This window comes from Dryobates pubescens, chromosome 8, assembly GCF_014839835.1.
Source record: "Dryobates pubescens isolate bDryPub1 chromosome 8, bDryPub1.pri, whole genome shotgun sequence".
Taxonomy (NCBI): domain Eukaryota; kingdom Metazoa; phylum Chordata; class Aves; order Piciformes; family Picidae; genus Dryobates; species Dryobates pubescens.
In genome coordinates, this window is record NC_071619.1 from 3,494,647 (window position 1) to 3,566,453 (window position 71,807).

At 43.3% G+C, this 71,807-nt stretch overlaps 1 protein-coding gene across 1 annotated transcript; it reads left to right on the forward strand.

The window, feature by feature from the left end:
* Positions 1-1,211: 1,211 nt before the first annotated feature.
* On the forward strand, positions 1,212-39,571 carry RAB11FIP2 (RAB11 family interacting protein 2). The gene is made up of 5 exons (XM_009909422.2): positions 1,212-1,827; positions 14,554-14,996; positions 15,695-16,157; positions 33,718-33,763; positions 37,930-39,571. Exons 1-5 carry the CDS (start codon positions 1,475-1,477, stop codon positions 38,155-38,157), a joined length of 1,533 nt encoding a protein of 510 aa, XP_009907724.2. The 5' UTR covers positions 1,212-1,474; the 3' UTR covers positions 38,158-39,571.
* The last annotated feature ends 32,236 nt before the right edge of the window (positions 39,572-71,807 follow it).

The window sequence follows — 71,807 nt, forward strand, 5'->3', positions numbered from 1 at the left end:
AGGAGGTCTCCCAAGCTTTTTGCTGCTCACTAACCCATGAGCCGTAGGCTGAGGACTCCTGAGTGAGGGGTGGTGGATGAAGTATTATCTGACTTGGCTGCCGATTTCCCTGCTTGTTATGGTTTGCAAGGGTGTAACGCACAGCCTTGCAACCCTAATTGTGTGTGGGCTCCTCTGTGTTTTTTGGTAGAATCAAAGTTAATACCTGTGACTGCCCTTACAGGTGTGCGTGCACACACACACATGCACGTAGCCTCCAGGCGTACATCAACAAAATTATGTGTCCTCAAAACATCTGACAGCTATTTTCGCTTTCTCACTTAAATCCATCACAATTGCTAGGGTGGCTGGATAGGGTGGAATTTAAAGGGCTTCCCAAAACTTCTCCGATGGGCTGACTAGGAGCTTGCTCCAGAGCAGCGCAAGTCTGTGGCTGGCTGCGTGGCCACCCCTGAGCCCCCTAAAATATACTGTTAAATGACAATGGATGTTCATAGAAGATCCCTCCTCCCCACGGCTCCACTGCAGCTCTCTATAAATATAAACACTGATGAATTAATTAACGGAACGGGAACCTCTGGCGGAAGGGGGTCCCGAGAGTCCACCCATCCTCGGGGCAGCCCGGCCTCTCCCCGCCCTGCCCTCAAGCAGTACCACCGGGCGTGGGGAAGGCTCTGCGCGGCGGTGGCCGCTGCCCCTGACAGCGCCCGTCCCGGGTGATCAGCTGCGGCGCGGCGGGGACGGGGAGGGAAGGAGAGGTGGTCGGCGGCGGGGTGGGAGCGAACCTTGCCCTCTGCCCTCTGCCCGCCGCGGAGGCCGCCGCCGCCGCTGGCAGCATGGGGAAGGCGGAAGCGGCGGAGCCGGCCCGTCAGGCCGGGCGGCGGCGGGGGGAGAGCGCGGCGAGAGGCTGAGGCAGGCGGCGAGGAGGGAGGGCAGTGCCGTGACGGCTGTGCCGGCCGCGGCAGCCCGGCCCGGCACCCCCGCGGGGCGTGGGGCGGCGGCGAAACCCCCTCCCGCGCCGCCCGCCGCCCTCAGGCACCGAGCCGCGAGGGGCAGGGGGAGGCCGCCGGCGGCCTGCGGGGCCCGGGCCGGGCCGCGCTGAAGGGGCCGCGGCGCGCCGGCCGGGCCGGGCGGCGGAGGGGCCCTGCCCGGGGGATGCCCTGGGGGCGGCGGGGAGCCGGGCCGGCGGCAGCGGCGGGAGGGGAGCGGTGGCGGCGGGCAGGGCGAGGCCGTGGGCAGGAGGGGAATAGTGTCGGTGCTGCGGGGGAACCCTGCAGCCCCTAGCCATGGAGTCGCAGGTAGGGCGTGTGGGGTGGGGGGAACCCGAGGAGCTGTGAGTGCCACCCGCGGCGAGAAGCGTCGGAGGAAGGACCGCGCTGAGCCCCTGACAGGTGTCTCCACCGCAAGTGCCCTTAGGAAGCAGCTCGATGACCTAGAGACTTGGTGTTGGTTATTGCTGCTGTGATCTTCAGAGATGATGCTGGCAGAGCAAGCCCAGAAGTGGTTCCCAACTCACGTGCAAGTTACGGTCCTTCAAGCCAAAGGTCTGAAGCCAAAAGGTAAAAATGGCAGCAACGATGCCTACACCATCATACAGCTGGGCAAGGAGAAATACTCCACCTCAGTGGCTGAGAAGACCCTGGACCCTGTCTGGAAAGAAGAGGCCTCCTTTGAGCTCCCTGGATTACTCATGCAGGAGAATCCAGAAAAATACATCCTCTACCTGATTGTCATGCACAGGTCGCTGGTGGGGCTGGACAAGTTCTTGGGACAGGTGGCGATAAGTCTGAACGATATATTTGAAGACAAGCAAAGACGGAAAACAGAGTAAGTGATGGTTGGGGTTATTTCATTAGCATTTGTATTTTGCACCTCCACATGGGGAGGGTGGGAAGCAGTAGGCTTAACTGCCGGTGTACTTCGAAATTGAATTGGGATGTTTGTTTCTTCAGTGATGTGCTCAAAGCTCCTAACATATACAGTTATGTCACTGAGGCCTGACCTCTTTGAGAGGGTTTACTGTAATCACAGTGGTCGCCCTGAGCAGGGAAGGATTGTCAATAACATTGACATTCGTTGACAAATTCTTGTGGGCAACCTTACCTCGCTGCAGTCTGGTTTTCACCATCCTGCATGGAGCCGTGTCCCCATTCAACTCCTCCTCCAGTTTGAACCCTGTATGAGAGTAAGACTCCCTTGAAGCTTGGTACCATTCTCTTTAAAAATGTTTTCCTTCCACTGCTGCAACTAAGTGTCTTTGTACTTATGGTTTAGTGGTCAATGAACTGTAACTTAATGAAGGCTTCCCCCAGCCGCACGGTGATTTTCTGATCCTGATTAGGCTTAGGCCACAATCTGCAGGCTGCTCTCTGCAGCAGGCCTCAACAGAGAAGGCTGGAGAGAAATTGCTGCTGTTGCAGTAGCCTCCTTCATTACCTACGTAAGCCTCCATCAAATAAAATTTCAGGTTCCAGTAAATTCTGGCAATGGGAGGCCAAAAATAATTACTATTTTTTTCCTTAAAAAGCAATCACACAAATTCATTAGGCTGAACTCTAAATGTATCAAACTCTCTGAGTTTTTCAACTGAACAATTAAAATTCCTAGTTTTTCTAGTTAGGGCATGGCTACATGAAGGTATCTGGTACTGATGTAGTTTATTCTCCAAAAGGTATGGGAATAAACTGTAGGTGCAAGCATACAGTGGGAGTGACTGTGTATACATGATTTGGAGTTGGCTTAGCTGTGCTTGCCCTACAGAAGTAGTCTGAGACCAGCATGGAGATCTCCAGGCTATCTGTTCATAGGCAGTGGTGTCAGGGAGTGATGGGACTGGGGGGAATGGAGCAAAACTAGAAGTGAGTAGATTCAGATTGGGTGTTAGGAAGAAGTTGTTCCCCATGAGGGTGGTGAGACACTGGCACAGGTTGCCCACGGAGGTGGTGGAAGTGCCATCTGTGGAGGTTTTTGCGGCCAGGCTGGATGTGGCTGTGAGCAACCTGCTGTAGTGTGAGGTGTCCCTGCCCATGGCAGGGGGTGTGGAACTAAATGCTCCTTGAGGTCCCTTCCAACCCTAACAATTCGATGATTCTGTGAGCGCTGACAAACCTCTCTGCAGTGGTTCAGCAGTCCCTGCCCCAGGTGCCGCTCCTTTAGCACCTCAGCAATAGAGTAGGAAAGCTCCCATGCCCAAACCTCAGCTGTAAAAATGAAAGTGGTACTTCTTCTGTTAGTGATGGTAGGCCTGTGGTAAGATGCTAGGCTTCGCATCAAGATGATTAAGAGGCTGGCATTGTTTGTCTGTCATGCTCTGTGAGGTGTGAACCTCCAGCAGAGTGGGCAGTTGGAGACAGAAATCAGTACAGCTACACCAGCCACGTCTTGTTCATCAGACAATAGTTGCTGCAGAAACCATCTCAAAACCTAGTCCTGCTTATGTGCCATGGCTGAGGTTGAAGGAACACCAAAGACAAGTCAAAGTTTTCTTTGCCTTGGTGTTTGTGGGATTTTTGCACAGTAAATTTTGAGTGGAACAGTCTGTTCGCTAACCGTTCGATGGGAAAGAGCAGGTCCATGCCAAATCTCTTGTGGGTTCATAGTCTGTGAAAGTGTTAAGACTTTTTAATTGCTTATCTTTTAAGGACAAACCAGTTGCCTTGATGCAATACATAGTAATACCTGTAGCCTTAGGGTATTAATTTCTATTTACACTTGATTCTAGGAATTTCAGTGCTCTTTAGACATGAACCTTAACTATTTAATCATCAGTTGCAAGTCAATGGGCAGCTGCCTTAGTTTATACTAAGCTGCTCTACAGGAAAAAAACAAAAGGTGAATGAATGAAGTGAAAACAATATGTGTAGAAAGGTTTTGTAAATGTAAATAGGAATATGTATTCAGAAACTGGAGGCAAGTGTGTAAATAATGCATCTATTACTGTAACAAAACCTCTTTGAGGAACCAAACCAGGTTTAGCAAAAGTACTGTTTGGAGCCTTACGAAACTCTTGCAGAACTTTGTGAGGTAATTGCCAGAGTCCTTCTGATGGTTCCCCATTCATCTCTCTTCAGTGTTTCTATATGAAGTTGTGCTTAGCAGGGCTTCGTGGGGGGGTTCTTTATTTTCTCATTCCCTCTGAAGTGTGAGAGAAGAACTCGCACTACGACCGCTGCTGGATTTACCAAGGCTCCCCGAGAAAGTTGCGCGTTTCCGCGAGCTGTACAGCAGAAGATAGGGGCCTATGGGGAAATTGTTACGAAGCTTAACTCCTACTTGAAAGAGTTACTTGAGCATTTAAGGTTTAAAATCATATTAAAAGTCAATGGATGTTAGGCTTCTCAAGCTGACTTGTAAAAGTCTCCTAGAAGCGTAAAGGCGGCTGGTGGGATTTTTGGCAGCGCGCTCTCACTTACTCCAGATTTGAATTCGTGAGAGATGGGAGCCACTGCAAGTCCAGATTTCCTGTTGCTGCCTTAAGGTGCTTTGAAGCCTAGAGAAAGACCTTGTTGAAACTCACTTTTGAAAAGAAATAACTCAGAGTCCTTGAGCACCGAAATGTTTTTGAGAAGTTACCGTGGTTCTCTACTTGTCTGCCTGGGTGGAATGTGGCTGTGTTGCTGCCGTCTCCTTTAAGCATTGCTTGGAGATGTGAACGCAATATTTGTACGTCTGTCTTGGAGGAGGGCAGGCTTTCAAGAATACATTTGCAAATGTGATCTCAAACAAAACACTCTTTCTTTTTTTCCTTTTTGCCTTTTATTAAATCCTTTTTTTTTTGATACAAGATATTCTTAGTCCTGTGTTGGCAGTAAACTAAGGGTAATATATTTGGACCCGAAGACCTTCTAGCCGTAACTGTGGTGTGGGAACTGAGAAGCCCAGTGCCTTTCAAGACCAAGTCCAATGTCTTTATTACCAAAGCATTGTGATGCTTGAAAGCTGTATTCATTGTTTCAGAAACACTAATCTGTTTTATTAAGCAATGTTTTTACTTTCAAATATGTTCAACAGGCTTGTGGTGTTATTAAATCCAGAGTTATTTTCTTATGTTGATGTAACCTTAACATTTCTTGCTTTGTTTGGGGATGAATGAGATCCAGTTATTTGATGAAGTGTCTATTGGTAATATTTCTACTTTTTAATATATTTAATAGCTTCCTCTTTCCAACACAGCTGTACATATGGTGCTGTAAGAGACAGACTCAAGAGTCACCAGGGTATTGCAAAAAAGATATTTAATATTCTGCACAATGCTGAACCCTGTCAGCAATTCCCTAGTGCTTTTTTAGTTAAGAGGTATGAGAAGTGAAGGCTACCAGCTGATTCTGAATTCCTCAGAAGACCTTGGGGTGTGTGATGTTCAGCTTTTTGTGTATTTTTAAAGCAGTTGTTCTAATTTGGAAGAAAGAAGGGTGGGTTTTTTTCCAGTGATCTGCAGCTTCAGAAGCATTACATTACAGAAAAATAATTTTGGGTTTCTCTGTAGCTTTTTTTGTTACTTGTCACATCTTAAAAAAAAAAAAACAAACCAAAACACTACTCTCTGCAGTAAAGTTTCCAGGCAGAGGCCTCCTGATAGGATTTGTGCGCCTTGGCCTTCTAATAAACTTACTCTGGCACAGGGCTTAATGAAACAAAGCGGTGAATACTTACTGTAATTTGGTAGTGAAAATTCCGTCTGCTCCAGCATTCACTGTCCTCTCTCTTTCTTTCTGAAACTGGTGATTTATTTATTTTTTTTTTTAATTCTTCAGAGTGAGAACTCCTGGAACTGTTAGGTCCAGATGTAGCTCAGATGGTCCTTTCCAGAGCTTTCAGCCAAAGCGTCTGCAGGATCCTCGTTCAGTTTCTTTCCGTCTTGGTGCAAAAATGCCCATTGCGCTGGGCTGGCTCAAGTCGTGTCTCTGCCACCACTGCTGCACTTGGAAATGAACAAGCTCTTTTTACTACTCCTTTCTCCAGAGCTGAAAAACAAGGCTCCAGATGCCAAGAGATTTTCCTGAGTTTTTTTTTTAACAATAGTTCAGAAAGCTGGGGGGGGATGCTGCTTTACTGGGAGTGTATTTAGCTTGAGTTTTCAGATCTTGGATTTCTGACACAGCTTTTACTTCACGCAGTAAAATCTTGTGTGGTTTTAAATGCCTTCTGAGAAATACATGACAATGTTTCTTTTGTGGTCTGCTGTTGCAGAACAAACACACAACTTTTGCTCTTGCAGTTGTGAATGTAAATGATTAATGACTGTCTTGGAGTAAAGAATATTTCCATTTTGGTAAGAATCTCAGTACACTTAGGGTTGCCTTAATACTGCTGATGAGCCAAGAATGCATAGCATTATCCATTAGCATGGATTAAAACAATACTCATTGATTGGTATGACTTAATTTCCTCTAGTTTTTTACTTACTAGTATTTCTTAATGCTTGCTTGCTTTGTTCCCCCCCCCCCTCTGTGCTAAATGAACGCAGCAATTTCTAGTTACTAATTTCTAATAACTAATTTCTGTTAGCTTTTACTCTGATGTTACCTATTTAATCATCATTTGCTTCACCCTTGTTCCTAGTTCCACTCTGTTTATTGTCCATTCCTTTATAAACTTTCCTGGAGAGCTACTTTTGTAGTGATTTAAGATGCAACACCTGTCTGAAATGTCACAAATTTGAGGAGGGCAGGTGATAGAGTTGCTCATTCTTACAGAAATTTGGTTGAAGAGGACACCTTTGGTTTGTGACAATTTCTCTTCCCCTCTGTTTCCTCAACCATATATCCACACCCCCTCAGGCTGGAGCAGTGTTGTAAAAAATACATGCTGCTTTGACCATAACATAATGAAAGAATCTTGGCCTTATCTAACATGCTTCTCCCCTGCTTACATTGATCATATAAAACAGTCAAAACCAGCTTCTCAGCAACAAACAAGCAAAAAGAATTGACTGACCCTGATCAATAACCCTGTGTTGTAAGCACTTATTTAGTGCTGCTGAGACATGAAAATCATGTGGCTCCTGCCAAATAATAGTGATTTTTTAAAAAAAAATTGTGTTTTTTGGGCAGCCTTCCTCTTGGATATGTTTAGTGTCCCCTTTTTGACTGCCTCTGGCATGTCCTCTCTCTGTCACCTCTAGAACCATAAGTGAGAGGCAGGCGCTGGATTAGATGGCTTCAAATACAACTCCAATTATGAACGAGTAGATAAGTAGTAAATAGATACTGGGGTATGGACTCAATGCTTCTAAATTATTAGTGTCTTAAAATAAAAAATCTGCAGTACATAAAAATTTATAAATGTGAAGTTCCTGGGTCTGAATCTTTAGTTTAAACCAGAAAAAAAAGTGCATTTAGGTGATCAAATTCAATCGCCGTGGAAGTGACATGCTCTAACAGAAATTACCCAAGTGGCTAAAGTAAGAGAAAAACCTTTCCACTCCAGTTAGATGTGGGAAGATTAGCAGCTGAGAGATTTGCTAAAGGCACAGAGATTATGAGCATCCTGTAGGATCCATACGGATTTGTGCTGTTGCTTTTGTGGTACCACTCATTAAATTAAAAAAGGAAGTTTGTAGTGAGGAACAGAAGAGAAAGATGGTTATGGGGGGAAAGCAAAAAGTTGGGCCCAGTTGTATCTTAATGGGATTAGAGCAATACTGTCAAATTATCCAGCAGTGTTCCCAGCATTCACATTTCAGCAGCAAATGCAAGGACATCCTCTGAGTAAGTCACAATTCTGAGTCAGAGTCTGAGTGCCATATGGACTGAAGTGCTTCTCCATTTTCTGTGCACTCCCCCCACACTGAAGTAACTGGCCTTAATTCTCATACCTTTAGTTGTTTTATTTCTGAAATAAAAGTGTTCACACACAGTCTTCAGGCAAAATGCTAAGTAAGGTAAGACCACTTTAATTACTTTGATTCCAGTTGGTATTAGCTAACCTCTTAGTGAGGCTGTTGTGATATGTGTCAGTTTCCATATGTTTCGTGGTGCTGCAATGTCACTCTGAAATACTTATTTTTAAACTTTATTATTAAACTCTACTTTGTATATCTCAGTTGGCTTCCAGAAAGTAATAGCATTCATCTTTGTGGATGTCATCACTTATTTTAATAAATAATCCATTTTCTTCTTCATTTCCCTTCATACACGGGCCGAGTCTGTGCTCAGCTGCCTGCTTTATGCTTCCTACTTGCTGACTTTTGGTGTGGTATCTAAATGATTTGTCACAAAACATACTTCTGCATTTTTCCAAAGTGCATTTGCTGCTAATGAAAATGTTTGACAGTTCTGGGCTTTGGATGGTGGTTTTTATTCATTAGCTGTGGACATTTATGTTAGTGGGGTTTTGTGAAGCAAGCTTCTTCAGGGTATCTAGCTTGTAAATGGAAATCTAAGGTGAAGAATCATACAATTGTTAGGGTTGGAAGGACCTCAAGGATCATCTAGTTCTAGCCCCCCTGCCATGAGAGGGACCCCTGACATTAGATCGGAGCCACATCCAGTCTGTCCTTAAAAAGCCTCCAGGGATGAGGCTTCTACCACCTCCCTGGGCAACCTGTTCCAGTGTCTCACCACTCTCATGAGGAAGAACTTGTTCCTAACATCAATCTGAATCTACCCATTTCTAGTTTTGCTCCAGTCCCCCTAGTCCTGTCACTCCCTGACACCCTCAGAAGTCCCTCCCCAGCTTTCTTGTAGGCCCCCTTAAGATACTGGAAGTCCACAATTAGGTCTTCATGGAGCTTTCTCTTCTCCAGTCTGAATAACCCAAACTCTCTCAGTCTGTCCTCATAGGAGAGGTGCTCCAGCCCTCAGATTTTCCTTCCTGTGACAGCTAATGGATGTGTTCTCTTGATGGGATTTTGATGGTGTTTTGTAGGGGTAATGTTAGAAGTACCTGGTGGTGTAGAAAGTTTACCTCATTGCTGTGTAGTAGCTTAACGTTACTTAGCAGAGTAGGATGCTGATTTTACCTGTAAAATGAAGATTAGAAGCCTTGTGAATGCTGTGATGTGTCTTTTTGTTTGTTTGGGTTCCTTGGTTGGTTGGGTTGGGTGTTTTTTTGTGTAACTCCTTCCTTAATTTGTGAATTAAAAGCAAGATTTTGCAAAAAGAAATTAGGATGCAATCAGCAGAATGAAGACCAAGTGGTACATTTGAGAAGCAGCAAGATAAGTGGGGAAGTTCCTTTAGTCCTTTCAATCTTCAGCACTGGTTACAGATATCACAGCATCACCAAGGTTGGAAGAGACCTCAAAGATCATCAAGTCCAACCTGTCACCACAGACCTCATGACTAGACCATGGCACCAAGTGCCACATCCAATTCCCTCTTGACCACCTCCAGGGATGGTGACTCCACCACTTCCCTGGGCAGCGCATTCCAATGACAAATGACTCTCTCTGTGAAGAACTTTCTCCTCACCTCGAGCCTAAACTTCCCCTGGTGCAGCTTGAGACTGTGTCCCCTTGTTCTGGTGCTGGTTGCTAGAGAGAAGAGACCAACCCCTTCCTGGCTACAACCACCTTTCAGGTAGTTGTAGAGGGCAATGAGGTCACCCCTGAGCCTCCTTTTCTCCAGGCTAAACAATCCCAGCTCCCTCAGTGTCTCCTCACAGGGCAGCATCAGCTGTTGCCAGAAGAGAAACAAGATACTGGTTTCCAAATACTTGCTGAGTGCATGATGAAGGGTGCAAGGAAAATGGTATAGATAAGCAAAAGTGAGTTGAAAGACCAGGTTGATGGAGGGAAAAAATGAAATCAGTGAAAGGGGAGGAAGAGAACAGGTGAAGAAGTTATATTGAAAATATGTTTGTAGATCAAACTATTTGAATGGGATAGACAGAATTTTTTTTACTTGCTCATGTATCATAAGTTATTTCAGTTCTTTCACTCTTCCTGTCTGTTTACTAAGCTAAAGGATTCAGTACTGCTAATACTACACAATTCACTGTAATAGTATGCAGAAGATGGTTATTGTCTTTCTTAAAAACAAAGGAGTTTGCTTTTTTCCCCACCCCTAATTGGAGCTATGGCCAAAATTGAGTCATTTTGGCATGGTTAGAAAATAGCTGCGCCTCTGAAGATAGGGGGCTGAATTTTCAGGGCTGACTGGTCAGCAGGATTTTTCCTGTTCAGCTTTGAATGTTGATCTTCTCTTAAAAAAAAAAAAATTGTCAGCCTACAGAGTAGCAATTTACAGAATACTTACAAAACAAAAATGATCTGAAACCTGTGCAAGACAGGTGAAGCCCATTAGCACACTCAAAAACAGATGAGGAAGGGAACCAAAAACAAAAAAAGGCAAGCAAAGGTTTTTCTGATGGAAACCATAGGGGGAAAGTCAAAACTAGAGGCTGTGTGGAGGAGGTTGTCCTACAGGACATTTGAAGGCGAAAGCAAGAGGTATGAATGCAATTCAGAAGGCAGTGGGGCTTCTTTTGAAGTCGGGAAAATTTGCCAGGCTCTGTACAAGGTCTGTTTAAATAAAGACTGTCTGCAAGACTGGATGTAATATTTGGGTATTAAATAAAAGGGCATCTGCTCCCATAAAAGCCACCCTGTTTTGCTCCTCTATGTTATTGGCCATTTTCCTGCTTTGTGCAGGCTTTCTGTAGAAATAAGTTCGTGGCAGCCTGACAAATGGAGCATTTATTGTGGCAAAAAAAAAAAAGAGGAGAGTACCATAAACAAAACCAAAATAGCAAGTTTTACTGGCTTTTCTAATGCATTACTTTTGTTGGTTGTTTGGTTTTTTTTTTTTAATTGGCAGTGGTGCAAGTGGAATTTAGCATTTTAGGGCCCAAATGTTGTTATCTGAAAACAGTGGACTTCATTTTCCAGTTCTTTTTTCTATTACACACAGTGCTGGTTTTGCTATTTGTTGCTCACGCCCACGTGTTGTAGGAGCAGATTCTAATAAGAAACATTTACAGACTCAGTTGCCTCATTCATGTGCAGCTCCACACTGCCTGCATTTGTTCTCATCTGTTTAAAAAAAATAAAAATTATTATTTGCCTTTGAATTTGAAGAAAATCATGATTTGAGTCTGCTTCTCATATTGTCTTACTATGGGCTGAAGCATATGGAACCTTCGTTATAACTGAACCAAGATAAACTCTTCAAGGTAACAAAGAAACCTCCTTGAAATGCCTAATAAAATCAAATGTCTGTCTGTTATGCAAAGATGCTTCCCAGAAAGGGTAATTTGCCATTGGGATGTGCTGCCCAGGGAGGTGGTGGAGTCACCGTCCCTGGAAGCGTTCAAGAAAGGCTTGGATGTGGCACTTGAAGCCATGGTTTAGTTGTCAGGAGGAGTTGGGTAGCAGGTTGGGCTTAATGATCTCTGAGGTCTTTTCCAACCTGTCTGATTCTGTGATTTGATCCTATTTGATTTCTATTATTCAAATAGAAATTCCAACAAAGTCTAGAGGAACTTTTCTGGAGTAAAAAGTTTATGATTAAATTCTGTTGGAATCAGTGGGGCAACAAAGTTGGTGAAGGGTTTGGAACACAAGCCCTATGAGGAGAGACTGAGGGAGCTGGCCTTGCTTAGCCTGGAGAAGAGGAGACTCAGGGGTGACTTTATTGCTCTCTACAACTACCTGAAGGGGGGTTGTAGACAGGCAGAGGTTGGTCTCTTCTCCCAGGCAACCAGTACCAGAACAAGAGGACACAGTCTCAGGCTGCACCAGGGGAGGTTTAGGCTGGAGGTTAGGAGGAAGTTTTACACAGAGAGAGTGATTGCCCATTGGAATGGGCTGCCCGGGGAGGTGGTGGAGTCACCATCACTGCAGGTGTTCAGGAGGAGACTTGATAAGGTGCTTGGTGCCATGGTTTAGTTGATTAGGTGGTGTTGGATGATAGGTTGAACACGATGATCTTGAAGGTCTCTTCCAGCCTGGTCTGGTCTGGTCTGGTCTGGTCTATTCTAGTCTAGTCTAGTCTAGTCTATTCTATAGCGGTGTTTAACCTGGTCCCAGCACGTATGAGGTCCATTCCTTTATGCCATTCCATTACCTTCCTAGGGTAAGAAGAGTTCATTGGTGTTCTGAGCTGACCTTATTTTTAGTGACAGGTTCTTCAAGGTCTGCTTTGCAAACAAATGTGCAGGCTGCTAAGGCAGTGTATTGGAATTCTCCTTCAAACCTGGTGAGGGTCAGAACAGTACCCGGAGGTATGCCATCAGCAGGTGAGTACTGGTAGTGAGTGACAGAGTAGTTGTCCAAGAATGTCAACAATTTAGTTAAGTTTTAAAAGAAAAGGCGTCTTCCATGCAGCAAAAGCTTAAAAATTTGTGTCTTGATATTCTAAACCAAGTTAGTGAGCCTCACACATCAATTTAATGCTTTGGTAATTCCTAAGTAGAAGCATATGAAAATTTAGCAATCTTATCATAGAGGCAGTATTAATGTAGGAGAGGAGGGAAAGAGGGAGAAGGAGAATGTTTTCTTGCAGTATAGCCTGAGCCATTACATTTGAATGTCAAAAATGGAGATCCTCTCTGCCTATCAAGCTTCTTAAAACACTCATAAGCCTTATTTATATTTATATTTCTGTTTAGTGTCTATCTAAGGAATCCTGAGAGGACTTTCTTGCTTTCAAGGCGGGTTTTTTTTGGTTTGGGGTTTGTTGTCTGCTTTGGTTTGGGAACTTTTTTCTGCACAGGCAAGATCTGTCTGAGCAAGGGTTTCCTCATTATGGTTCTGTATTGCTTGTTTGTTTGTTTGTTTGTTTTTAAGAGAATTTCTTCCAAAGAAGCATTGTAAAGAAAGTAGGCTATCTTGTCTTCCAGTTTCTGTGATGTTCTATATCACAAAAATATTTACACTTGCTTCTGCTGTGTGTTTTCTGTACTGACTCTGTAGATGACTTGAAGTGTTTCTGGAATCAGTTACCAAGAAGTGAAATGTTATTAACTGGAAGGAAAAACGATCCATCTTCTTCAGACACATAACATAGGTTTTGCTTTTCATTTAAAGTACATAAATGAAGTTACCTCACAACAGAAGAAAACCTTTCTTCCTAATAGTTTCATTCTGGATCTGCTGATCTGGATTCATGTTGTTCAGTGCCAGGACAGAGAAGATGTGATGCTTCTTAATTATTCTGATCTGGTACGGGACATAAAACCTTTTGGACATCACAAAGCAACAACAGAAACAGCAACAGAACCCCATGCATAATTCTCTTTATCCTTTTATTATTTCTTTGTCAGGTCACTTACAGAAGTATCTTCTCAACTCAAAACATAGTATCTCTGCCTAAAAATTTGACTTCAGCTGTCACCTTCAAAAACTTTGTATGAAATCTGAAAGGGAATTGAGGGTTATTTTTCCCTTTCTGACCTTGTTTGCTATATTTGGCATTATTGAATCATTTATGTATAACTGCCTAATCAATTTTGCATCTCTGCTGAGAGGCAATTTAATCGCTTACTCTCCAGTTCAAAAGTTACTTCATCATGGTAGTGCACTGTAATGCTGGTATGTGAGGCATGCACTTCTGACGGTGGGGTTTGAGCACTTCTTTGGAGATGGAGGATCTGAAATGTGTCCTTGAGTCATTCTGAAATAGCAGAAGGCTACTGTTGTTGGTGTGGAGAAAGGACTGTTGATCATTCATTATGGTGAAGCTGTGGAGGGAAGACAGAGCCATCATTCTGCAGATGCTCCCATGGGACTGAGGATCGCATTAGGCAATCCAAGTGTCATACTGATAATGACAAAGCCTTTGCTGGCCCTAGCAAAGAAGCACACTTGGCTTTTTGGAACAGGTGCTCACACCTTTGATATCTTTTCATGGAGTGAGTGTTTATGTTATGGTTCCAAAGTTTCCAAAGTGGAAATATTTCTCAAGTTAATCCTACTAGTGACCTGCAACAGGGATGGCTGTTAGGTGCACCTACGTGCTCGCAACTCTACCACTGGTGCTTGTGCAGTCACCAGCAACATCAGCAGGGGCTGCAGTTGCAGAACTGAAATGGTGCTTGACTGCTCAGTGGTCTCAGATGTTTATTTCTTCATCAACACTAATGCAGTTGACATAAATCTTAATGCTTTGAAGGAATGGACAGAGGGAAAAGATGCTAGTGTATAAACCTGAGCAAAATCAAAGGAGAAAGGTTACTACATGAACTATTTGCCACATATTATGCATCTGAGTGATACACATCACTGCTAAATAAAGGGCACTTGAAAAATACCAAGTGCCCTTTTAAATAGCAAAAGGAAATATATTTGCATTTACAATTAACATTAGATACAGATCCTGCCTTGTAGACAAATGTGAGCCTGTTAGCTTTGATGAAGTTTAATAAGCTTCCACAGAGTTGATGTTCAGTTTCCCAAACAGATGAATGCTGCATAATTCTTACATTTTCTCTTCAAAACCAAATATAGGCACACAAAGAAAGTATTTCAGTACAGGAATGTTTTAATTGTTGGTATGGAATTTGGTTTTCAAATTTTTAATGATACCAGCCAGATTTTATTAACCATCTAACCAGACTTTAATGACTGACCTCCAGGAAACACAACTTAACTTGCTCTTTTTCTCCTTCAAGGTGGTTTCACCTAGAGTCCAAGCAAGGGAAGAGAACTAAAGACAGAGGAGAAATAAAGGTCAATATTCAGTTTATGAGGAATAATATGACAGCAAGCATGTTTGACTTGTCAATGAAGGACAAAACCAAATCTCCTTTTGCTAAGCTAAAAGACAAAATGAAGGGTCGAAAGCCTGATGGGACGTTTTTGGATACATCCTCTGCAATCATCCCAAGTACTCACATACCCGATGCAAACGTAGAGCTCTGTAGTGGTGAAGTACAAATGAAATCAAAACCAAAAAAACCTTTCCTCTTGGGACCTCAGAGGCTCTCCTCAGCTCATTCAATGTCAGACTTAACAGGAACTCATGTCTCCTCAGACAAAATGAAGTCCAGCACAGTTGGCTACTCTCATCTCTTCAGGCGTCAGCTAGAATCTTTTGGTTCGGTTGATGAAGGTGGTAAGTAAAACTCCTGACCATTATAATTGCAGCTCACTGCTATTAGAGCATTCAAACCCCGCCCCGTGTTTCTTTAGTTTATAAAGCAATTACAGGGCCAAAAAGTTAAGAAGTTACTGCTTATTTTTTTTCCCCACTTAGTTGCTGGTAGCTTATAATTGCCCCCTCTGAGCATAAGAAATAACTTACAGTGGTGTGGTAACTTAACATTTCTATTTAACATTTTTATTCTTGTGTCCTTATTTTAGAGTATGTTCTATTGAACCCATGCATTCTGAAGGGAACTCTAGGCAAAACAGCATCTTGTGAAAACTCAGAAGTTTAAAAAGTTGAAAACTGTCAGCAAAGTTCTAAACTTGATTTATACAGAGAGCTGAAAACGCTCTGCATTGTTCATCGTGCAGCAGTAGACTGCTGCCTGTTTCTGGAATGGCACGCTAGTCACAGCTGTCATCTTTAGGAACTTTTCACCCAGGAAACAAAAATTTGCTGTAGTATCTATCCATAAACAGTTCTGGACCCCAAAGTCAAGGCCACAGCAGTTAATTTTTGTTTCAATAGCTTAGTTACTCAGCAGCGTTTTGAGGGGGGACTCAACTGCAAAGCTTGCAGAGCTGAGCTGCAGCGGGTTGTCTGCACGCCATGAGCTATGGGTGCAGTGTCTCGTTGATGATATACTAACGACAGATTGTTTGCAGGGGGTCTAAAATCTCCACATAGAAGGACATTAAGTGTTGATACTTCTAAAATGAGCCAGCTTGACAGCACAGTTGATGGAGCTGCACTTGAAGCACAAAATGACCCATTTACCAACGTGAGTGCTTCGTTACCCCAGAAATTTGCTACACTGCCAAGACAGAAGAATCCGTTTGAAGAGAGCCCAGCCACATGGGATCCAAACGTAGGTCTCTTTTCCAAACCTGTCGACATCAGAAAAGAAACTAAGAAAGAGAAGAAAGAGAAAGTTAGTCTTTTTGAAAGAGTGACTGGCAAAAAAGATAGCAAGAGGTCAGATAAACTCAGCAATGGGGGATCAGAGAGCTCTACTGACTTGAAATCGCCTGGTGCGCTCGGTGAGACTCATCAGGAGAGTTTTGATTACGAGTCGACTAATCCGTTTCTGACAAACTTCAAGCCTACAAGCATGTTACCATCTTCAAGGTAGGCTTTTGCTCTATTTCCATCTACTATCTTGAACATGTTATATAAATGAAAATGTGAAGCACTGGGGAGCACAATCTTTGTATCATTGCTTATCTGTTTCTAAGTAAAAGTTACGAGCTTTATGTGTAGTTTGATCTTTCCCTACTTCATTTGGGAGTGACATTTGTATTATTAATATGTGCTGTGGATGTTCTTGGGTATTTGGGTTTCAGGAGGACCTTTTATTTTGTGCTTCAGAATGGGCTCTTCCTGACAGTCTTCTGCTTTCATTGAAATTTTTGCTAATTATTACCATGCCCTAAGTCAAGTTTTTGAGGGGAGGGGCTCAAGTTTACAGGCCAGATGAAACAGAATGAATAAAAAGTTGCAAGAAATGTGACTAATGGAAACAAATCCTATAGATGTCATCATCCTGGGGGGGTGGAATGGATTTAGATTTCATATGTTGAATCACTAGAGTTGAATAGCTCCCTCTCTGGAGATATTAAAAACCTGCCTGGATGCGTTCCTGTGTAATCTGGTGTAGGTGATCCTGCTCTGCAAGGGGGGTTGGACTGGATGAGCTTTCAAGGTCCCTTCCAGCCCCTGGAACTCTGTGATTCTGTGAAAACTGATCTGTTTCTAAATGGCAGCACCCACCTGGGCACCTACCATGAATTCTCTAACCATTGAATTCACTGAGCTCGCTGCACCTTTGCTGAGCTCCTGTATATTGAAGCTGTTGCACGAGGCAGCACTTAGTGCTGAGCAGAGTGAATTAAGTTACAGGGACTGATAAGAAACTTTGATTTAAATAATTCATTTATATATATATATGCATATGTAATTTTTGGCTATCCTCACTGAACTCATTTTCCTTGAAGAAAAAAAAAAAAAGAGGTATCCTACATCTGGCTTTTTTTTTTTCCAGAGAGGAAAATATACACACACACACATACTGTTCCAAACAGATAACTATAATTTCCTAAATTGCATTCATTTACATTCTCCCTTTTTTCCCCCCTGTATATAAATGCCAGAAATTAACAGTCCAAGAACAGTCTCTCTTTTTTTTTCCCAAGGTAATGATTCATTTCTATTAAATGACTTAAATTCGTTATGAATTTAATTTGACATTAAAGTGGAGTTCCAAGGTGGTGAAATAAATCATTATTTAAAGTGGAAAACATGGTTCTAACAAATTTGCTTTACCCCTGCCTGTTAATTTCTTAGTTAATGACATGGTAAAAAATAAAATGCATTGTTGTCTTGCTCTTTAAGATTTTAGAACAGGTTGGTCTTTCCTATGCCAGCTCAGATTTATTCCTAGGTTAGAATCCCTGCACTCCTGATTTAAACTTACAATTTTCTCGACAAAACTACTGATGTGGATTAGGTAAATGAACTGAAATGGAACTGCTAGGGAAAAGATTCAGTTGCTAGAAGCTCTCACAGGCTTCAATGCATCGTCTTCTCAGAGTCTTCTATGAGTCAAGTCAGATCCCAGTGTCTTAAATAACATGTTTACAGGCAGTGTCTTAGAATATTATTTATTCAATAAAGGATTTCTTTAGATTAGAGTAAGGTTAGGATATAGCTTGCTTTGTCAGAAGTTAAACTTCCATTTAAATAAGCTCCTTTAAAGAGAAGTAATTTAAATAACAATTAAAATTACATAGCATTTATATTTTTTTAAATGAAAAAATGTATTCAGGCAGATGCCAGCTATAAGTAGTGAAATCTTTTTGAAGTTCTTGAATGCAGCAGATCTTGATAAATATAAATCTTTAACAGTAATCACGACAGACTTTTTTTCCTCCCTTTATTTTGTAATTAAAAAGCTCATCACAGTGCCCATTCAGAAGGACTGTAGTCATTTGTTCCTCTTCATTGTATGAGTCTCTTTTACTAGTTCTTGACTTTTATGTAAACAGAAACTTTTGATAAGACAAACACATAGTCTGTTATTTTCAAAATGCAGAAAAGAGTAAACATTGTGACCTTCTCTGTAAGACAGCTGTTAGGGAATAATACCTAGTAACAAGTGATAGGAGAAGCAAAAATGGCCTCAAGTTGCAGGAGGGGAGGCTTAGATATTAGAACAAAGTTCTTCACTGAAAAGGTTCTCAAACACTGCAATGGCCCCAGGAGGTGGTTGAATCACCATCCCTGGAGGTGTTTAAAAGAGGAAGAGACTGGTGCTGAGGGACATGGTTTGGCACCAGCCTTGGCAGGTAACAGTTAGACATGATGATCTTAAAGGTCTTTACTGAAGCAGTTCTGTGTTTCTAGCATGCAATAATTCTAGCAGCTCTCAATTTTTGTACATTTCAGCATGATGTTCATTTCAACATGATGTTCTGTGAGAATCTCTTAGAATAAGTTCACTTTCTTTCAAGTGTGTCTCATGGACAGTGATTTTCTTTTGAAGTAGAAACTAATACAAAATGTGCATATTTAATAAGTATACAGTGTAAGTTTACCTTTTATCTCCAGAGGATTTGTTAGAATAGAATCCATTTTCTGTTTTTCAAACTAGTAATACTGTGAAGAAAGAATTGTGTAAATCTGTGGGCACAAAGTAATTGAGGTTGAGTAATAAATTCAGTATGCAGAAAGCATACACAGAGAATTTAGATTTTGAGTTCCTTTGTATTTACTCAACATGCTAGTAAATTCTTTTTTGTGGAAACTATTTCCACAAGTAAACCAGCCTCTACTATCATTGAATGTTCTGGGTTGGAAGGGACCTGCAGAGGTCATCTAGTCCAGCCTCCTCTGCTGTCAGCAGGGACATCCTCAACTAGATGAGGTTGCCCAGAGCCTTGTCAAGCCTCACCTTGAATATCTCCAGGGATGGGGCCTCAATTAGCTTCATGGACAGCCTGTTCTAGTGTTCCACTGCCCTCATGGTAAAGAACTTGTTCTCAACATCCAATCTAAATCTGCTCTTCTCTAGTCTTTCTATTAAGGGGTATGTGCAAAATGCATGTTCCAGTGCAGATCAGGAGCCTGCTTTGCAGGTGGATCTCCCTTTTAACCGACTTAGCTAAACTCTTGTTCAAATGGATGGAACAGTCCTGGGGCTTGAGAGTTGCATTCCTGTCTGATGCAACTCAACTGGAAGAGGTATTGCAAAAGCACACTGTAGCCTCAGAAGGGTGTTTAGTCCATAGCACCAGGCTGGAAATTGTGCAAAGTGGAAGAAAAAAAAGCTCCACAGCAATCCTCTTCCCCCACCCTCCAAGAAAATGACCTCACCCCACTCCTTCATGTGCAGAGTGTGAAGGTCAGGTTCTTAGCACCAGTGCACATGTGTCTCTAAAGTTAATGGGAAGCTTTTCAGTGGCTTTGGTGAGGCTTTGAGTCAGGCTTTAGTCCATCCTAATTGATTGTTGGTAATGTTGATTGAGCAGTAGTGATGTGCAGGACATCACTAACTGCCTCCTAGATGAGTTGCAGATCAGAGTTGCTCTGTAGCCCTTCACCCAAGCAATCATTAAGTCCTAACTGGCTGTATGCATGCTCTGTCACTAATTACTCTTATTTATTAATTGAAATAGTGGAGAGGCATAAATCTTTCAGTTGCTGATACAGGAAAAAATAGTAGTGGCTCAGCAGTTTTCAGGACCCTTTTTTTTCTTAAAAGCAAGAAAAATCCCAGGATTGTTTGCAAATTGTTATTTATTTTTATTACTAGTGGTTCTTTTTTATTTCAAGGAGGTTTGAGAAGGATGTTGGACAAGCAAAACAAGACCTTCTTGGTTTGTGTATAATGCTAGATGTCAGGAAATCACAAACTGTGGACCTCTAATTTCTATTAATCTCAGCTCTGGCAAAAGCTTGCTCTGTGGTTTTGGCTGAACCACTTAAGTCTCCCTGCTCCTGATCTGTAAAATGGGAATGATGTTTTCTTACCTCTTGAAAATCCTGAGTGGATAAATTAGTATTAAGACTGTTACAGCTATGGTATCACAGTTTTAGATAAGTGTTAAGATTGGGGAAGTGTTATTGTCTGCTGCAGATGTAATGCAGCTATTTATGAGCGGATTTCTTGACAATATCAAAATGCTATCATAGTAAAACAAGAAGCACTGCTTTTGTAAATACCACAAAATCTCTTAGTTTCAGAGGGTTTCCATCATGCAGCCAGTGAAACAAATTAAAGCATACAGTACATCTGGTATTTTAGCCAGCATTTACCAGTAGAAGTTTTGTCTTGGTACTTCCTAACCTACTGCTTTGAAACTTTTACCTAATGTTGTGTTAAATGGCTTTCATTCTTAGCAATTACTGCTCTCCTCCTGGCTCTCTGGAGGCTAATTTGCAGTTGGGAGCCACGTGGATTTGTGTATTATCACACAAATCTTAACTGTGTGTTGAACACAGTTAAAGAAATGAAGGGTGCTCCTGGCAAACAAAGATTGTTTTGTGCTGTGCCCAAGCCTTGTGCATCCTTTCTCTGCAATTGTTTGTGTTTGGGAGAATACACTACAGTAGGCTAATAAACTGATGTGAAAATTTCTCAATTTACACCACTTGACAAGTGCTAAAAGAAAAGCATCTTTAATTTTAATGTGTTATTAGGACCTTTTTAGAGAGATTGTACAAGTCATTAACAAGGTCCTCCGAGACAGGAGACAGGTAATTAACAAGACCTACAGAAAGAGAGTTTAGGTAATTAACAAGATCTTAGGCACTGGACACAGGGAAACAAATAGTCCAATATTTAAAGCTGACAGGTTGTTACTAGCCTGATCAAATTCCAGATCTGGAAACTGAATTGATAGGTGTTTGGGAGATTTCTAAGAAGCCTTCTATGGATAATAGCCTAGACACAAACAATCTGAGTGTGTGTCTGTGTCTGCATGGCTGTATACAGGGAGCCATGCATTAAAAAAACCTTTTAATGTAGCACTTTCATGACCTAAGTATTGTTCAAGGAGATAAAGCTTGTACCTACATGCTAGTTACACATTGCCTCTAGCAATAAATATGGAATCACAGAATTGTTAATGTTGGAGAAGACCTCATTGAATCCAACCCTTAACCTAACCCTGCCAAGTCCACCACCAAACCAGGTCCCGCAGTGCCACATCTAAGAAACGTGGAATAGTGGAGGGGAAAGGAATGTGGCTTAGGAGGATTCATTGTAATAGTTATGAATAATGCTCATATTTATAACATTAGTTAGGTATCATTTCATTTTTGCTCTGTGTTGCTTTACTGCTTCAGCCTTTTTTGTGGCCTGTAACTCAAAAAAGCCCAACCCAAGCCAGCCCTTAAGCACATCTCCTGTGCATCTTGCTCCTTTGTCTGTCATTCCTGAATCTGGTTATTTTCTTCAGTCTCTCTCCCCCATGCTGTCATCACACGTAGCCATCAGAGCTGTCTGCCATTCCAGTGCTGCCTGCTCCAGACAAATCACTGCCTGCAGATTTATCTTTCCCAGTGGATGCAGTGTTTGAAATAAGCAATGTTGAAATAAGCAATTTTGATGCGTTTGTTATTAGAGTTGGGAAAAAACCAAACAAGGGAGTTGCCCTGAAACCATGAGGCTCTTGATAACTGAGATGTGCTCAGATCACATGGAGCTGTTGAGTCCAAAGAGCAGCTGATGCCTGTTACATTTCAGCAGATATTAAACTTTTGTATGGGTGGGGGGTCAATGAGTTAGAAAAGCAGCTTTTATGAAATCATGGTGTCCCTCTGCCTTGCTGCCTTACTGCTTGTCAGTTGAGCTGTGTCGGTAGAGCAGCTGCCTGGCTGTGGTCAACAGCAGTGGTGAAGTAAAACCTGTTAGCTGAAACCACAATGAAGATAAGGTATTAGTGCAATGCTTTCAACATTGTCAAAGCTAAGTGACTTAAATGTTTTCACTCTCACCTGTTAACATATGCTGTACCAGATTCATGTAGCTGCTGGCCACAGCTCCATCAGAGTGAATCCCAGAAGCTGCCTGCTCAGAGCAAAGGGTTCTAATGGATGAATATCTCTTTACCAAGTACAGAACAAGTACAGAACAAGAGGGCACAGTCTTAAGCTGTGCCAGGGGAGGTTTAGGCTGGATGTTAGGAAGAAGTTCTTCCCAGAATGAGAGATTGGCCATTGGGATGTGCTGCCCAGGGAGGTGGTGGAGTCACCATCACTGGAGGTGTTTAGGAAGAAACTGGATGGGGTGCTTGGTGCCATGGTTTAGTTGATTAGATGGTGTTGGGTGATAGGTTGGACTTGATGATCTCAAAGGTCTTTTCCAACCTGATTAATTCTATTCATCCTTCTCCAGTGTACAGTTAATTTTTGTATGCCCAGTTCAGAAATGTTGATCTCTAACAACTCTTACTCTGCTTGCTGGGGTAATAAAATCTCTTGCAGCACTTCAATGTCCATGTAGGTTCAGTTAGTCAAAAAATGACATCAGGTGAGTGATGCTATTTGGGGAATTTTATTTCCCTTGTCAGTATTAGCATGTCTCATTTTAAGAGCAGGCTACTTCTGCATTGCTTTTCTTGAAATGAAAGGACTTTGTCCAGTTCTCTATTTAAATCTGACTATACTTGTCTCTAGTCAACTGTGATTATAGTCTAGGTAGAATATCAGTAGGCTATGACAAAGAATTAATTAATTTGTTTCTTAATCTAGTGTGGCAAAGCTGTCAGTAGAACATCATTGCAACCAAACAGATGTATTTAGGAGTATGTGATTGGTAATGGGGAAGAATAAACCAAGCAGAAGCCCTGCAAAGATTTTTAGCTTGTCCTGCCGGGACTGTTGTTATCATCTGATCCAGGAAGATCACTGCATGTGATGACAGAGCAATGAAACCTTCTGCAAAGCTACTACAAAGCAGTGGTCACAGTATTTGGGATATTTCCAGGGTGCTTTGGAGCAATCAGTTCCTGGAGAGATACTGTAGAAATGCTTAGTATTTATCTTGAGTTTTGCAGACTCTTCACAAGCAATCACTTACTCCTAATTAGTTGTCTGTTTTAGCAGCATTGTTTTGGAAGTTCATCCTGCTGGCTGCATGACAAGATTACTTTTTAAGCTTTCATTGTCTGCTGGTGCACATTAGGGCATGTGAAATCTCTTTTTTTTTTTGAGTGGATGCATGAGGCTTATTATCTATCCCAAGGGGGCAATGCACTGCCTCTTCTATTTTCTTTTTCTTTTGATTTTTTAACAATTAAATAGTTACATCCAGTTTCTTTATATGAAATGCAGAAGCCAGGTAAAATTGATGAACTCTTTTACTGTTGCGGGTTTTGTGGTGTTGGTTTGGGTTTCCCCCCTCCCCCCTTTCATCATAAGTACTAACAATTAGTGCTAGTTTTTTTTAAGCATTCTAAAATGGTGCTGGAAATTTTACTTTAGGGTTGTTTGATCTTTTCCCCTCTCTCCCCTCTCTCCCCTCTCTCCCCTCTCTCCCCTCTCTCCCCTCTCTCCCCTCTCTCCCCTCTCTCCCCTCTCTCCCCTCTCTCCCCTCTCTCCCCTCTCTCCCCTCTCTCCCCTCTCTCCCCTCTCTCCCCTCTCTCCCCTCTCTCCCCTCTCTCCCCTCTCTCCCCTCTCTCCCCTCTCTCCCCTCTCTCCCCTCTCTCCCCTCTCTCCCCTCTCTCCCCTCTCTCCCCTCTCTCCCCTCTCTCCCCTCTCTCCCCTCTCTCCCCTCTCTCCCCTCTCTCCCCTCTCTCCCCTCTCTCCCCTCTCCCCTCTCCCTTCATTTTAGTTTATTTTATTTTACTTCATTTTAGTTTATTTTTTGTTGACTTATAGCCCCCTGCTCATAGGGTCTTCTAGAGCAGGTGCTGGCACAACTTTGAATACAATAGCTCTTTGTGGTCTCTTGAGAATAAAACATTCCTTTTCTTTTCCTTTCAGCTGTAGCACACCTGCCTAGGAAATGCTTTAAAATACAAACTTTTTCTGCAAAACTGTTGTTGTTTGTTTCCAGGAACTTTAAATTCAAATTCAGCTCAGTACCCTGTGTAAGCTGCTTTTTTTCCATTTTAGAATGGCTTGTAAGTCAGAGCAAGAGATGAATAGGAGTAATACTCCTGGTGGCATGCAAGTACAAGTGCCATTGTTTTAAGAGGCTTTTATTTTGGGAAGGAGAAGGTTAGCATTCTGGTAGAGCTCATAAATGCAGCTCTGTATGCCTCTGCTACTCCTGATCTGTCTCCAGCAGTGTCAGGCACCTCAGAGTTGGTCACCAGCCTATTGCAGATCCACATCTGTGTCAGTTCTCAAAATGCAGGTAGTATCACAGTACATTAGAGGTTGGAAGGGACCTCCAGAGATCATCCAGTCCAACCCCCCTGCCAAAGCAGGATCATGTAGGGTAGTCCACACAGAAATGCATCCAGGTGAATTTTGAATATGTCCAGAGAAGGAAACTCCACAACCTCCATGAGCAGCCTGTTCCAGTGCTCCATCACTCTCACTGTAAAGAAGTTTGTGTTGAGGTGGAATCTTCTATGTTCAAGTTTGTACCCATTGTTCCTTGTCTTATTACTGTGCACCACCAAAAAGAGCTTACCCTCTCCACTTGACACCCACCCCTCAGATACTTATACATGTTGATCAGATCCCCTCTCAGTTTTCTCCTCTCCAGACTAAACAACCCCAGGGCTCCTGGTCTCTCTGCACAGGGGAGATGCTCAAGTCCCCTAATCATCCTCATGGCTCTTCCTTGGACTCTCTCCAACAGGTCGCTGTCTCTTTTGAACTGGGGAGGCCCAAACTGGACACACTATTCTAGGTGTGGTCTCAGCAGGGCAGAGTAGAGGGGGAGAAGAACCTCCCTAGACCTGCTGGCCACGCTTTTCTTGATGCATCTCTTGGCTGCAAGGACACATTGCTGTCCCATGGAGAACTTGCTGTCCACTAGGACTCCAAGGTCTTTCTCCGTGCAGCTGCTTTCCCTCAGGGCCACCCCTGTCCTGTACTGCTTGAGAGTGATGTGCAAGAACAGTGTGTCTTGCATTCAAAGTTTGGGGGGGGGGAGTTGGTCCAGTTCATTAACTCTTGGCAAGTGATTTTGTAGTAATAGTAAGGAAATGGAGTGATAGCAGCAAAACCTGATACTCTTTTTGTGTCCTCCTGAGGTTGCACAAACTCCAGAAGGCCTTGGAGCACAGCTTGACAGCAAGACAATTTATGGAGTGAAGTGTCTTAAGTGATGTTCCCCAGAATCTGATGGGGAAATAAATGGCAGTATGCTTACTCCATCCTTGCTTAGCTGCCAGACATGACAGTCATTCCTTCCCAGAGTGCAAAGTGATGGCTGCATCGCCAGGCACAGCAGGCTAATAATATTCCAGGGAAAGCTAAGTTCCTGCATTTCATTTGCTGTATCTGATTTTGTTCATTTATTTTGGTTTTTCTAGTGCATTGGTCATAACTGAAATTGCATCCTGATATTTCTAGGGTTTGGTATGTCTTGTGAGGATCCAAAGGACTGTAATAAGAATCAGTCCAAAGACTGAGAAGTAGGAATAGTAATAATGAAAGGGGGAAAAAAAGCCTGAGAGCTCACACTGAGCTTATTGGCATGGTGGATGTTTTGCAGGATGTCAAGTTGACGTGGAAACTTTAAATATTTTGAGTAGTAATGATTAGTGTAAATATCCTGGGTTTCATTTCCAATGGTATACAGGGCAACAATCTTGTAACTGATGCAACTAATAGCAAAAGATAAGTGAAAAGCCTGTGGGCCTTCAGAAAAATATGCTTTCCATACAGCATAATTTAGGAGCTTGATGCCCATTCATTATGTTGTCAGAGTAAATGGTTCAGGCACTAAAATGTTTAAATCAGTTGCAGGAAAGACTGGGTTTTGGTTTTTGGTTTTTTTTAAACCTTTTTTAATCTCTAGGCATTTGGAAGCTAAATATTTAAGCAGCCACTAGACCCAGTGTTTGAATTTTTAACTACCATTAAACATCAAAAGACACAATTACAAGCTCCAGTCACAAACTTGAGCTTGTGATGCAATCCTAAGCTCAATTCTACTGTGCTGAAGTTTCTATACAAACTGCAAATAACCAGCATGCAGTGTTAAGTGTTTAACTACCTCATAACAAGAAGGTGTTATGAAGATCAAAAGTAGGTTTCATGTAGCTCTGTATTTAAACAGGAAAAGTAGTGGAGTCCAGTGGAGTGCCTCAGGGGTCACTACTGGGACCAGCACTGTTCAATATATTCATCGATGACCTGGATTAGGGCACAGAGGGCACTGTCACCAAGTTTGCTGATGACACCAAGCTGGGGGAGTGGCTGTCACACCACAAGGTTGTGCTGCCACTCAGTGAGACTTGGCCAGGCTGGAGAGCTGGGCAGGGAGAAATTTGATGAAGTTCAGCAAGGGCAAGGGTAGAATCTTGCGCCTGGGAAGGAACAACTCCATGCACCAGTACAGGATGGGGACTGACCTGCTGGAGAGCAGTGAAGGCAAAAGGGACCTGGGGGTCCTGGTGGATGGAAGGATGACCATGAGCTGGCAATGTGCTCTTGTGGCCAAGAAGGCCAATGCCATTCTGGGGTGGATTTAGAAGGGCTGTGGCCAGTAGGTCAAGAGTGGTTCTCCTCCCTCTCTACTCTGCACTGCTGAGTCTGCATCTGGAATATTGTGTCCAGTTCTGGGCCCCTCAGTTCAAGAAACACAGTGAGCTGCTTGAGGGAGTCTAGCACAGAGCCATGAGGATGATTAGGGGAATGGAACATCTTCAGTACAAGGAGAGACTGAAGGAGCTGAGGGCTCTGTAGCTCAGAGAAGAGGAAACTGAGAGGTGACCTCATTGATGTTTATAAAGATGTGCAGGGTGAGTGCCAAGAGGCTGGAGCCAGGCTCTGCCCGGTGGTGCCCAGTGACAGGACAAGAGGCAATGGTGGAAGCTGAGGTATAGGAAGTTCCATGTAAATATGAGGGAATTTTTTTTTCCCTGTGAGGGTGACAGAGCACTGGAACAGGCTGCCCAGGGGGCTGTGGAGTCTCCCTCTCTGGAGATATTCAAAACTCACCTGTGTGATCTGGTGTAGCTGATCCTGCTCTGGCAGCGGGGTTGGACTGGATGAGCCACTGAAATTCTGTGATTCTGTGAAAATAAGAAGAAAGTATAAAACAATATGCTTGCTGTGATTGTGAAATAAAATGCTCCCAACCACTCTACAGAATCAGCATTATGTCTGTCTCCATTATGAGAAATAAAAAGAGTATAAACTAGGAATTTTTTGCCCCCAGCAACATGCTGATAGGCACAAGTTCTCACCTCAGCTGAGCTCAAACTGAAATCTAAGATAATGAAACCCCAGAAATTCAAACAACCTTTAATTTTCAGTAAGAACATACATGTAAAAAAAGGGTTATGACTGAATCAGGTGAAGCAAATCAATTCCATTTGCAGATGAGTGGGAGGGAAGACCTGACTGATTTGCTGTGCTGGAGCAAAGAAATCTACTCTATTTCTATTGTAGAAGTTGGATGGCTTGCTTGGTCAATGTCACCTGCATGATCCTACTGCAGCTCTTTTTTGACCCTGTGCTGGTGTGATTTAGCTCCCTTTTACTAGTTCCTAAATTTCTTGAAGATGATTGTAGTGAATGAAAGTTTGTTAGGTGTAAGAGACGACCTGTTGAAAATCACATTTGGACCTGGGACATGACCTTGAGGTACATGGGACTTCACCATGGTGGGGAGCAGGGCTACTTGCCCTGTCTAGATACATGGAAGAGATAGAAAATCACTTGATTACTTGAGATGGTGAAGGACACAGGAGCAAGAAGGCCAGAGAGCTCTTTTCAGTGAGCAGAAAGAGGAGCAGTCAGGCATGCTGTGTAGGTTGGAAGGTATGTCTGGTGTGGAGGCGTTAGTCTCGGATGTGACACCACCTGGGACTTACACACAGACTTAATGACAGAGAAACCAAGTTTGACTGTAGTTCTCAGAGTCAGTTGGCAGAAGGGCCATTTGGTAGGAAAATCTCATCTTTTTCCCTTGGAACCTGTGCAAATTTAGTTTGAGCCTAATCATCACAGTATTACAGCATCACAGTAGAATAGAGGTTGGAAGGGGCCTCAGTGATCACAGAGTCTCACAGTGCTGATTTTTGTTACAATCACTGCTCACAGTGCACTACATTAAAAGAAACAAACCAAAATAACCTTTTATTTCCCAATAACCAAAACCCCCAAATAACCTTTTATTTCCCAGTAACCAAAAACCCCAAATAACCTTTTATTTCCCAGTAACCAAAAATAACCAAAAACTCCAAATAACCTTTTATTTCCCAATAACCAAAACCCCCAAATAACCTTTTATTTCCCAGTAACCAAAACCCCCAAATAACCTTTTATTTCCCAGTAACCAAAAATAACCAAAAACTCCAAATAACCTTTTATTTCCCAATAACCAAAACCCCCAAATAACCTTTTATTTCCCAGTAACCAAAAACCCCAAATAACCTTTTATTTCCCAGTAACCAAAAATAACCAAAAACTCCAAATAACCTTTTATTTCCCAATAACCAAAACCCCCAAATAACCTTTTATTTCCCAGTAACCAAAACCCCCAAATAACCTTTTATTTCCCAATAACCAAAAGCCCCAAATAACTTTTTATTCCCAAGCTGTGAACACAGGGGTTTTTTTGTGCATCCATAGCAGAAGTTCCCTCCCAATTTATTAAACCCTTGGGGGGGAAAAAAAAAGTCAGAGAGAGAATGTGTCCAGAGAAGGGCAACAAGGCTGGGGAGAGGCCTTGAGCAGAAGCCCTATGAGGAGAGGCTGAGGGAGCTGGGATTGTTTAACCTGGAGAAGAGGAGGCTCAGGGTTGACCTCATTGCCCTCTACAACTACCTGAAAGGTGGTTGTAGCCAGGAAGGGGTTGGTCTCTTCTCCCAGGCAACCAGCACCAGAACAAGAGGACACAGTCTCATGCTGTGCCAGGGGAGGTTTAGGCTCGAGGTGAGGAGAAAGTTCTTCACTGAGCGAGTCGTTTGTCATTGGAATGGGCTGCCCAGGGAGGTGGTGGAGTCACCGTCCCTGGAGGTGTTCAAGAGGGGATTGGACGTGGCAGTTGGTGCCATGGTCTAGTCATCAGGTCTGTGGTGACAGGTTGGACTTGATGATCCTCGAGGTCTCTTCCAACCTTAGTGATACTGTGACACTGTGGCACTGTGACTGTAAGCAGCACTGTCACTGGGAACTGTGATTCTAACACTGTAAAACAAATAGACTTTTTTTTTTAATATAACTGCTTAGATCAGTGATTTCAGAATGCTGGTGGGAAGTCAAGGAAATGGCTGCTGGAAGGAGGCTTATGATGGTTGTACAGCATGTGGGCTGGAATCCTAGGGGCTTGTTTTCTGTCAGCTCCAGAGAGCTGGGAGCGTGAGGGGGTTGTTATTGTGGGGAAATTTCAATTGAGAAATAAATGCTTTCCTGAATTCCAATAGAACAAATATGCATCTCCCCCCAATTGCATGCATTCAGGACTCTACAGTATTTTCTTCTCAGCTATTATATGGTCCTCAGACAGTGAATTATGGGTACAGTGGTGAGAGCCTGCATCTGCTCACCATCACCTCAGCCTGGAAGCGCTGGCAGGAAACCCTGTGGGGCTCAGCAGGGCTGCGGAGCTCCCACCTTACTTAGACCAAAAATGTTATATGCAAGCTCAGCACCTGTTTCTTCCTTGAGAAGCAGTATATTTTCTACACATCTCTTTAAAATATGAGTAAGAGTATTCATGGGGGTTTGTGGTTTTATTGGGGAGTATTTGGTTTAATAGTTTTTCTTTCTTTTTTTTTGGCAAGTATATTTCAGTTGCTTCATCTACCATACACAGATGTACCCAATGGTGGCCTTCCAGTATCTGAAGGGGGCCTACAGGAATCCTAGGGAGGGACTTTTTAGGGTGTCAGGGAGTGATAGGACTAAGGGAAATGGAAAAAAAATAGAGATGGGCAGACTCAGATTGGATGTTAGGAAGAAGTTCCTCCCCATGAGGGTGATGAGACACTGGCACAGGTTGCCCAGGGAGGTGGTGGAAGCCTCATCCCTGGAGGTTTTTGCAGCCAGGCTGGATGTGGCTGTGAGCAACCTGCTGTAGTGTGAGGTGTCCCTGCCCATGGCAGGGGGGTTGGAACTAGATGCTCCTTGAGGTCCCTTCCAACCCTAATGATTCTATGATTGTATTTGGGTTTGGTGGAGGTTTTTGTTTGTTTGTTTTCCTAAGGGAGACTTAGGGTACTTAATGTACCATAACTAAAATATTGAGGATTTATTATGCTACTTCAAGATACCATAAAGGCTTATGCAAACAAAAGTTGCAGTTCCAATTGGTCTAGTTCTGTAGTGTGAGGTGTCCCTGCCCATGGCAGGGGGGTTGGAACTGGCTGATTCTTGAGGTCTCTTCCAGCCCTAACAATTCTATGATTCTGTGTGCTCTTTTGTAATTGCAGTTGCAATGTCCACCAGGTTATGGAAACGATTCCATTTTTGCTTAGCAAAGCAAAATGATCAGTCTGTATTGCCAGTGATTTGTCTTTCTGATTTGTCAAGTGCAACCTTTCGTAGTCAGAGCTGCTGCTTTTTCTTTTAAGCCTCTGCTGGGAAAAAAAAAAAAGAAAGAAGGGAATCCTAGATGTTTATTTCCCATAAAACTAGAAAGTCATTCAAGGCACTGAAAGATCTTGCTTTTTTAACCTTTGAGAAAGTCACTCAGTTGAGCAGTCAGGTTGTATTATTCTCTATCTTGTCTGACATGAGGAAACAGTCCCAAAAGAAAGATAGCCCCAAATTAACGCCACGCTTCGTTAAATGGAGACATTCTTGGTTTTCACCCAGCTAATTCCATCCAGTTCAGTTAACTCTTTTTTTTTTTTCCTCTCTTTTTGTGTGTGCTCACATCACAAAGGACAGGCATGAATGAAGCGAGTTCATCATGTGTTTGACACATCAGTGTGAAACTAAAAGGCGGGCGGTGAAGGGAGGGTTCCTGCCTTTAGCTTTTCAGACAATACCCCATGAAGGAGGCCCCTCATTCAAAACTGATCTCCAGCAAGCTAGACAGAGTGCTGGGCATCCCTGTCACAAACAGGTATAATGGGAATTAGCCAGAGCTTGCTTCATCAGACACCTCATGAGTTCTAGTTGTGACTGCTTGTGTAATCCAATCTTTCCCTGATATCCTCAGTCCAACAGATGGTTGACAGGACTTCTGCATGAGCAAAAGACTGCCTGCTTTGGAAGTGGAAAATAAAGTGCAGGATAAAAAATGTTAATGGAAAAGAAAGTAGGCCAAAAAAATGTTCTCAAGAAAAGCAATTAATTTACATTTATGTTTTTTATTACCTGTTTGTTAGCTCTCTCTCTCTCTATATATATATATATATATAAAATTATATATCCTTGTGCTTTTACACCATGAAGTCGTCTGTGGCTTCTAAATTCAGATTTACAGTTACAAAATGCATGCTGCTTGCCTTGAGCTACCTTTAACATGTACAAAAAAGTGTAAATACAGGGTGGGGTTTGTAACATTTTGCATTCTTCTCAGTCAGGAAACCTCCCTGACAGCCAGTACCTGCAATCAGACTACATGGCAGAACGATGCCTGCTGTGGTCCTGCCAAGCAAGCAGTATTTGTCAGCCGTATCCAAACTCTGAACACAATTTGAGAGAGTTTTGTCTCCAAACTTGCTGTAGGAAGTATGCAAGGACAGAGCAGCACTCATTTTGTCAGCCTGAGAGACCAATGTATCACTTCTTAGGGCACTCAAACAGTGTCTGCTTTTATCAGCATCAGCTTGCACTTCTAGAGCCCCTATTACAGAAAGGATCTGGAGGTGCTGGAAGGTGTCCGGAGAAGGGCCACGAGGATGAGCAGAGGGCTGGAGCTGCTCTGATATGAGGACAGACTGAGGGAGTTGGGGCTGTTCAGTCTGGAGAAGAGAAGGCTCCTAGGAGACCTAATTGTGGCCTTCCAGTACCTGCAGGGGGCTACAGAAAGCTGGGGAGGGACTTTTGAGGGTGTCAGGGAGGGATAGGACTAAGGGGAATGGAAAAAAAAAAAGAAATGGGTAGACTGAGATTGGATGTTAAGAAGAAGTTCCTCCCCATGAGGGTGGTGAGACACTGGCACAGGTCGCCCAGGGAGGTGGTAGAAGCCTCATCCCTGGAGGTTTTGAAGGCCAGGCTGGATGTGGCTGTGAGCAACCTGCTGTAGTGTGAGGTGTCCCTGCCCATGGCAGGGGGGTTGGAACTGGATGATCCTTGAGGTCCCTTCCAACCCTAACGATTCTATGATTGTATTTGGGTTTGGTGGAGGTTTTTTGTTTGTTTGTTTTCCTAAGGGAGACTTAGGGTACTTAATGTACCATAATTAAAATATTGAGGATTTATTATGCTACTTCAAGATATCATAAAGGCTTATGCAAACAAAAGTTGCAGTTCCAATTGGTGTAGTTCTGTAATGTGAGGTGTCCCTGCCCATGGCAGGGGGGTTGGAACTGGATGGTCCTTGAGGTCCCTTCCAACCCTAACAATTCTATGATTCTGCAGCTGAGGAGGAAAAAAAGAATGTAGTGAAATAGCTTTGCTTCTGGGATATGTGGTTTACAAAATACTAGGTTACATACTCAGTTTTAAGTATGAAACAAATGTTGCTGGCAGAGGATGGCTTTTCAGCTCTGACTTAAGCTGGTGATCTCACTGGATTTCCTAAAGGACGTTTCTTCTCCACCAGCTGCCATGAAAGCTAGGAATGCATGGTAGCCTGCAGGGGGTTGTTAATTTAGCAATCTCATCCCAGGGACCTGTTTCCACCATATCTTATATAAAATGTCTCTTTTTTGCTTAGAAACTTGAGGTAAGTCTAGGGGAGTGGTGTGGCTCAGTTGGTAGCACATAAGACCTTTAATGGGGAAGGTTGTGAGTTCAAGCCTGCAGTGGGCACCAGTGTCCTCCCTACTCTAGTCATGAGGTCTGTGGTGACAGGTTGGACTCGATGATCTTTGAGGTCTCTTCCAACCTCAGTGATACTGAATAAGAGCTGGTGAAGCCCTTTCCATTACACACTTTCTTGCCTTTCTTTGTTGCTTACTCAAATTTTAAGACAAAGCATTAGGAAGAAGTTCTTCCTCATGAGGGTGGTGAGACACTGGAACAGGTTGCCCAGGGAGGTGGTGGAAGCCTCCTTCCTGGAGGTTTTTATGGCCAGGCTGGATGTAGCTCTGAGCAACCTTGATCTAGTGTGATGTGTCCCTGCCCATGGCGGCGGGGGTGTGTGTGGGGTGTGAATTCATGAGGTCCCTTCCAACCTTGACAATTCCATGATTCTATAAAAAGAACATGAAAAATGCCATACAAGAAAAGGAAAGGTGAACAAAGAATATATGAACATTTCCATTAACTTGGAGTGTTGTCCTACTTTCCCTCAATTCAGCAAATCAAGCAAATGAATGATATTGAATAGTTTATGCCTATATTCTGAAGTCAGTCATGTCTTTTAGCAGATCTTTTGGTCAGATCAGTATGCACTGCTAATATTTGGAGTTTTGTGTTTTGTTTTTCTTCCCCACAGTTTTAATATAAATCCTTCTGGCTTTGAGGACCTCAGGAAAACAATGGTGAGTTATAAAGTGTTGTGGAAAGCCATCAGTAATTACCAACTAATTCAACTAATGGCCTCTTCCAACCTGGTTTATTCTATGTATGTATTCTATGTAAAATAATACTTGATGTTATTCTTGTTTAACCTCCTGTAATAATGGACCAAAACTAGAAGTGGGAAGATTCAGACTGGATGTCAAGAGGAAGTTCTTCCCCATGAGGGGAGTGAGACACTGGCACAGGTTGCCCAGGGAGGTGGTAGAAGCCTCATCCCTGGAGGTTTTGAAGGCCAGGCTGGATGTGGCTCTGGGCAACCTGATCTAGTGTGAAGATTCCCTGCCATTGGCAGGGGCTTGGAACTAGATGATCCTTGAGGTCCCTTCCAACCCTGACAATTCTATCATTCTATGGACAGGTGCTGGGGGTGGGTGAGGTGGGGGTATTGCTTGTTTTGATGTATCTTGAAAATCCACTTAGAAAATTACAGAGTAAATGTGAATTTGCAAATAGATTTTTAGCTCCTAGATGCAGCATACTTCTGATGTGATGTAGAGAAGAAGGGGAAAATCAGGTCTCTGCACGTAAAAGTCAAAAGAAAACTGTTACCTTGAGGTGTTTCAAAGGACTCTAGAAAAGGTAATAGTCAGGTGAGGAACTCTGCATTAGGTAGTGATGTATTAACTGACCTAACAGGAGTTTCCTGTCACTGTACTTGGAGACTTGAGGACAGTCTTTACCTGGCAAATCAAAATGGAACTAATTGAGTGATTCATGATAGGATTAATAATACAAATCATAAATGAACAGCCTCTCTGGAAACACTAAAAATAGAAGTACTATTATTGAGAATACTCTAAAAGTACCTTCAATAAATTGTGCAGTAAGACCTAAAATAAAGGGAGGGGGGAAGGGGAAGAATAAATCCACAGCTTTCCTCTGCAGTGTCTTTGTTTGAAGGAAAATGTGGTCTGTCTTGAATTTGTTCTGTGAATAGATGGAATCTTTAAAAGTGGATTTGTTTTCAGTCTTTTAAAACATGCAGACAACAAGTTGCACAAGCAAAATGCGACTTGCTCCTGTTTGTTTTTCCCTGCTTTTCTGCAAATGGTTTTCTGCTAACATTTTGATGCTATTGTAAATGCCCAAGTTTTTATAATGTGAGGAACTGGGTGGGAGATGTCAGAGTATATGAAGGCTGCCTTTGATCAGATAGTAAACTGAATTCTGCCAGGCGGTTACTTAATCTGTGACAAAAAAGCGACATCAAAAAATTGATTTAACTTAGCAGCTATTGTCTGTAAAGTCACCATAATTACAGCTCCTATGTGCTTGCAGATGTACTACTGCAAATCATCTAATTTATTGCTGGTAAAAGCATTGGTTTAATTCTTTCAAGAAAAGAAGATGTGAATTGTTTTCTTTAAAGGATTTAAAGGTGATAAAAGAAAATCCTTGATGATTTTTTTTTTCCCCCCCCTCCTTTTCTTTTGGACTGCCAGCTATCCTAAATGTCAGTTGTAGGATTATGAGGTGGTGCTCATTTAATACAGAATAGGAATCAGGAGGAGCAGAAACTATCTCTCTGCCAGAGTTTTGAATGAAACCATTTGAATTTATGAAAATGAAAAAAAAAAAAAGAAGTAAAAATAGTCAAGCTTGCTTTCTAAGGTGTTTGAAGTAATTTATTATTAGTTCTGCAATAATAGCCTTCACCAAGTTATTATATTTCTTCCTTGTGCATCACATTTAGTAATTATGTTTGTATGTCTCCTGCTCTGGTGCCAACACCTGTCTCTGAAAGCGGTGTTTAAATGGGAGCAGTAGCCAGTTGAAAGGGCAGTGTGAGCTCTTTAAGGCCTAATTAAGAGCTGAAAGGAAGATGAAGGAAGTACGACAAAAGATGTGAAAGTATCTTAGATGATATTCCCAGAGCAGAATTCCTCATTAGAACAATAAAGAGAAGATGAGAGATTGCCAGGTCTTCATCTGATCTAATTCCATTTCCTCTGGCTGTCAGAGTGTACCCCCATAGTGTTTTGTAGCTGAGACAGTCATTCCTCGCATGGCTTGGTGTTTAGAATCTTCCTTTCTTAATAACTCACTGTAAGATTCATGGCTTGCATGTAGTTATCTGGTGTTGCAAGGATCCAGTCGTATCCCTTAATTGCTCAAACTGAAGATGTGAAGTCTTCCTCACTTTAACAGTCATTGTTTCTAAGTACTAACATCCTTTAACTAGAATCTTCTCGTGTGATTAATGTGATAGGTTATTCCACTCAGGGCTCTACGTGGAGCATGTGTGTGAGAAAACATCTTTGAAGCATATGGATCACACACAGTTTCCCTGTAAACTTCATAAAATACAGGCAACGTTGCATCTTAATCCCTGGGGTTTTGCCAAATCAGAAAATTAGGCAAGCCCTCTGTTTTAGACATGAAGTGTTCATGATGTCTTTTCCAACATGTACAAAAATTCAGCACCAGCAGGCAAGAGAAAATTTTGCTTCCTGCTTGTAGAAGAGTATGTGCTAAAAATACAATGACCAAAAATGAACTTATTTTTCTCTTCTCTGCTTGTTGGAAGCCATAGAATGTAATAGAATACTAGGTTGGAAGGGACCTCAAGGATCATCCAGTCCAACCTTTCAGGGTAAGAATATAGTGTAAATGAGATGGCCCCAGGACCCTGTCAAGCTGAGCCTTGAAACTGTCTAATGTAGGGGAATCCACTGATGTATAAATGTCATCAATTTAGCCATTTTAATAAAGTGGGGGGCTATTGATCACTTACAATCCTGCAGCTTGAGAAGTTTAGAATATCAGATACCCACACACAAGCAAGACATTAAATATCTCAAATGTAGTGAGAAACCCTTCAAAGCACAGATCTTCGAGGCCCGCTATGAGGCTGTAATTGATGGAGAGAGGCTTGATTGATCTGTCAGGCTTCAGCCTGATTGCAGTGCACCATCACTTTTAATGAGCTTTATTTGGAAACTTGGGCCACCTGCGTATTTTAATGATTCCACATATGCCAATGTGCAAATCCAGAGCTGTGTGGAGCATGGAAAAGGAATGACTGTGACTCTATTAAGCAGTGGGCTGCCTAGCTGTGCAAGCATCATCATTTTTGATGACAGGTTTCTACTGTAAACAAAAGCTGTCTTGTGTTCTCCTGCCCTGTTAGAGGTGCAGGATTGGAGAGATTGGATTATTTTACTTAATTAGAGGTTCCATACTCTTTTTTTAATGCTTCCATTTCTGGCTCAGGTAAAACAGCTCAGCATGTCTAACAGTGCTAATACTTTTCTAAACCAACTCTCACAATCTTTTTATCAGTTATACATTTCCACACTTTTCATAGCCCAGTTACTAGAGGTCCCAGCTAATTCTTCTTGACACAGAAGGAGACATTCAAGTTTCCAGTGGTTTGGATTGCATGTTGCCCTATGTTCAGGGATCTGATTTTCCCACCCCTGCTAATACCTGCACTTACTGAGTTGTCAGAAATCATTACTGACACAATTCTCTTTTCTCTGGTGCTTAAGTCTTAGGCCCCCACTGCTTTAAAGCAAGCGAGGCAGATACTTCAGTAGTGCACATGTCTGTGTTAAGTTCTCTGGTGCAAATAAGGTTCAGCCTTTTATCCTCACCTGAAATTCAAAATTGGAAGTTTTATGGTATGATTGAGATGCCACTGTCTGGTGAACCACTTATGACTAAAAATGGAATATCAAAGACAGATGAGGGCTGATACCATTTAGAGCTAAGTAAATGTTTCGCTGTGATACAGTTAAAAGGTGAGAACTCAGGAAAGCTACAGCAGGAGTTGAATTCTCAGGACTGGTTTTTGTGGTTCTTGTATAATTAAGGTTACCACATGGTTGATCGCCCAAAATTGAGCTGCTAGCTGTTTCTGTGGTTACCACTTGTATGGTCATTAACCATGTATACACCTGCCTGAGAACAGTATTTTTAGCTGAGCTGACAGTGCAGGGAAGCTAACTTCAGCTGGGCAGCCTCTCTCCACTAGGGAAAAGCCCTCGAGCAAGTGGAGGTATGTGCTCTAAGAGAAGTTGCTTCTGTCAAGAGGTGCCCATGAAAAACATGTGCAAAAGCAGTAAGCCATCAATTTGCTCAGATGCCTGAACTATTTAATGAGCTCTGCTGTTTCCACCTGTAGGATGGAAACCCTTTCGACGCCACCGCGGGATACCGTAACCTGACCTACGAAGAGGTTTTGCAGGAGCTGGTGAAACACAAAGAGCAGCTGAAGAAGAAGGACAGCCATATTCGGGAGCTTGAGGACTACATTGATAATCTCCTCGTACGAGTCATGGAGGAAACCCCCAGTATCCTCAGAGTGCCATACGAACCTTCTCGGAAAGCTGGCAAATTCTCCAAAAGCTAAGGCCAGCCATACTTTGGTGGTACTTAGAGGAAGGAAATCACACCTTTAACATTTTGACTTCTCTCCATTCCTTTTCACCTAAGCAATTCCAAGAATCAGGGGAGGACAGGACTATGACATGGGGGCTTTTTTGTTCAATTTTGGTTCCAAACACTAGCGGGGACTGCCAAAGGTAATATTCTGTTAGATTGGCTAAATAACTTTGTTGGTTTGTTTTGTTCTTTTCTTTTCTTTTTGTAAACACCTTTAGGTACAGAATACTTACAGTTAACAATGCAGAATCACAGAAAACGTCTGGTTGGAAGAGACCTCAAAAGAGCATCCAGTCCAACCTTTGACCCAGCACTGAAGGGTCGATGCTAAACCATGTCCCTAAGCGCCAGGTCCGCACACTGCTTAAATATGTCCCTGCAGTTCATGCAACAGCTTTGTGCTCACCCTGTGACAGTTCCAACTGGGAAGCCTACGCTGTTATGAATGTGTTCTTGAGTGATTGTGTCGGTATGATGCAAATACATCAATTCAGATACCACAGCATGCCATCAGGAGCACTGTTTTCAAGCTAGTGTAGTACGCTTTCCTAAACCTAACTGTGATGTGTTGCAATGGAATGTAGTCTGCTCTACACACATTAGAGGAAAACAGTGATGCACAATCTTTGCAGAGCAAATGCTGTATTCTATACAATGTGCTTTTTTGTATAACAATGTGAAAATACTGTGCCCATTTCAGTAATGGCACCTGCTGGAAACAGTTTATTTTACACTTCGATGCTGAATTTTGTGTATAATGATTGAGCTTTGGTAGTGAGCTCATGACATAAGGTTGTTTTGAGGATCTTGAGGGTTTTTTTTGTATGAAGTTATTGCATGCCTTTTTATATGTCAAAGTACTTGGAACACAGTGTTAATAGAGTCGGAGGTAGGGCTGAAGAGAAGTATGGAAGAAAGATACAAATACTTTGTGTTCAGTCAACGTCTGCAACAGGGAGAAGGTAGGAGAAGTGAACAGACCCACTGAAACAGACAGGATAATTCAAAAACCACACAACTGACTCAACTGGAAGTTGAGTTTTACATGATCTATAGGTGTCTTAGGGGTTTTTTTTTTAATCTTATGACAATGAAGAATATGCCTTTAGAAATAGGCTATGCTGCTTAAACACATACAGAGTACTTAGGCTTTTCATTTAAAAAAGAAACCAAAAACTGTATCCCTTGTAAGTATTTCCACAGGCCAGTTTTCATGGGGGCAAATGAAAGGAAAGTGCAGCAAATGTCCTTATGGTCATTTAAGAACTGTTTGTAAAAAGGCATTTTAAAAAGGGATCTGTTATCAATAAATTGGTGAATGTGTTAACGGGAAGATACCATAAAGGAATCCTCACAATAGCGATCTAAGTAGACCTGGATTTTAATTTGCTTCCTAAGAGCCTCAGTTGGATTGTCTGCTGCTGTGAAACAGTAAGAGGACATTAAAAATAAATAAAATATAAAAAAGGACAGGGAAGACTTTAGATTTGGATTGAGGAGAACTTCCTGTCTTTTCTTCCTTGGCTTTTCCTACTCCTGATCCATTTTTGTTTCCTTACAGCACTATGTAGTGGCTGTTGCTGAGGAGGGGGGTGGAGAAAAAGAGCTAAATTCCAATTTCTTCTTGTTGCAAAAGATGTAAACATGTTTTCCTTTCCAAAACTCCAAAAAAAAAAATGAGGCACATCTTGAATAATTAGGAGCTGGAAAGGTTGAAGAAGTTCTTTCTGAATGCTTTTGACAATGTCAGTGTTGTATGAGAGGACAGGATTATTCTGTTAGGAAAGAACACTTCTGTGTACAGTTGTGCTCAGATTTAATTTACTTATTTTTTGGCTTTTTAAAAATTTTAATGTCTTGGGGGTGTTTTTTTCTTTTTTAGCCACTACCTCCCATCCTCCTAGCACTATGTCCCTGGAATATATGCAGTTGGTGAGTTCCCAACCCACCGTTGGGATATTCCTTAGCGTAGATCATTGTGCCTGAATGGAGCCTGAGTGATTCAAGCCCCAGCTAATTGTAGTGCTCTGCATAGAGGTTTGTAATGCAGCAGCAGGCCCACTTCATCAGGTAGTCTCTCTTTGGGTGAGTTTGGTACCTCATAACCCACCTGAATGTGCTTATTGACCCACTTAAGATCTGACTGACTGTAAATTTGTTGTAATATATTCGAAGTGCCAAAGGTTATGTACTGAGTTACGGTGCATTTACTGTTGGAAGTTAGGTTTTGCACTCAATTAGACTTTAATTTCCTAATTCCACCAAGATGTGTTTCAGTTACTCAGTATTTCCGTGCAAGTTCTTAAACTTTTCAAGTGTTTCTATGGCCAAAGCAAGTGGGTTTCTCATATTGTGAAGGAGGAAGTGTTGTGCAATTGTTTGGAATTCCACAGTCGTTTCCAAACTGGTATGAGGCCATCTCTAGTACCTACAGCAATGAAATCACACACGCACCAGTGGGGTTCAACAAGCAAACTAACCAGAGAATACCCTCCGGTGACTTTTTGCTTGTAAGCCAACTACTCGCTATTAAAATGCAACTCCACTATATTTAGCACCTCTGAAATCACTCCTTTTAGAATGTAAATGCAGAGTATCAACCTGCATAATTGACTGAAAGCAGATCATTTGACATATTTGCATACCAAGAACGATAAGCAGATTAAAGGTAGCGAAAAGATCGATTTTTGTGCATTAGTGAAGAAACTTAGTGAAGCTTTGAATGTGCTATTTAGTCTTTATCTGATCTGTAAGTGAATAAGAGCACCTTTTGTCTCTAACAGTTCGTCAAGAAACGACAAATGCAGTTTAGGTGGAGGTAAAGCTCCTAAGAGAGGCAGAATGGGACTTTTACAGCTGTGAAGATACTTCTATGGAGTTCTCCTGGCTAAAGATGTAGGCTGCTTTTTGGAGCAGTGCTGGAAGGTTGCATGCATGCCATTTTCCTGCTTAGAAAGAGAATGTGAACATTTTTCTGTATTCTGAGGTTCTTTTTTACAAGCATCTTCACTCCACACCTTGTTTTTCAAACCATGCAGGTTTTGAATGAAAACTTTCTCATACAGAGCGATTGAAACCAAATTTTGTCCCACAGGACAAAACTGTAACCTTTTCTTGCAGGTCCTTTTACAAAACCTTAACAACATGCCACTTCTGGTCGATCTTTCTTGCCCTTTAAAATGTGCAGGGATGAAAAATCTGGACATTGCATGATTAGTTGTTCTTAATCTCAGAAATGAGGGCACACCATACTTTGAAATTATCCTTTGCAACTGCTCATAGCCCATCTACTTTAAAGAGCAAATAGCAAGGTCATGCTTCAGTGTTGTAAGTAGCAAGTTTAAACTTTCTACCATTCAAGAAGGACATTTAATATTTAAGTATGTTACCTCTTGCTGCTGTATTTTAAGTTTAGCTTGGTTTTCCACCTACTAATGAATGTAGCATTCTCCCTCGATTATACATAACTACATTTATTGCTGTTGGCTCTGTATCAAGAACTGTTGGTAATTTTTCCAGCTGTGAAAATGTTGCCTTGCACTTAGAAAGGTTTCATGATCTGGGGACCTACTGAAAATCATTCTCATTAGGTACTAGTTTGCATTTCTTTCTGTACAGGATGCCCTTTCTTAGATGCATCTTAAAACAAGCAGAACTGCTGTCTTAATATGTTTACTGCTGCACTGGAGGTTTATTTACACTTCCAGCTTTGAAGAAAAAATTACTGTCATACATCAAGTATGTAAAGTAAGCTCATGCTTTTTTGCTCTCTTGTGTCCATTGCATTGTAGATATGATAGAGGTGTTAGCTTTCAAAATAGTGAAGTTTAAAGCATGTTGACTAACTTCCTCTCTTTGAAGTACGTGGTGAAGGATTATAGCACTGCTGTGTTGATGATGCTAGATTTAAGGGTCTGTCAGCACTTTCAGTATGAATCCCTATTTTCAGGGATTTATGGCTTCTAAATGTAGATACACAGTCACTGGAAGGGTGTAATATGCAATAGGTAGCACTTTAATCTGTTTATGAAGGGGGCTGAGATTTGCTTCTGTTGAAACAGTCGTGATCTCCTACAGCATGGTGGGCATTTGCTTTCCCTTTCATAGTTTGTGCATTGAAGAAGCCACTCTCTGTTACAAATGGTAGAGCCATTCCTATGCATCTCAGAAGCTTCCAGATGTCTGTGGTGTGCTATAAAAAAAGCTGAAGATCCAGGTTACATAGGAAGTCTGTAAAAGATATGAACATTACCTATAACTTAAGGGTTGATTTCTGTCTCGTGCAATCAATGGTCGTTTGTCCACGTTTAGTAATGGTACAGAGTCCTAACTATATGCACATGTGAAAAATAGCAACTTAGGCTGCATGGAGAAAAAAAACAAAGCTATGGGGTTTTTTTTGGTTTGTTTCATTATTGCAACTTCCAACTCCTTTAATTTGATTCAAATGTTATCTTAATATTTTGATTTCTGTTCATTAAATGAGTATTGCATGTCTGACACTAATAAAGCAACCACGATGCACCACCGCAGCGGTCCTTGAATTGTGGCGTTCAGCTGTGCCATGCAAAGCATGGGAACTCCCAAGCTCTGCTGAAGTATTTCTTTGGAAGAACCCTGCTGGTAAGACTCTCAGGCCACAGAGAAGTGTATTTCCTTAAGGACAGCTCTGAATTAATATCCCAGCTGTTTGCAGGGTAAGCTGTTAAGGGACAGCTCTTCAGCAGCGTCCGAAGCTTCTAAATAGTGGGGGGGAAAAAATGACATGGTCTTAACTGTGCTAATATGTATGGGGTTTGTGTTTTGCTTTTCTTCTAAATATGACAGCTGCAATCTCTTTAAATGAACCATTCTTCTGACTCTGTGGTTGTGTAAATATATTACCAGGAGAACTTTGGCACTGGAGGCCAGAACTGCCTTTAGCTTGAGGACAAACGCTGTGCAAGTTTCAATACGGAAAACATGATGCATATTCCTCTTCAGGCTTGACAGAATAAAATGCAGCCAGAACAACACAAAACTGGAGCATTCTCCCCCACCTCCCTTGCCCCATTTTTTCCAGTGTTCCTACAAGTTTTTTCAACACATTTTCCTTCCCCCCAAAATGCTGTTGCCTGTTTTCTTTTCCTGGAGGCAGAAAGACAGCAAATTCTGTCCCCCTGACACTAGCAGGTTTTCTGGATGCTAAGATGTGAAGAGTGGTCCTGGCTAAAGAGAAGAACATTCGAAGTGGCTCACCCAGTTACTGGAAGGCTTGGATTTCAGTGAGATGCTTTCCTTGTAGTTGTCTGGCTCCATGTCTAGGTCCTTCATGAGGTTTAGAAAGGGCTCTCCTGTTTGAAGCATCCGTGAAATGTGTCGGCTACCAGAAGTCCTAGTGGATTTTGGAGATGTACAGGAACTCACACATGCTTTGTTCTGCAGCTTCAGTCAGCTGTTGCAGCCCCTGCCCTACTGACTGCAGCTGTCCCAGTGGGTGAGTAGATGAGGACTGAGGACAGAGGGAGAAGGCAGGTTTCTGCCAGCACCATGCTGCGTATTATATACCAGTTTCCATCTGAAATTCACCTCTGGTAACCAATCTCAGTTCCTGTGCCCATTTGAAAATGGAGCCAGAGCACTTTCCCTACCTCAGAGGCATAATGTTTGTTAGCTGATACCAACTCTGATTCTACTGACAGTGTCAGAGCCCAGCCTGATTAAATAGCTTGCAGTTTCCCCAGCATGGAGTTGTTTTTTGGGCTTTCATTATTTAACATCTCAACCCCCTAATAAAAGTCTCCAAGGATATTTTAAAATGTAACTTAACAATTAAAGACCTATTGAAATATTCAGATGCAAACTAGAAGGATCATTAAGGACACTTCTCTCTCCAGTTACATTTATTAAAGTTAATTCTTGATGAAACCATACAAAGGAAAAAAAATCAGGGTTTCATTTCCGTCTTTGAAGCTGTCTGATTTGGTTTTGTGGGAGTGTTGTGCCAGCTCTGGCTGTGGGACACGTTGCCCTTTTGTGTGACATTGGGCATGTTAGTAAAGGTATAGGTAATGCTGATGAAAGCCAAATCCCATCTCCTGCCTTAATAAATTAAATGTTGGATTATTTTGTCAACAGTGCCACTTTATGAGAGGACTAAGACTGCCTGCTGAGATCTCTTACCTGTACTCTGGATGAGGGCATTGAGTCCGTCATCAGTAAATTTGCGGATGACACCAAGCTGGGGGCAGGAGTTGGTCTGCTGGAGGGTGGAGAGGCTCTGCAGAGGGACCTCGACAGGCTGGACAGATGGGCAGAGTCCAAGGGCATCAGATGGAACACATCCAAGTGCCGGGTTCTGCACATTGGCCACAACAACCCCATGCAGAGCTACAGGCTGGGGTCAGAGTGGCTGGAGAGCAGTCAGGTGGAAAGGGACCTGGGGGTGCTGGTTGATGGTAGGCTGAACATGAGCCTGCAGTGTGCCCAGGCAGCCAAGAGGGCCAATGGCATCCTGGTCTGCATCAGGAACAGTGTGGCCAGCAGGAGCAGGGAGGTCATTCTGCCCCTGTACACTGCACTGGTTAGGCCACACCTTGAGTCCTGTGTCCAGTTTTGGGCCCCTCAGTTTAGGAAGGAGGTTGACTTGCTGGAATGTGTCCAGAGAAGAGCAACAAAGTTGGTGAGAGGTTAGGAACACAAGCCCTACGAGGAGAGGCTGAGGGAGCTGGGGTTGCTTAGCCTGGAGAGAGGCTCAGGGGAGACCTTGCTCTCTACAGCTACCTGAGGGGATGTTGTAGCCAGGTGGGGGTTGGTCTTTTCTCCCAGGCAAGCAGCACCAGAACAAGAGGACACAGTCTCAAGCTGTGCCAGGGGAGGTTCAGGCTGGAGGTGAGGAGAAAGTTCTTCCCAGAAAGAGTCATTGGCCATTGGAATGTGCTGCCTAGGGAGGTGTTGAGGTCCCCATCTCTGGAGGTGTTCAAAAGGATTGGATGTGGCACTTGGAGCCATGGTTTAGTTGTCAGGAGGTGTTAGGTTGGACTCGAAGGTCCTTTCTAACCTGGTTGAGTCTATGATTCTACCTCCACTTCTTCAGTCTCTCTGACACAAGTATTAACTTTAGTGATTAAATAAACCACATCCCCAGGAAAGTTAGGAACTATCTGAGGAAATTTGGTGTATGTAGCATGTAGGTGGCCAGGTTGCCTCTGTTGTTAGTGGAGGTAAGTGTCTGGCTTGGAGGCATGTGGAGCCCAACAAATAAACCACCAAAATGTGTCCTATCGCCTCCTTCTCTAAATGATTCATTCAGGGCCTTCTTAGGTGCTGAGTGTCTCCTTCTCCAATAACTTGCTGCTTGCATTATGAATTCCTTGAAAATTGACTCCCTGGAATGTCTTTACTGGAGACATCAAGGGTCTCAGTTTAAATTTAATGAATATTATGTAATTTGCCAAGGACTTCCACGGAGGAGTAAGAAAATCTGCCTCTTGGAGGATGAGCTCTGTTAAAAGAATGGCAGCTTAACAGCACCCTGTAAAAGCAGCTGCTGACTCTCCAGCTCTGAGTATTTTCTGTTGCCTAATAAAATGTTTTCCCCATTAAAGAGGCTTATTTCATTAACTTAGAACTCATAGCTTAAACATGCCTTTATTTTGCTAATCACAGATTACTCAGGACTTATTTTTAAGGAACACTGAAGCACAAAATGCAAAATGTCACAGGTTTCTTTGAAGGAAGTCTTGCCTTGTGCATAGCAATTGCATCTGGGTAAGCATTTTTCCATAGGCTGTTTTTGAGGAGGTTTATGTACTACTTTAAATCATTAAGAGATTTATAATGTATCAGAGAGTCACAGAATTTCAGGGGTTGGAAGGGACCTCGAAAGCTTATCCAGGCCAACCCCCCTGCCAGAGCAGGAGCACCTACACCAGATCACACAGGAACACATCCAGGTGAGTTTTGAATATCTCCAGAGAGGGAGACCCCACAGCCTCCCTGGGCAGCCTGCTCCAGTGCTCTGTCACCCTCACAGGGAAAAAAATTTCCCTCATATTTACATGGAACTTCCTGTGCCTCAGCTTCCACCATTGCCTCTTGTGCTGTCATTGGGCACCACTGGGCAGAGCCTGGCTCCAACCTCTCAGCACTCACCCTGCACATCTATATAAACATCAATGAGGTCACCTCTCAGTCTCCTCTTCTCTAAGCTACAGAGCCCTCAGCTCCCTCAGGCTCTCCTCGTACTGAAGATGTTCCATTCCCCTAATCATCCTTGTGGCTCTGTGCTGGAGCAGCTCAGTATCTTTCTTGAACTGAGGGGCCCAGAACTGGACACAATATTCCAGATGCAGCCTCAGCAGTGCAGAGTAGAAGGGAAGGAGAACCTCTCTTGTCCTACTGGTCACAGCCCTTCTAAATCCACCCCAGAATGGCATTGGCCTTCCTGGCCACAAGAGCACATTGCTGGCTCATGGTCATCCTCCAGAGCATCCACCAGGACCCCCAGGTCCCTTTCGCTTTCACTGCTCTCCAGCAGGTCAGTCCCCAGCCTATCCTGGTGCATGGAGTTGTTCCTTCCCAGGCACAAGATTCCACCCTTGCCCTTGCTGAACTTCATCAAATTTCTCCCTGCCCAGCTCTCCAGCCTGTCCAAGTCTCGCTGAGTGGCAGCACAACCTTGTGGTGTGACAGCCACTCCCCCAGCTTGGTGTCATCAGCAAATGAGACATTGCGAGGTGCCCATACACTTTATAGTTCCTATTCCTTTCTAGATGCCTGTGCAGGAGTTTTATAATTATGATTCAACAGCTCTCACAGTTGTGTATTTTAAATTGTATGATAATCTTGGAAGAGTCCAAAGTATCCTTTTCCAAAGTACCTGATAGGTTCTTCTGTGTATTTTAGATGCTAAAAATGAGCTGAGGGGGAAGAGAGACAAAAAGATAGATAAAAAATTGTGCAGACCTTTGTGTTGATCTGCAGTGCAGCTGGATTTGGGGGTGTAGCCTCAGACACTCTTGCATCCATCAGGCTAGCATCAAATTTGATTTATTTCATGATAAACTAGAGGACAAGAGCATAGGAATGTGTTTACAAGAGGTGCTAGGTACTGCTCTTAGGGACCAAGGGAAAAAAAGGCAGTGCTTTGTGGGTTTGGTCTTGACATCACAGGGGGTCTGGAAGTACATTGTGAGTACCAGGCTTGTGTGATTCCAGGATCAAATATAGAAACATAGAATTGTTTTGGTTGGAAAAGACCTCTAAGACCTAACACCACTATGGCCACCTAGCCATCTCCCAGAGTGCCATTTCCACACGTTTCCTGAATGCCTCCAGGCATGGTGACTCCACCACCTCCTTGGGCAGCCTATTCCACTGCCTGTCCACTCTTTCTGTACAGGAACATTCCCTAATCTCCCTAATCCAGTCTAAACCTGCCCTGGCACAATTTCAGGCCATTTCCTCTTGACCTATCACTTGATACTGGAGAGAAGAGACCAACCCTCACCTCACTACAGCCTCATTTCAGGTACTTGTAGAGAGCAATGAGGTTCCCCCTCAACATCCCCAGCCTGAACCATCCCAGTTCCCTCAGCCTCTAGACCCTTCAGCAGCTTTGTTGCCTTTCTATAGAACACTTTCATTTTCTTATATTTTCACATTTAAAAACTTGTATAACTAACATCTTTATTGTTAAGGGACAGATTATTGTTGGCTACAGTCCACATTACAGTTCACTTGAGTAACATTGCTGCTGTTTGAGACCCTGTTGTAATTGGCCTCCTTGCAATCCACACACAGAACACTGTGCAAGAGTGTGAATTTTAAGCTGAGAGACTAAATGTGGAAGGGACATCCAAAAGCATTGAGGAGAAATAAAATAGTCCTAATTAGAAGGAAGAGAATTGTGTGAGCTGAATTAAGATTCAGTTGGTGGATACTGAAAAGTTTGGGGTTTTTTTCTGGTATTTTTATTATAACTAGCCCTGATAATTTCTCTGGAAGATAACCACCATCCTTTGTGCTTTCATGAGGCAAACTTCACTAGCTCTTTATAAACCAAATACTAAGTTAAGGACTTGGGTCTAACCTTTGTTTTATCAGACATGGAGTCACAGGCTCACAGGATGTCAGGGGTTGGAAGGGACCCAAAGAGATCATCGAGCCCAACCCCCCTGCCAGAGCAGGACCATACAATCTAGCTCAGGTCACACATGAACACATCCTGACAGGCCTTGAAAGTCTCCAGAGAAGGAGACTCCACAGCCTCTCTGGGCAGCCTGTTCCAGTGCTCTGTGAGCCTTACAGTAAAGAAGTTCCCCCTTGTGTTGAGGTGGAACCTCCTGTGCTGCAGCTTACATCCATTGCTCCTTGTCCTATCACAGGGAGCAAGTGAGCAGATCCTGTCCCCTGCCTCCTGATCCCCAGCCCTCAGATATTTATAAACAGTCTTCTCTTCTCCAGACTAAACAGCCCCAGGTCCCTCAGCCTCTCCTCAGCAGGCAGTGCTCCAGTCCCCTAATCATCCTTGCAGCCTTCCGCTGGACCCTCTCCAGCAGATCCCTGTCCCTCTTGAACTGGGGAGCCCAAACCTGAACAGAGTACCCAAGATGAGGTCTCCCCAGGGCAGAGTAGAGGGGGAGGAGAACCTCCCTCGATCTGCTGGACACACTCTTCTTAATACACCCCAGGATCTTATTGGCCCTCTTGGCCACCAGGGCAAGCAGCATTTTATGCTGGAGTTGCTCATGACAGAATTCTGTTTACTAATGGCATCATAGCTACTCTTTGATCTGTGTCAGAGTTTTCTGTGTAGTTTTAAGTTCTGAACATTTCAGCACAGTCTATTTACAGCATTGTTTCAAACTGGTCCCAGTTCTCTTCATTCTTATGCATGCTGGTATGCTAAACTACTCCAGAAACCAGCTTAGCTCTCACCATGTTTGGAGGCTGTTCCTCTTCTTTGCTCTTGGACTGTTTGGATGGGGACTTAAGATCTATAGTAACAAATGAAGTATGTGACAAGAGCTGACTGCCAAAACTGGGATCTAAGCAGTTTCTGGAGGGCTCATTGCAAAACTATCATTAAAATTGGAATGACTGAAAGCCATGGTCTGAATACTGTGAAATAAACACCAAGGTGAGTATAGACTTCTTGAATACAGATGGAGGTGTGTGCCCCTCTCAGCCTGGACAGTTGCTTTAATCTTAGGGGGAAGGAAGCAAAGGAGCAGACAGATTTCCAAACACATATTAATAAGGATGCATCCATCAGACTCTTCTCTATTTGCAAGCCCCCAAAGCTTTGCAGTTCCTGTTTTTGGGCTTACTGCATGCTGAGGACATTTGAGAATAAAAGGTAGCATTTGCTCATACTGTCCTGAGGGCCATCATTAACTTCTTTGAAAAGCTGCCAAGCTTGGAGATGTGTTCTGTTAAATACATTCAGAGTCTTCCTCAGCTGTCTTAAAAATATGAGGACCTTCAGCTTTGATTCATTTGTTTCAGCAAGTTCTGGAGTACTGTGTCCAGATCTGGAGCCCTCAACACAGGAATGACATGGACCTGATGGAGCAGGTTCAGAGGAGGGCTGCAAAAATGATCAGGGGCTTGGAGCACCTCTGCTATGAGGACAGGCTGAAGGAGCTGGGGGTATTCAGGCTGGAGAAGAGAAGGCTCTGGGGAGACCTAATAGCAGCCTGCCAGTACCTGAAGGAGGCTACAAGAAGGATGGAGAGATACTGTTTACAAAGGCCTGCAGTGACAGGTCAAGGGGCAATGTCTTCAAAATAGAGAAGAAGAGATTTAGGTTGCATATTAGGAACAGGTTCCTTACTAGAAGGGTAGTGGAACACTGGAACAGGTTGCCTGGGGAGGTGGTTGGGGCCCCATCCCTGGAGATATTCAACAGGGCTCTGGGCAACCTGATCTAGTTGAGGATGTCCCTGCTGACTGCAGAGGTGGTTGGACTAGGTGAGCTTCGGAGGTCCCTTCCAACCCAGACTACTCTCTGATTCATCCAGATAAAGAGGAGAGCACATTTTTACCTCTGTCCTTCTAAGAAACAGGTGAACTTGCAGAAGACAGCTGCTGTAACTGAGTGGATAGCTGCACTTTGCAGTTGAGGGGGTGTGTGTGTGTTAAAAAAAGCTAGCACCGGAGAAGAGAGTTCTCTGAAAACCCTCAGCTGCTCTCACAATCACAGCATCTCTCCAAGTCTTAAGAGTTTAAGGTGTTCAGATACAGTAGGAGAAAAAGATTCAGTGGTGATGGTTTTCAGCAATGGGGAGGAGTGGGTTTGGTTAAAAAAAAATGTACAGGTTAATTTTAGGAGAGGAATTAAGACAGGTTTTAGATAATTACTCTGCTGAAGGTGAGTAAGGGCTAATATATAAGGTAGATGTAGTAGGGAATAGCATCTCTCTCACAGTATAAAAGGTGAAGAATGAGCTTGCTGGGTTTTCCTGTGGCAGGCATGAGAAGCAATAAGGGCTTCCTTACAGGAGGCAATAAGTGACTGGCTACAGTAAGCGTTGCACTTCAGGAGTGTGTCAGATGCTGTGAACACAAATAGGAACAGACCTGTCAGATTTTTCTAGTGCCCAGAAGAAACTACACATAGAGGTTTTTTTTCCCCTGCAAGATAAATTGCTTGAATTACAAGCCTCTGAATCTACCTACCTACCTACCTACCTACCTATCTATGTACCTATCTACCTACCTATCTATGTATCTATGGACCTACCTACCTACCTATCTACCTACCTATCCATCTACCTACCTATCTATCTACCTGCCTACCTACCTGTCTATCTACCTACCTACCTACCTGTCTATCTATGTATGTATGTACCTACCTATCTACCTACCTATCTACCTGTCTATCTATGTATGTATGTATCTACCTATCTACCTACCTACCTATGTACCTACCTATCTACCTACCTACCTATCTACCTGTCTATCTATGTATATATGTACCTACCTACCTATCTATGTACCTACCTATCTACCTGTCTATCTATGTATGTATGTACCTACCTACCTATCTACCTACCTACCTACCTATGTACCTACCTATCTATGTACCTACCTATCTACCTGTCTATCTATGTATGTATGTACCTACCTACCTATCTATCTACCTATCTACCTACTTACCTATCTACCTACTTACCTACCTACCTACTTACCTACCTACCTACCTGTCTATCTATGTATGTATGTACCTACCTACCTATCTACCTACCTACCTACCTATCTACCTACTTACCTACCTATCTACCTGTCTATCTATGTATGTATGTACCTACCTACCTATCTACCTACTTACTTACCTACCTACCTATCTACCTATCTATGTATGTACCTACCTACCTAACTACCTATCTACCTACTTACCTATCTACCTATCTACCTACTTACCTATCTACCTATCTACCTATCTACCTACCTACCTATCTATGTATGTATGTACCTACCTACCTACCTACCTACCTACCTACCTACTTACCTACCTACCTATCTGCCTACCTACCTATCTACCTACCTACCTACCTGTCTATCTATGTATGTATGCACCTACCTACCTACCTACCTATCTACCTACTTACCTACCTACCTACCTATCTGCCTACCTACTTATCTGCCTACCTATCTACCTACCTATCTGCCTACCTACCTACCTACCTACCTATCTATCTACCTACCTACCTACCTACCTACCTACCTACCTACCTACCTGTCTATCTATCTATTTCCCACAAGACAATTGGCAGATAACACAAAATGGCAAACCTTTTACTGCTTTAGTTGGTTCCTCCCATTGTCTTTGAAGGAACAGATGAGGGGTTTACTCTGACTAAAGGCTAATGGTGTTAGTGTTTGCTCCAAGACTGCCATACAAACAGAGTGAGGTGGTTATAAAGAGGGAGAGAATCAGACTAGCAGACTACTTTTAAACAGTTTAAAAGGTGGTCTTCTGACAGGAGTCCTTTTGGTGATGTCCTGGGAAACATCCTTCAATAGAAGCCTGTACAAAGTAGCTGTCAGTCTAGCTTGGGAAGAGTTACTAGTGTAGTACTGGCCAGTGGAAGTAACCACTCACTGCAACCCCAAATACAAAGTGATGCTTTTTCTGAAGTCTTTTGGATGGTTGTGGCCCTTGGAGTTTGCACAGGAGGAGATCTCAGTGAGACATCTGGAGTGTAGCTGTCCTTTGGCTGTGGTACCCAATGGCACCACTCTGTTACATCAGCTTGTGCCTCCCAGCTGCTGGATGTTAATTATTTAGGCCATTGGAAAACTGAGCCTCGGTGCTTCCCACAGGTATAAAATGTGTTTATTTTGGATGTGGCCCTGGGGTTTGCACTGCCTAATGCTGCTTGTGAGAAAAGCTGGCAGCACACCTGCTGAAAGTGGGAACCTCTTCTTCTCAGACCACTTCTCATGAGCTTTAAAGCTTGTTTCCTTCTTTTTGTCTTCAGACTCCTGTTAACTTGAAAGTTGCAGAATTCTCACTATATATAACTATTTTTTTCGAACTTTGATGTTAATGCCAAATTTTTGCCATTATACCAGGTCAAAATGAATTTAGGAGGCTTCTAAATTCCATTATTAGCAGTTACTCCTACTTTGCATGGGTTTTAATGACTCTCTCAGCTCCCCAGTAGCAGACCCTTAGCATGCCTGTTTTCAAAGCAGCAGTTACCTTTGCTGACAAATATAGAATCACAGAATTAACCAGGTTGGAAAAGACCTTCAAGATCATCAAGTCCAACCTATTACCCAACACCTTCTAATCAACTAAACCACAGCACCAAGTGCCTCAGCCAGTCTTATTTTAAACACTTCCAGGGATGGTGACTCACCACCCCCCTGGGCAGCACATTCCAATGGGTAATCTCTCTTTCTGGGAAGAATTCCATCCTAACATCCAGCCTAAACTGCAAAACTGTTTTACAATCATAGAACTGGCAGGGTTGGAAGGGACCTCAAGGATCAGCCAGTTCCAACCCCCTGCCATGGGCAGGGACACCTCACACTACAGTAGGTTTCTCACAGCCACATCCAGCCTGCCCTTCAAAACCTCCAGGGATGAGGTTTCCACCACCACCCTGGGCCACCTGTGCCAGTGTCTCACCACCCTCATGGGGAACAACTTCTTCCTAACATCTAATCTGCATCTATCCATTTCTAGTGTTTTTTTTTCCATTCCCCCTAGTCCTATCACTCCCTGAAACCCTAGATGACCCTCACCTGCCCCATTTTCCCCCTTTTTCCTCTCAAACCCAGAGCACCTGGGCTCTGCTGGAGTCTCCTCCCACCCCAGCTGTGGCCACTTGGCCCTCCCCACCCACTCCCCTATTTAATCCCTGCCAGGAAAGGCAGCAGCCCCAAGCTGAGCCCTTCTGGGCTGAGGATCCTCCTCTCATCTCTGGTGAGTGCCCCTGGTGCACACTGGGTGATGGTGGTGGTGACAACAAAGGCCGGGGGGCCTGGTGGCCCCCCGGTTGTTAGGGCAATGATTGATGACTCCTCCAATATCATCATCCACGGGTGCTGGCTGGGGCTCCTCACTGGGGCTGAGCTCCTCTGGGTGGTTTCTTGGCTGGTGAGGTTCTTGCCCCCAGCTCTGGGGTGGGTGCAGGAATGGTGGTGGTGGTGGAGCAGGAGCTGTTCAGTCAGAGGATGTTATGCTACTGACACTGCTTTTACCTGGAGGCCCCTTGAGTCTGCTCTCCTCATTCAATGAACCTCTGCTTTTGTGCCTCATTTCCAGACCATTTCTCCCCCCTCATTGCTTCTTTTCAGAAATAAGGAAGGAAAGGAGGAAAACAACCAATAAAGCATAGCTGGAAAATGCATTCACTTATCAATCAGCTCTGAAGAGGAAGGCTTCAGGAGAGGGACAGCTTAAGAAGGGAGAATCTCTTCTTATGAATCACAAGACAAATATCATAAAGAACAGACAGGACCAGACTGCATCTTCTCCACTGTGGTTATGTTTCATGGTGGTAAATGCAGAGAAAAACATAGTTCAACCTGTCTTGGAAATCTACTCACACTTCTCTACTGAAAGAATCCCTGAGACAAGGACATTGTGGCAGGTGAATCCCCATCCTTCATCCAGAAATACAGAATTAACCAGCTTGGGAGAATGCCTTCAAGATCATTGAGTCCAACCTATCACCCAACACATTCTAATCAATCAAACCATGGTGCTAAGTAATCAACTAAACCATGGCATCCAGTCTCTTCTTAAACACCTCCAGGGATGGTGACGCCACCACCTCCCTGGGCAGCACATCCCAATGGCCAATCTCTCTTGCTGGGAAGAATTTCTTTCTACCATCCAGCCTAAGCCTTCTGAGCATAAATCCTTGTTGGCTTGTCTGATGGTAGATTTACACAAAAAATGATGTGTTTGTATCCCAGAGTACTTGTGAGAGACAGCAGTAAGTGTCAGTCTATTTCCAAGGCTTTTTGTTGCTCTGGCACACAGCTGAGTGGTGGAAGGTAGTGATTTATACAGCTTCAGTTCTAGATACAAGCTTTTCTTTCAGCTATGGAAATGCTTTCTCACATGTTGGTTCACCTGTGCTTTCAATTTGCCTTCAATCCCACGTGGAGCATGCACTTTGGCAACTTGTGAAACTTAGTTGAAGGATTAGCTTCAGTCTGGAGAGGAAAAGGCTCTGAGAAGACCTTATTGTGGCCTTCAGTATCTTAAGGAGAGCTGGGGAGGGACTTTTTAGGGTGTCAGGGAGTGATAGGGCTAGGGGAAATGGAACAAAACTAGAAATGGGTAGATTCAGATTGGATATTAGGAAGAAGTTCTTCCCCATGAGGGTGGTGAGACACTGGCACAGGTTGCCCAGGGAGGTGGTGGAAGCCTCATCCCTGGAGGTTTTTAAGGGCAGGCTGGATGTGGCTCTGAGCAACCTGCTGTAGTGTGAGGTGTCCCTGGCCATGGCAGGGGGTTTGGAACTGGCTGATCCTTGAGGTCCCTCCCAACCCTGACAGTTCTATGATTAATATTAAGTAAAATGGCAGTCTGCCTGAGCACCTTGTGTTTTCTTCACTAATGTGGTGTCCCATTGATCATATTTTCCAGCTATAGTTCTGTGTATTTAAGGATGTATCTCAATACCTGAGCTTTTAAACTTGAGAGTCAAGTAGCTACTCTGTATGCTGTGCTTATCTTAAATAAAGTTTGATTTAAAACCTTTATCTTCCTTGTTATCATCTCCTATGTCAAAGCACATTTGAATCCTAATATCCCCTGTGTGTAAAATGGTATCTGAGCACACACAAAAAAGTTGGAGTGCTCTGTTCTATGTCCACTTTGGAGTTATTAGCTGCTCCATCATTATTTGGAACATCACTGAAGCTGAGAAGGAGAAGCTCCAGCAGAGTAAACTTTTAAAAATTAAAGGCAGGGTCAGACTGAGGGTTAGCCACAGTAGAACACTGCCACCTAAGATGTGCCCAGTTATGTGAAATCATGTGTTGAGTTACAGCCTCAAGTCTCCACTGGGATCTGTGAGGTTGCCTGGTTAAAAATACCAAAGGAATTGCAGGAGAAGTTTTCTTCTGTTTCTCCCTTAATCTTGACAGAGAATGAGGCAATCCTGGCATCACTTCTTGGTTTTGGATCAGTAACTCAAAAGCAAAACTTGTCCCAGGAACATAGAATCAACCAGGTTGGAAAAGCCCTCAGGGATCATCAAGTCCAACCTATTACCTAATGCCTAACGCCTCCTGACAACTAAACCATGGCTCCAAGTGCCACATCCAATCCTTTTCTGAACACCTCCAGAGATGGTGACTCCACCACCTCCCTGGGCAGCACATTCCGATGGCCAGTTCCTCTTTCTGGGAAGAACTTTCTCCTCACCTCCAGCCTAAACTTTCCATGGCACAGCTTGAGACTGTGTGTCCTCTTGTGCTGGGTGCCTGGGAGAAGAGACCAACCCCCACCTGGCTGCAACCTCCTTTCAGGGAGTTGTAGAGAGCAATAAGGTCTCCCCTGAGCCTCCTCTTCTCCAGGCTAAGTTCCCTCAGCTTCTCCTCACAGGGCTGTGCTCCAGACCTCTCCCCAGCCTTGTTGCCCTTCTCTGGACATGTTCAAGTGTCTCAGTGTCCTTCTTAAATTGTTCAGTCTGGAGAAGAGAAGGCTTCAAGGAGACCTTCTTGTGGCCTTCCAGGATCTGTAGGGGGCTACAAGGAAACTGATGAGCAACTTTTTATATTGTCAGGTAGTGATAGAACTCAAGGGAATGGAGCCAAGCTAGAGGAGGGGAGATTTAGATTAGACATCAGGAAGAAGTTCTTTCCCATGAGGGTGGTGAGAGACTGGCACAGGTTGCCCAGGGAGGTGATGGAAGCCTCATGCCTGGAGGTGTTTGCAGCCAGGCTGGATGTGGCTGTGAGCAACCTGCTGTAGTGTGAGGTGTCCCTGCCCATAGCACAGGGGTTGGAACTAGGTGATCTTTGAGGTCCCTTCCAACCCTGGCAATTCTGTGTTACTTATCCCCAAGCCAAACCACTGTTGAGGTATTTTGCAGTCTTCCAACATAAGAACACATCCAAACTTACCACCAGTTTTTCTCAGCTTGTGTGTGAAACTGAGGCAGAGGGCTTCACAATTTTGATTGTTTTGCATGGAAGCATTCTTAGTAAGAGAAACAGGCAGATTATGTTCAGTAAAAACAGAGTGCTGAGTGTGTTTAAACAAGTTATTTTTGCATTGACAAACAAAACTCCTGGGTGTTTTTTTTCTCAGTCACGCAGACACACACCAAAAGAAAAGAGTCATCAGTACTTACTGAAGTACTTATTGTACAGTGCTCAGGGCAAGATGCAGCTGGAGCCTCTTAAAAACCTCAGTCTTCTCTAACAGATGACTCATGAAACTATTGTAGCTACGAAGCTTTTTGGCAAATCTATATAACAGAAATGGGTTTTCAGCCTTTGAAGCAATGTTATTGTAAATATCTCCTTTAAACATGAGGAATGTGACACAGAGAATCATGGAATTGTCAGGGTTGGAAGGGACCTCAAGGATCAGCTAGTTCCAATGCCTCTGCCATGGGCAGGGACACCTCACACTACAGCAGGTTGTCTCAGAACCATATCCAGCCTGCCCTTAAAATCCCCCAGGGATGAGGCTTCCACCACCTCCCTGGGCAACCTGAGCCAGTCTCTCACCACCCTCATGGGGAAGAACTTCTTCCTAACATCCAATCTGAAGCTACCCATTTCTAGTTTTTTCCATTCCCCTCAGTCCTATCACTCCCTGACACCCTCAAAAGTCCCTCCCCAGCTTTCTTGTAGCCCCCTTCAGATACTGAAGGCCACAATAAGGTCTCCTTGGAGCCTTCTCTTCTCCATCTTACTTTTGCAAAACAATTCTCTGTCAAACAGCCCAGGAACTGAGCTACAGAACTGCCACAGTAATTGTTCAAATGTTTTTGATGGAGTGGTGCTTCCTGGTAGGCAGGACTAAGGCACCTGGAAGGAGAATCTTGTGCACCTCTCCGTGTCCTTAGGGCAGTATGTGGGAATTTGCTGTGCAGTTAACTCTGTGAAAGTTCTGTGGAGCCAGACAGCCTTTTCTTTTCTTGCAGGAGGGGCAATGTAGGTATTTGTAAACGTTGCTCACATTCCATTGGGTCATTGACAAAAGCAAGTGTGAAAGCAAACAGAAAAACCTCTTTGCAATCCATGATTCTTCTGTGTTGTCCTATTTGTGTTCACAGGATGACATTTGTGAGTAGTGGGTATGGGACTGGCCTATCACACGGTGCAGCTGAGAGGGGATTTAATAAATGTCTATAAATATCTGAGGGCTGGGGGTCAGGAGGGAGGGGACAGGCTGCTCAGTTGTACCCTGTGACAGGACTAAGGGCAATGGATGTAAGCTGCAGCACAGGAGGTTCCACCTCAACATGAGGAGGAACTTCTTCACTGGGAGGGTCACAGAGCACTGGAACAGGCTGCCCAGAGAGGCTGTGGAGTCTTCTTCTCTGGAGACTTTCAAGCCCCATCTGGATGTGTTCCTGTGCTGGATTCTATGGTCCTGCTCTGGCAGTGGGGTTGGACTCGATGATTGGAGGTCCCTTCCAACCCCCAGCATCCTATGATCCTGTGACTGGGTCTTGTCCTTGTCAGCTGAATGGTCTGACAAAGAATTCAAACCGACTGCAGAACTCAGAGATGGGTCAAGGTATACATTGTCTCCATGCTGACATTAAAAGTTAATAGTGCTTCTAGGAATGCAAAAGCAACCTTCTATAAAAGCAAATGTGGAGTATAATAATAGTTAATATTAAAATGTATAGGTTTACTCTGATGTAAAATATTCAAGCTATATTAGTAGCAATATTATTACTGAAACAGTAAGAGCCACAAGCTTTATAAAACAGTTATTCTAATACAGTGTGATTATGTATTCTCTGAGGGTCATGTCAGAAAGCAGCAGCTTGTAATAAGGATAAAACTATCTAAATACACTGTCAAATAAAGGTCCCATTCACAATGAGGGAGACAAAACAAAAATCACTTAGGGCCTATTAACAGATTTAGCTACAGACTCTAACGTGGCTTACTCAGTCTGTGTTGATTTATCTATTGATATTAGAGAGCTACAAATGATACTAATGATCTGGTGTGGGGCATCCCTGCCAGTGGCAGGCGGGGTTTGGAACTAGATGATCTCTGAGGTCCCTTCCAACCCTGGCAATTCTGTGATTCTAATCTAGGACTTGGCAGGTAAAGTGTTTTGAGGTTACCATTAAATAGGTACTTATCCCACAGTCAGAGGCAGTAAAGAGAGCTGGGCTGACAGAAGGGAACTGACATCTACCTGCCATTTGGGCAATTCTGGTATCCTATAAAGCTCTGGATATAACATGAGTTAGGCAATGGGTTTCTCCAACTGGAGAAAAAAAGCACCTTAGTCATACAAAATTTCTAACAAAATAATAGTACTGAGGTTTTGTGAACCCAGCCCCAAATTTGTTGTAGCAAATACTCAGTAACACACTCAGCATAGTGAAGGTAGGATAGCTAATGAGATTCAGGAGGTAAAAATGGAGAATATATTGCAACAGGAGCAGAGGCAAAATCATGAGCTCAGCACACTGAGAGCACCAAGGTTTCCCTAGGTCATTTTTTGGGTCTTTGTTCCCAGGACCACTACAGCCAGAGGCTAAAGCATCTTCCTGGAAAGCAGAGGTGGTTTGAACCCCAATACATTCATGCATAAGAGGACAGAGAGCCTGAAGAGAGAGATGTGCTGCAAGAGGCTTACAGTAAAGCCTAGAAAGACCAAGCAAGCAGTTCAAAGATTCTTCTTCCTACAGCTTTCAATTCATTGTTAGAAGAAAGCTCTTTTACTGAGCATGGTCATCACTTGAGGAAACTATCAGAGTGAGCAGCCCTAAACCTTGATAGGTTGGACACGATGATCTCAAAGGTCTCTTCCAACCTGGTCTACTCTACTCTACTCTACTCTACTCTACTCTACTCTACTCTACTCTACTCTACTCTACTCTACTCTATTCTATTCTAAAGGCACATCCAACTTTCCTGAAACTTCATGCAGATGGAGCTGCTGTATGGATAAATAACTGGACCTGTTTGCTGAGTACAGAGGTTGAAGAGGTGGTAGTTTGGGGGATTCTGAACGGAGTGAAGTGATTCAAGGAGAGGTAAACCTTTTGCAAGCGAATGTTTTGATTGTGCTCATCCAAGATAACCCAACACTTGTGGGTGTTTTTTTTTTTCTAAAGAGGGAAAATTCTTCTTTCTTACCTAAAAATCAGCAAATATCTACCAAAGCTTCAAGCCACAGGAGAAAAAAAAGAAAAGTTTCTGTGAGCCAGGCTGAGCTGATTTAAATCACACTGTGAGTACTGTGTCCAGTTCTGGGCCCCTCAATTTAAGAAGGAGATTGAGACTCTTGAACATGTCCAGAGAAGGGCAACGAGGCTGGGGAAAGGTCTTGGGCACAGCCCTGTGAGGAGAGGCTGAGGGAGCTGGGGTTGCTTAGCCTGGAGAAGAGGAGGCTCAGAGGAGACCTCATTGCTCTCTACAACTCCCTGAAAGGAGGTTGTAGCCAGGTGGGGGTTGGTCTCTTCTCCCAGGCAACCAGCACCAGAATGAGGGGATACAGTCTCAAGCTGCACCAGGGGAGGTTTAGGCTGGAGGTGAGGAGAAAGTTCTTCCCAGCAAGAGAGATTGGCCATTGGGATGTGCTGCCCAGGGAGGTGGTGGAGTCCCTGTTCCTGGAGGTGTTCAAAAAGGGACTGGATCTGGCACTTGAAGCCATGGTTTAGTTAGTCATAAGATGTTAGGTGTTAGGTAATAGGTTGGACTTGATGATCTCTGAGGTCTTTTCCAACCTTATTGATGCTATGATTCTATGAAAATAGTAAACCAGTAGTTAATATTAGCAAGCAAGGAGAACACCCTTAAGGCTGCTATAATTTTGTCTTATATTTGCTTATACATAGAGCACACTTGTATCTTACACCTGTCATTGAGGTGGTTTCATAGACTTTCCTACATTTGCATTTAATCTGGGGTGGATAATGGTTGTATCCTCTGTAGAAATTATAATTCAAATGGATACCAATAAAAAAATAAATTAATAATAAATCTAGGAACTAATCTTTTTGTTGCTACTGAAATGAATTACCCTAAGCAGGCTAGATATATAACAATATGAAGCCATAGAAATTCAATTGTCAAGCAAAGGCAACATGGTATTTAATTAGAAAAGTCTATCAATTTGTTTGCATTCATCCTTATCCTTCACAATTTTAGAGATGAGAGATCTCTCCCTCTCTCTCATGCTGTATTGTTATACACAGACAGAAAGCAAGGGAATAATCTCACTTCCACATTTGTTCAATTGCTGTTTGATTTATTTCGGCTCTGGATGAACTAATTGCTAATCAGAACTAGTGGAATCAACCAGGGCAAAACAAAACCACAAACCAAACAACCCAATTTATGCGACAGAGAATGACAGTGGTGGTAGAACCTGGCTGAAGACTTCAACAAACTGGTACAGCTGTTTAGCCAGGACTTCAGCTTCAGCTTGGCTTCCTTCAAAATTTAAGGGGAAAAAGGATTGTATGCCCAGGGAGGTGGTGGAGTCACCGTCCCTGGAGGTGCTCAAGAAGGGATTGGAGGTGGCACTTGGTGCCATGGTCTAGTAGGCATGAGGTGTTGGGTGACAGGTTGGACTCAATGATCCCTGATGTCTTTTCCAACCTTGTTGATTCTATGATTCTATGAATATTTCTTCATTTTAAATAGCTGCATAGATTATAGCAAGGTTAAGAGTAACAAAAAATATTCTGGCTTTATTGAAATGCAAGTAGTTTTGAATGATGTTTAAAAATCTCTTTTACTTCTTTTTTTTTCTGTTAGTCACCAGCCTCAGCCCCACCAGCCTCACCCCCACCAGCCTCAGCCCCACCAGCCTCACCCCCACCCCCCATGTACAGTGGATAAGAAAAAAGCAAATGACAAGTGTGAAACTCGAGATACCTGATCCAACTGTTAGAGATTTCCTTAATGGTTAGAGTCACAAAATCATAGAAATGTCAGGGTTGGAAGGGACCTCAAGGATCAGCCAGCTCCAACCCCACTGCCATGGGCAGGGACACCTCACACTACAGCAGGTTGCTCACAGCCACATCCAGCCTGGCCTTCAAAACCCCCAAGGTTGAGGCTTCCATCACCTCCCAGGGCGACCTGTGCCAGTCTCTCACCACCCTCATGGGGAACAACTTCTTCCTAACATCCAATCTGAAAATACTCATTTCTTTTGTTCCATTCTTCCTAGTCCTATCACTCCCTGACATCCTCAAAAGTCCTTCCCCAGCTTTCTTGTAGCTCCCTTCAGATACTGGAAGGCCACAATAAAGTTTCCTTAGAATCTTCTCTTGTCCAGACTGAACAGCCCCAACCCCCTCAGCCTGTCCTCATAGGAGAGTAGCTCCAGCCCTCTGCTTATCCTTGTGGCCCTTCTCTGGTCACCTTCCAGCACCTCCAGATCCTTCTTGTAATAGAAACTCCAGGTGGGGTCTCACCAGAGCAGAGTAGAGGGGGAGAATCACCTCCCTTGCCCTGCTGGCCACACTTCTCTTGATGCAGCCCAGGATCTGGTTCGCTTTCTAGGCTGCAAATTCTCACTGCTGGCTCATGTTGAGCTTCTCACCCACCAGCACCCCCAAATCCTCTTCATCAGGGCTGCTCTCAAGCCAGTCACTGCCCAGAGTCCAGTCAGCTCAAGCTGACTGAGCACAACATGATGAGCTGAATGGAGAGAGATAAAATCTAAGCATCAGGAGGACGTGAGCCATTGCCTGATTTCTGTATAAGCAAAACCACGTTTGCTTTTTAATACCGAATGAAAATGAGCACAAAGCATTTTATTGTGGCTTAAAAGACTGGAATTCAGCCACAGTACTGATGCTTAAGAAAGAGAAATTATTTGTAACCTTCGTGTTTTATTCTGCATTTGTCATTCTTTAGTCCCTACAAACTCCCCTAAAGATGATACAGGGCTTGGGTTGGAACTTGTAGCTTAGGTTTTGAAATCCCAAGTCACTGAAGCAAAACTGGTGATTCAGAAAGGCACAATATTTTTACACCAAACCCCCCAAACAAACAGACAAACAAAAAGAAAGGAACAAATCTGCTTTTGAAATAGACAAGGGTGATTAGAGGTCCGGAGCACCTCTCCTGTGAGGACAGAGCTAGAGCTGTTCAGTCTGGAGGAGAGAAGGCTCTGAGGAGACCTTACTGTGGCCTTCCAGTATCTGAAGGGAGCTACAAGAAAGCTGGGGAGGGACTTTGGAGGGTGTCAGGGAGTGATATGAATAGGGGGAATGAAACAAAACTAGAAATAGGTAGATTCAGATTGGATGTTAGGAAGAAGTTGTTCCCCATGAGGGTGGTGAGACACTGGCACAGGTTGCCCAGGGAGGTGGTGGAAGCCTCATCCCTGGGGGATTTTAAGGGCAGGCTGGATGTGGCTGTGAGCAACCTGCTGTAGTGTAAGGTGTCCCTGCCCGTGGCAGTGGGGTTGGAACTGGCTGATCCTTGAGGTCCCTTCCAACCCTAACAATTCTATGATTCTATTTGGGTTTGCTGGAGGTTTTTGTTTGTTTGTTTTCCTAAGGGAGACTTAGGGTACTTAATGTACTGTAATTAAAATATTGAGGATTTATGGTGATACTTCAAGATATTAGAAAGGCTTATGCAAACCAGAGTTCCAGTTCCAATTGGTCCAGTTCCTTGGAGCTTCTTTAAGCTAGAAAGAGCTCATGAGTTTTCTAATCTAGGGTGTTCTGTGGTAGATTTTTTTTAAAGAGTCTTATTCCAAATGGGTCAATCTGAGAAATCACTGCAGTAAGAGCTTGTTATGTTTGGCTGGGATCTGCAATTGGTAGGAGTCCCTCCAAAATTCAGTGAAGTCATAGATTTCCATCAAGTCACTCTAGATTAATACAGACTTGATCTGTCCCACTTCAGCTAACAATGACCTTTCTTTACATCTATGTGTATTCCCTTTCTGAATTAGATTACCAAGATATATATTCCTTAAGCCCTGCAAAGTACTTTTCCTGGGGAAAATACCTTTGCCTGTCAATTTTTCAGCTGGTGATTATGAGGAGTCGTGGCAAATCCTGCAAACTCCAGGGAGACTAATCCTGAGAGGATGGGGGGGATGGAAAGACCTGTGCAAGTATCAAGAGCAGAGATACTCAGGTTTTTTCCCCCAAGAAATGCAAGGATATGTAGGTATTTAAATCATACATGAATATGGAAAGAGATGCACCGGCGAGCTCTGGGAGTTTCTTTGCATCGCTCTTCCTGAGAAACTGTTGGGCTCATTCCCACCCGAGTTTATCATCGCACACCAAATTGCTGCAGTTAAGAAAATTGCTGTTTGATGGATAAAAGGGTGAATTGTTCTTCTGAAAGCAAGATGTTATAGGCTTTGGCAGTTGTTGTATTAGGGTTTATGAACTGTGAATGTGCCACAATGTTCCCTTATACCTAGCGGGCTCGAACTCTTGCTACGTCCCTGACTGAGTCTTGTAACCGCTGGTCCCATGGGTGCCCTCCCGTTTTGGAACCTTTGTTACAACAAACAGAATCAAGGGTTGGATAATCAAGTAACACATGTGCTCACTGTAGCATGCAAATTACACCACTTCTTGTTCTCTAAACTCACCTTAAAAACGTTTGATTGGCACCACGCACTTTGTGTGCTGGTGTAGACTTTTCTACTGGTGTAGACTTTTCTCTGACGTGTGTGGAAAAGGTTTTTGCAACAAGCTGTGGATTATTAATAGATGCAAGTGAATCTAAGACCAGTATTGAGGTATTTAAGCTGACACTTTGACTGACTGGGCCAAAATAATGTGTAGAATGCAATAAGCTAGACTCTCTTCCATAATTAAGATGCTTATGTAGTTCCTTTTTAAACTTAAAGTGAGATGGATAGATTCAGATTGGATGTCAGGAAGAAGTTCTTCCCCATGAGGGTGGTGAGAACTGGCACAGGTTGCCCAGGGAGGTGGTGGAAGCCTCATCCCTGAAGGTTTTTAAGGGCAGGCTGGATGTGGCTGTGAGCAACCTGCTGTAGTGTGAGGTGTCCCTGCCCATGGCGGGGGGGTTGGAACTAGCTGATCCTTGAGGGGCTCTTCCAGCCCTGACAATTCTGTGATTCTATGAGACAGGCTGGGTTTGTTTTGGTTTTGGTTTGGTTTGGTTTGGGTTTTTTTTCCCTGTTTTATTTTATTTTGATGAAGGGAAAGAGAGACATGAGCAGGATAAAGAAAGCATTACTGATTAGAGGGTTTGACCAGGCTGTAAGAAATTCAGACTCTCTGTCCTCTTCTCCATGACTCTATTGGGGTCCAAGCTGCCTGCTTTACCAGGAAGATGCTTTTGCCACTGGCTGTCATGGGCCTGGGCACAAGGACTCTCCACCTCTATAGGCAAAGCTATGCCAAAAGCATACAATGGGTCTGTGAATGGAGGGAGGCAGAATCTCAGTTCTCTAATTCAGTAATGATTGTATTTGGTGGCTTAAAGCTGCCAGAGGTTTGGATGAATTTTGTGTGCTAAAGATGATGTTTAGGCATAACATTAGCTGGGCAGTGATGGAGGTGCTGGGCTATAAACACTGAGGAAGCTCTACTGTTGCAAACACAGGTGCAGATGTGGAGCCATACTTCTGTACCAAAATGCCTGCATTTTATTCTTTTCTTGCCCTTTGTCCTTGCACTCTTTGGCAGGTGATGGCTTTGGTGATTTGCCACGGATCACACAGAAGGCTCTAATGGAGAAGGAACCTGAACCAAAGCTCTCCATCTTTCAGGTTAATGACATAATCAGCAAACTGCCCTGCTGTTCTGTTCTGGGTGATCCCTATGAGGAGGATCAGGTTTGTTTGTAAGTTATCCATGACAGATCCCAGGGGCTTCACAATGGAGAAGTCTAAAAGGCTTAATTAGGACCTTCTGCTCTGACCAGGCAGCTATTTACTCATAGGTGTGCTAAAAACCTGCAAAAGAACAGAGAAGCCTGTGGGTAGGCTGACAACTGCCTTGCAGTGGTTTCATCCACATGGACTGGCAGTAGAAAGATTCACAGTGGAGACATGCTTGATGACCTCAGTCACCTGCCTCAGGTTGGATAGAACCTCCAATAGCACGTCACATGCTTCTCCTTTCCCTGCAAAGTCTGTACTGCAGCTGTCCATCAGTCAGAACCAACTGCAGGCTCTGTGCTTCCACAACTGCTGCTGAGGCTTTAGGGCCAGTTCATCTCACCTGAATATTGTAAAATAGTTAACAAGTATGGAAAGCTTTGGATGCAAGACAGATTGAGGGCCTGTAAAAGTCTCCAAGAAATCAGTCAGAATTGTTTTGGAGGGAAAACACTTCTGACATCACTGAGTCCAGCTGTCAACCTAAGGCCACCATGGCCACTAAGCCATGTCTCAAGGTGCCACGTTCACATGTTTCTTGAACATCTCCAGGGACAGTGATTCCACCATCTTCCTGGGCAACCTATTCCAATGCCTGACCACCCTTTCAACAAAGACATTTTTTCCTAATCTCCAATCTAGACCTCTCCTGGCACAATTTCAGGCCAGTTCCTCTCATTCTATCTCCTGATTCTAGGCAGAAGAGACGAAACCTCACCTCGCTATAAATACCTTTTTAGGTAGTTGCAGAGAGTCCTTAAGGCTCATCTCCTCTGGTTAATTGAGAGAGGTCAGGGAGACAGTGAGAGGATAATTTCAGCTCTTAACATGAGCACAGTACAGCCTGGGGTTGGGGTGGGGAATATTAGATGTGAATAATAAGGCAACATTAATTCTGTTATTTCTCACCTTTGGAGCATTTGACTTAAACTTTCATTCCTAACATTTCTTAATCTGTAATTTGATATCATTTTAACGTAAAGCCATTTTCTGCTGGTACTGGGAGAAGTTCTGAGCTCACTCTAATGCAGGTGAATAAGCTGACACCTTTGGAGAGGCACCAGAGAGTAAGTGACTTTATTAACGAATTTAGGATAATGATGCTGTTCACTGAGGTGTCAGCAAGGCTGAGAATCTCCTGATCTATGCTTTGGGTAGCCTGTTCTTACAGTCTGAAGAGGCATGAGCTGGCACACGTGTTTCTGCCTCTGGGGGCTCCTGCTGGAGCCATGCACAGTGTCAGGCTCTCCTCAGACCTCTGGGTGCTGCTCCTGGGAGACTTTTCCCTGCGTGGGGTGAAGGTGTAGCGCCCAGTCGGGCTCTGCTGCATTCCAGGAGTGCTGCCTGAGCCCCAAATAGAAACTCCTAACAACCAAAGGTGAGAACTTTGTTTGGTAAATCAAAGAAAAGAGTTGGTTACTAAACTGGGGGAAGCCACAGAAAAATAAATAGTTATTTAGAAGCAGATCTGTACTGGAGGATAAAAAAATATACACAGAGTTGTGTGGATTCTAAGTTTGCATGGTTTAGATGAAATTCTGTTCTTAACTCCAAGGAATTCTGTGCAAGTCCAAGCAACACTGACTAAAGCAGCATTGCTCTGTAATTCCTCTGATTGAAGGGGTCATAATTTGCCCTCAATTAAAGTATCACAGTACCTTAGAGGTTGGAAGGGACCTCCAGAGATCATCCAGTCCAACCCCCCTGCCAGAGCAGCATCACCCAGGGTAGTCTACACAGGAATGCATCCAAGTGGGTTTTGAAAGTCTCCAGAGGAGATTCCACATCCTCCCTGGGCAGCCTGCTCCAGGGCTCTGTCACCCTCACTGTAAAGAAGTTTCTCCTCATGTTGAGGTGAAATCTTCTGTGTTCAAGCTTGAACCTGTTGTTCCTTATTCTATCACTGTGCACCACTGAAAAGCGCTTGGCCCCCTCCACTTGACATCCACCCCTCAGATATTAATAGACATTGATCAGATGCCCTCTCAGTCTTCTCTTCTCCAGACTAAACAGCCCCAGGGGTGTCAGTCTCTCTTCACAGGGGACATGCTCAAGTCCCCTAATCATCCTTGTGGCTCTCCCTTGGACTCTCTCCAACAGGTCTCTGTCTCTCTTGAACTGGAGAGCCCCACACCGGACACAGTATTCCAGGTGTGGTCTCAGCAGGGCAGAGTAGAGGGGGAGAAGAACCTCCTGGCCACATTTTTCTTGTTGCACCCCAGGATTCCATTACCTTTAACTAAGCATGGATCTGAACTAAATCCTTGGAGCTGACCCTCCTCGGGCTTTCAAGAAGCCCAGATGAGCTCTGGCTTTGAATGTGGCACACGGCTCCAAGTCTCCACTTCAACAGCAGCAAACTCTCTTCTGAGTTTGCCTCTGCCTTTGCAGTTGGAGAACTCCAGAAGATAAAAAGTTAATATGGTATAAATTTAGGGCTGACATGCTTGCACTGAGAAGGCAGGTTAATCAGCCTCTTAACATCCTGTATTTCCTCTGGCAAGTAATGACATTATGCTTCAATCTCATCAACCTTTTTTTAACACTGCCCTCCAGAAAGATTTGGGAGAGATAAACATTTCCCATAGCACTTCCCCCCTCCCTCCCCTGGCTGTATATGATTTATCTTTTAATGTGTTAAGGCCAGCTCACTGCTCCCTGCCCAAGATAATCTCTCATTGACTCCACCAGGAGATTTTTCTCACGGCAAGAACATTAAACAGCACACCAATTTTACTTTCTTTTTAATGTGCTCCTGAACAAATTTCTTTTTAACTTTATCTCTCTCTCTCTTTTTTTTTTTTCCTTTTAATTATTTGTTTTAATTTCCATTTCTCTCTCAGCCATGCAGCAGAGAGAATTTATTGGGATGTAGTTTCCCCACTATTGTTTCAGCCTCGCTCTAACACCTGCCAGGGATGATAAATGGGTAGCCTGGCTGCTGGTGTCAGTTATGGAAGTGCAAGTATTGCATTAGTCTTTCTAGAACACTGCCAGCCACAAATTACTTAATGGCATCCCAAGTTAATAGGTCATTAACAGGAGTGTTGGGGCCAGTAACAAACACGCAATTGAATGCTGGGCAGGTGGTTGCATCACAGGTATGTAATAAGTTGTGCATTAAGATATCATGAAATGTGATTCTTCCTCCTGTACTTTGCTTCTAACTTTACTTCTTACGGCAGTCTTTGTGCACAGGCACTGAGCTGAGTCATTTGTGGTTGGCAGGATTGCTGTTGTCAATGATTTTTTCCCTTCCTTATAAAGGCACTTATAACATTTTCTGATAAATTCAAATATCCTTTTCTTTTCTTTTCTTTTCTTTTCTTTTCTTTTCTTTTCTTTTCTTTTCTTTTCTTTTCTTTTCTTTTCTTTTCTTTTCTTTTCTTTTCTTTTCTTTTCTTTTCTTTTCTTTTCTTTTCTTTTCTTTTCTTTTCTTTTTTTCTCTTCTCTTCTCTTCTCTTCTCTTCTCTTCTCTTCTCTTCTCTTCTCTTCTCTTCTCTTCTCTTCTCTTCTCTTCTCTTTTCTTTTCTTTTCTTCTCTTCTCTTCTCTTTTCTCTTCTTTTCTTTTCTCTTCTTTTCTCTTCTTTTCTTTTCTCTTCTCTTTTTTTCTCTTCTCTTCTCTTCTCTTCTCTTCTCTTCTCTTCTCTTCTCTTCTCTTCTCTTCTCTTCTCTTCTCTTCTCTTCTCTTCTCTTCTCTTCTCTTTTCTTTTCTTTTCTTCTCTTCTCTTCTCTTTTCTCTTCTTTTCTTTTCTCTTCTTTTCTCTTCTTTTCTTTTCTCTTCTCTTATTTTCTCTTCTTTTCTTTTCTCTTTTTTTCTCTTCTCTTCTCTTCTCTTCTCTTCTCTTCTCTTCTCTTCTCTTCTCTTCTCTTCTCTTCTCTTCTCTTATATTCTCTTCTCTTTGTTTTTTTGGTTGGTTTTGGGTTTTTTTTGTTTGGCTACAAAGGCATTTTGATAGTGATTTGGTTTAAGAAATTGGAAGTCTACATAAATTTTGCCATAATATTGTGGACTGTAGAAAGTAAAAAGTTGCAACCCTTTTTGTGCCATGGAGACCGCATCAAAAGTGTCCCAGAGAGGGGATTCTGCCACTTTGATCTGCTCTGGTGAGACCTCATCTGGAATACTGTGTCCAGGTCTGGAGCCCTCAATACAGGAAGGACATGGACCAGATGGAGAGGGTCCAGAGGAGGGCCACAGAGGGTTGGAGCACCTCTGCCACAAAGACAGGCTGAGGGAGCTGGGGGTGTTCAGCCTGGAGGAGAGGAGGCTCCAAGGAGACCTAATAGCAGCCTGCCAGTACCTGAAGGGGGCTACAAGAAGGATGGAGAGAGACTGTTTGCAAAGGCCTGCAGTGTTAGGATGCAGGGCAATGGCTTCAAACTAGAGAAGTGGAGATTTAGATTGGATGTCAGGAACAAGGTCTTTACCATGTGGGTAGTAGAACACTGGAACAGGTTGCCTGGGGAGGTGGTTGGAGCCTCATCCCTGGAGATATTCAAGGTGAGGCTCAACAGGGCTCTGGGCAATCTGATCTAGTTGAGGATGTCCCTGCTGACTGCAGAGGGGGTTGGAGTAGATGAGCTTTGGAGGTCCCTGCCAACCCAGACCATTCTAAGATATATTTGCTAACTTTAAATTCCACTCTTGAAAACGTTTGTGGTCATTATTACCTTTAGTAACAAAAAAGGCCATGTGAAATCTGTCATTGCCTGCCACAGCACCAGAACTTCATTATAGTAATAGAAATACAGTGACACAGCAAGAAGAGATCCATATCTCTCAGCTTCCAGCTCAAAGATCATTTTGTCCCTGAGATGATGGCTTTCCAAGCATCCTCAGGCAAGATTTTCTGTTGCCACAGTTTGGTATCCTTATATGTGACGCTCATCACCAAAGCAGTCATCATTCTGGCCTGCTTAGTGCCAATTATTCTTCCTTCTTTATCTCAGCTCTAAATATACTCAAGTGTTATGCACACAACCAATGCAAAGTGACAGAAGGTATGAGAATCCTGCTGCAAACTGCCTGTGTTCAGTTCATTCACAGTCATTCCCATGGAGGAGGTGATCTCTAGAAAACATTGCTGCACTTGCACTCATTGCAATGCAGACTGAATGCCTCTGCATAAACAATTAATCTGACTTCTTTACATCTGGCACCCTTTTGATAAATACTGCTGTTGCAACTTGTTTGCACAGGGTGAAGACCTACCACTTAAAAACATTTACTTGATATATTTACACACAATTCTGCATTCTCCCAAGACCTGTTGGCAGCATTAAGTTATTCTACAATGTCAGCTGCTACAAGGTTGTGAGCTTCTTGGCTCTTCACTGTTGCATATAAACAAAGCAACCTGCAGATGCTTTGCCATTTGGCTGTTATGTTACTTTCCATTGAAGAACAACAACAAAAAAAAGAGGCATTTCTTAGATGTCATATAAGCATCAGTATCAGATTTCTGAGCTATTAGACTGGTTGCAGAGATAGATCTAAAACCATCGCTGCTGCTGGTGTGTACTAAACCTTTAGTAAGGTCTTTGATGTTCTACCTGAGTGCTTACAAACCATTGCCACCTTACTCCCTCAGCATTTTTGATGTCCCCAAAAATGTGAGAAAGATAACCACATATCATTAGCAACCTGTTGGCCTCTCAAAGATAAAAGCCAGGGAAGGCAGAGGCAACATTAATAGCCACGCTGTTATCTTAGAGACAGGTTAGCTGAGCTGTGCCTGCCCTGCACTAGGATTTGTCTTGCCAGCCATTAAAATAATTAATCTTCCAAATGGCATGTTAATGAGGACTGTAGAGATGCCTAGGTGGGTCTGTAAAAATGATCCTTTGTGCCCAAGGCCAGATTCTCTTCTCGCTTACAAAGAATTGTCAGGGTTGGAAGGGACCTCAAAGATCATCCAGTTCCAACCCTCCTGCCATGGAGCAAGGACACCTCACACTAGATCAGGTTGCTCATCCAAGAAGGAAAACCCAAAGATATTCCGTGGCTTCACTTGCCTTATTCATGTGAATAAAATCAGAAGCAAGTCCATAAAACTGAGGTAAAGTATAATACAAGCAAAATATTTTTTGAGTGATCACTATATCCA

What these genes read in the sequence shown, in the direction of transcription:
- RAB11FIP2 (XM_009909422.2), top strand. Translation starts at nt 1,475, where the DNA reads ATGATGCTGGCAGAGCAAGCCCAGAAGTGGTTCCCAACTCACGTGCAA. An exon ending in TGGTTCGGTTGATGAAGGTG is followed by an intron (nt 14,997 to 15,694) that starts GTAAGTAAAACT and finishes GATTGTTTGCAG; the next exon opens with GGGGTCTAAAATCTCCACAT. An exon ending in AGGACCTCAGGAAAACAATG is followed by an intron (nt 33,764 to 37,929) that starts GTGAGTTATAAA and finishes TTCCACCTGTAG; the next exon opens with GATGGAAACCCTTTCGACGC.